Below are 72,089 nucleotides of genomic sequence, written 5' to 3'. Positions count from 1 at the left end.
TTTTTTTTTTTTTTTTTCCCTGAATTTTCTGTTGCACTTAACTTCTATGCTGTGCCGGAGTCCTCTTTTTATGTGAATCCATAAACAACGGTAATGTTGAGAAGGTTTCTGAATGGAGTATGCCTATCCTATCAACACCATCATTCGTGAGTTGAGACCGGCAATTGTTATTTAAGCTGTGAAGCCATTTCCCTTATTTTGCCTTCACAGTGATCCACAACATTGCAAGGTGATTGCTCACTAGGCGCTCTTATTTCCTCAATCATCAACTGAAGTGAATAATTACCAGTGTTACTCCTCCTTCCAATCTTCAACATCAAACTCTGCTTTTCCCATCTCCATCTTAGATTTCCTGTGTATCAGAGACTTTTGAGGTCCCAGTTATCCCCTCAAAACCCAATTGTGGTTATTTTCAGTGGTTTTTTTTTTTTTAATATAACTGATGTGTTCACTTAATGTCTGAATTTACAAATGTGAAAGAAACACAGCTCATTAAAATATCTAATGGAATCTTAAAATGACTTCCTCCACAACATATGTATTATATTTAGGTCTTCAGTCCATTTTGAGTTTATTTTTGTATATGCTGCTAGAGAATGTTCTAATTTTACTTTATGACATGTAGCTATCCAATTATCCAAGCACCACTTATTGAAGAGACTGTCTTCTCTCCATTTGCACATTCTTGCTTTTTTAAATTGTAGATTAATTGATCATGGACTGCAAGCATATGCAACCAGTCAATCCTAAAGGAAATCAGTCCTGAATATTCATTGGAAGGACTGATGCTGAAGCTGAAACTCCAGTACTTTTGACATGATGTGAAGGACTGGCTCCTTGGAAAAGATCCTGATGCTGGGAAAGATTGAAGGCGGGAGAGAAAGCAACGACAGAGGATGAAATGGTTGGATGGCATCACCGACTTGATGGCCATGAGTTTGAGTAAGCTCTGAGAGTTGGTGATGGACAGGGAAGCCTGGTGTGGTGTAGTCCATGGGGTCGCAAAGGGTCACACATGACTGGGAGACCGAACTGAACTGAACTGACCATAAGCCCATAGGTCTATTTCTGAGCTCTCCTGTTCTACAGATCCATGTGTCCATTTTTGTGCCAGTACTACACTGATTGGATTACTGTAGTTTACTGTTATAGACCAAAATCAGGGAACCCGATTCCTCCGGTGCTGGTCTTCTTCTTGAAGACTGTTTTGGCGATTCAGGGTCTTTCATCTTTCCATACAAAATTTAAAATTGTTTGTTTTAGTTCTGTGGAAAATGCCCTGGTATTTTCACAGGAATTGCATTGAATATGTGGATTGCCTTTGAGAGCACGGTGTTTTTTTTTTTTTAAAGAATATCAATTCCTCCAATCCATAAACAAGGTAGACCTTTCCCTCTGTTTGTATTATCTTCAATGTCTTTGATCAGGGTCTTATTCTTTCTAAGTACAGGTCTTTCACCACCACCTAGGTACATTTATTCCTAGGTGTTTTATTTCTCTCTCTTTTTATTCTTTTTCTCTCACTCTGGTGGTTTTTTAGCAATAAGAGTGATCATTTTTTGCGAAATAACCATTATAAATCATTAATCAATTCCAGATTGTGTGGTATTTGGGGGATCTAAATAATGTTTAAGAAAACAGTTTAAAATTTGCAAAATGTTAAATATTTTTAGTAAGTATCCCTATTTCTGTTTGTGTTCTGTATTTGGCAAATGGGATTTTGTCATTCTCTTCATAGTGATCATTGTCTTTGATGAGTTTTGGAGATAATAGCTGGTCAACTAATTCCTATGATTTTCAGGAGCACTGTGCTGAGGATGTCAGGACATTTCTGCTCCTGGCACTGTAGGTCAATCAGAAGGAAAAGATTCTGTGTTGGAGTAAAATGTCCACCAAGTGACCTGAGTCATTCTGATGTCTGAAAGAGCTTGAGTTATGGAGATCAGTCAGACTCTTTCAGGAAGCTCTAACTGATTATTACATTTTTCAACTTAGATGACTTTGGTGACATCTTTGAAACTTCTCTTGCATCAACAATAGACATAAATCAGCTGAGGTGAATAGATGACTGGCTGTCTCCTTCATGGGGCAGAGTTCAAAGATTTTCCTGGTGGAAGTCACGGAAAGTTTAAAGATACCACTGAGTTTGACTGACTGTGTGGTTAAACGTGGGGGAGGGGCAGTGGGAGTTGGGCGTGGAGCGTCCACTGTCACGTGACATGGGCTGCCATAGTAACAGGCCTCCTGCCTTGCATTTTATCCAATCAGAGATGGACAGTGTTTGTGACGTCAGGGAGGGCAGGGCTTATAAACTCCGCCAACTGCCTTCAATTCCCGCATGTCCTTTCTTCTGAGTAGTGGGGACTGGTGGCTCTGACATGGCTCAGCCATCCTCTGACAACTCTGAGGAAGACCTGGGCACCAACGAAGCCGGAACCTCCAAAACAGAGCCCTCTGAAACGGAGTCCTCTGAAACAGAGACCTCAGAAACGGAGCCCTCTGAGACAGAGACCTCGGAAGCGAGCCCTCCGAACCAGAGCCCTATGATGCTGAGCCAAAGAAGGCGAAACAGAAGACAGCTAAGGGCCGCCGCCGCCGCCATCTGGACAACTTTGCAAGCTTCGCCACATATTTCCCCAGGGTGCTGAGGCAAGTGCACACCGGCCTGAGTCTCTCTCACGAGGCCATGAACGTCATGGATTCGTTCGTGAAGGATATGTTTGAGCAGATCGCCGAAGAGGCCGGGAGCCTGGCCCGCTCCAACAAGCACTGCACCATCACGAGTGGGGAGATCCAGACAGCCGTGAGTCTTCTCTTGCCTGGGGAGATCGGCAAGTACGCAGTGTCCGAGGCCACCAAGTCGGTCATCAGATACAACACCCGCAGATGAACTGCCTCATGACCACTGCAACATCGCAAACCGAAGACTCTTATCAGAACCACTTGAAGGGAAAAGACCTGTAGTGATAAAGAGCCACGTCCATCCACTCTGGCTTCTTTACGTATGCCCGACTTTCCATCTTTAAAACTTTTCCATCTCAAGGAAAACATTAAAAACCTCATCAAGTGTGCTTCAAATACGGTCGGTTGTGTCATTTGTTTGATGGAAAAATCGTGTACTTTTTTCTTAACGTATTGCAACTCGTCACTTTCCTAAACGGTTATTTCTATTCGTGGTTTATCAGTCAGCGATTTTAAGGATCTTTATGGTCAAAATTCTTTCCCTAAAAGTTTCATTGGCCTTCTTCATTTTCACTCTCCCACCTATATTTAGGTATCGTCCAGGGATTTTTATATGGGATATGCTGCTGCTGCTACTGCTTCTAAATCGCTTCAGTGGTTTCCAACTCTGTGCGACCCCAGAGACAGCAGCCCACCAGGCTCCCCCGTCCCTGGGATTCTCCAGGCAAGAACACTGGAGTAGGTTGCCATTTCCTTCTCCAATGCATGAAAGTGAAAGTGAAGTCGCTCAGTCGTGTCCGACTCCTAGCGACCCCGTGGACTGCAACCCACCAGGCTCCTCTGTCCATGGGATTTGCAACCGATAAAGAGCAGTGTGTGCTTCCCAGGTGGCTCAGCGGTAAAGAATCCACCTACAATGCAGGAGTTGCAGGAATGGCAGGTTCGATCCCTGGGTCAGAAAGATCCCCTGGAAGAGGGCATGGAAACCCACTCCAGTAGTCTTACCTGGAAAATTCCATGGACAGAGGAGCCTGGTGGGCTACAATCCATAGAGTCTGAAAGAGTCAGAAACGACTCAAACCACCTAGATGCCGGCATCCATTTCTTGGGGCTTCACAGTTGGAATCAGTGGTAAGAAACTTGCCTGCAATGCAGGAGACACAGGAGCCCCGGGTTTGATCCCTAGGTGGAGAAGGTTCCCTGGAGGAGGGCATGGAAACCCACTCCAGTATTCTTGCATGGATAAGCCCCATGGACAGAGGACCCTAGTGGGCTACAGTCCATGGGATCACAAAGAGTCTGACATGACTCAAGAGGCTTTAGCACACACAGATGCATCCATTTCTTTGTGTGGGACATGTCCCTAGCTCTTTGCATCAGTAAAAGAAGAGGAGGATCAGCAATTAAGAGAAATAAGATGACTCCTTCTACCTCAAGTATTTGACTGCTAATGCTTAAGAGAATATTTAGTGAATTTAATGTCCATTGTGATTAATGCCTTTCTATGAAAATCAGACTGCAGATTAATGGGGAAGGAACTGTGGTACTGTGCCAGTTCACTAAGACACTGCTATCGTGCTTTGTGTATTTTGTGTTTGTAAATACAGAAATGCAATAGGATCACTGTTGAAAGATGTTACAGATGCAGCATAATTGGTCTAGAGAGTGAAGACTGGGAGTGTAAGGGAGGACAACACATAATAAATCTAGAGAGAAAAAAAGAAAATTGGAATTTTGTATATCAGTTTCTTCACTCTGTGTATTGTATATCACACATAAACTGCTTCTGAAGAACTCCATAGTACACTTTGGGAGAATGAGAATAAACTGGGAAATGAAATTGCTAGGAAAATAATTCAGAACTTACCGAACTCTGTCATGACTGACCTAGAGGAAATACTACAGCTGGAGTCAAGAGGTTGGAATTTTGTAGATCCTCCTAGCTTTTCTCTCATTGTTTTGCTGAGAATCAAATCCTTCACAGATTTTTACATCCAATAACAGTGGTACTGATAAATTCTTCTCAACTTTAAATTTTTTAATGGATATATTCATGAGTTGCAATATTATATTTGTTCAGGTTTACAACATAGTGCTTCAGTTGTTTTATATATTATACTCTGTTTACATTTATTATTAGATAATTGGTATATTTCTCTGTGCTGTACAGCATATCCTTGTTGCTTAACGTTCAAAATGAATAGTTTAAAATATAATGAAATATTAAGTTCTAATGAAAAGCTTTATAAATTACAAAGGACTGAAATCGCAGAGTGCTTTCTCTCTCTCCAAGGATGTAGTAATCTTGAAATCAATCTTTTAAAAAAGAAATAGGAGAATAGAATTATGGACAGAGGGAAAGGGGAGGAGAGGGTGAGATGCAAAGAAAGAGTAACATGGAAATTTACATTACCATATGTAAAATAGATGGCCAATTTGAATTTGCTGGATGGCTCATGAAACTCAAACCAGGGCTCTGTATAAACCTAGAGGGGTGGGATGAGGAGGGAGTTCCAAAAGGGAGGGGATATATGTATACCCTAGGCTGATTTATGTTGAGGTTTGACAGAAAACAGCAAAATTCTGCAAAGCAATAATCCTTCAATAAAAATTAATTAATTAAAAATAAAACGTATCTCAAAACAAAAATAAAAGGAATAGGAAAATCACCAACTAGTTTTCAATTCAGCAATATACTTATAGAAATAAAAATGTCAATGCACCAAGAAGAAAACACAATGCACATTAAATTCAGTAAATACTATCATAAGCAATAGCAGTCAAATACTTGAGGTAGAAGAAGAAGTCATCTCATTTCTCTTAACTGCTGAACATCCTCTTCCTTCTTATTTTGATGCAAGGAGCTAGAGGCATGTCCCACACCAAGAAGTGGATGCATGCATGTGCGCTAAGTCTCCTCAGTTGTGTCCCACTCTTCGTGGCCCCATGAACTGTGGCCCGCCAGGCTCCTCTGTCCCTGGGAATTATCCAGGAAAGAATACTGGAGTGGGTTTCCATGCCCTCCTCCAGGGAACCTTCTCCATCTAGGGACAGAACCTGGGTCTCCTGTGTCTCCTGCATTGCAGGCAGGTTCTTTACTGCCGGCACCACCTGGGAAGACCCAAGAAATGGATGCGTGCATGCTAAGCTGCTTCAGTCGTGTCTGACTCTTTGAGACCCTATGGATTGTAACCCGCTAGGCTCCTCTGTCCATGGGACTTTCCAGCAAGAATACTGGAGTGGATTGCCATGCCTTTCTCCAGGGCATCTTCCCACTCCAGGGACTGAATCCATGGCTCTTACATTTCCCACATAAGAAGGCAGGTTCTTTACCACTAGCACCACCTGGGAAGCCCCAAGAAATGGATGCCTGTACTTCAGTCGCCATGGTTAAAAGAAAGTGCTTGAATGCAAAAACATCAGGAAAACTATCACCCCATGTTCCCTCTCCATCTTTAGGCTGAGTGTCACAGGAAGGTTGTTATTTGTTCATCTCTCCTCACTCCACCATACGTTTGGCCAATTGCTTTGGCTTATGGGCTGCCAGTCCCTCATTGGCTGCTACTGTGGAGACTGTGGCTACATTCTCTGTCACTGGACTATCCCATCATCCCTGCAAGTCTGCAATTCAGTCAAGATTTTTGTTTTCTTTTTTTTTTTTAAGCAAAATGTTCTAGGTTGCAAACAAAAAATAGGATCAGAGAAATCTGGATGAGGTAATTTCAAAAGATATGCTGCTTGATTCCAGAAATTTAGAATTTTCTTATTTTACACTGAGTTTGAGTCCTACTTTACACATATAAGTGAATTGGGATTGAAGGAATATAATGGGTAAATGTGATTTTTATATCTGCTACTGCTGGTGCAGTGGTCAATAATCTGACTGCCAATGCAGGAGACGAAAGAGACACAGCTTCTATCCCTTGGTCAGAAAGATCCCCTGGAGTAGGAAATGACAACCCAATTCAGTATTCTTGCTTGGAAAATTTCAAGGAGATAGGAGCCTGGCGGGCTCCTGTCCATGGGGTCAGAAAGAGTCGGACATGACTGAGTGACTGAGCACACACACACACACACACACACACACTGCTCTTTGCGAGCCTGCATGCTACCTTGCTTCAGTGGTGCTTGACTCTTTGCAGACCCTATGGACTGTAGCCCACCAGGCTCCTCTCTCCATGGGATTCTCCAGGAAAGAATACTGGGGAGGCTTGCCATGCCCTCCTCCCAGGGATCTTTATGACCCAGGGATGGACCCTACCTCTCCTGCGACTCCTGCATTGCAGGCGGATTCGTTACTGCTGAGCCACCTGAGAAGACCACACTGGTTTTTATCGGTTGCTATACTCGTATAAAAATCTCTGGATGATACCTAAATATAGATGGGAGAATGAAAATGGGAAAGGCCAATGAAACTTTTAGGGAAAGAATTTTGACCATAAAGATCCCTAAAATCACTGAGAAAGCACAAACAGAAATAACCATTTAGGAAAGTGACGAGTTGCAACATGTTAAGAAAAAACGACACGATTTTCCATCGAACAAATGACACAACCGACACATATCGAAGCAAAGTTAATGAGGTTTTTAATGTTTTCTTTGGGGTAGAAATGTTTTAAAGATTAAATGTAGGGCCTAAGGGGAGAACCCTTAAGTCTGGTTTGCGATGGTCAGACAGTCCTGGGGCAGTTCATCTGCAGAGGTGGTATCTGATGACTGACTTGGTGCCCTCGGACGTGGCATAGTTGCCGAGCTCCCCAGGCAACAGAAGATGCACAGCTGTCTGGATGTCTTCGGTCATGATGGTGCAGCACTTGTTGCTGTGGGCCAGGCGCCCGGCCTCTTCGACAATCCGCTCGGACATATCTTTCACAAACGAATCCAGGACGTTCACGGACTCACGGGAAAGACTCAGGCCTGTGTGTACTTGCTTCAGCACTCGAGGGAAATAGGTAGCAAAGCTTGAGAAATTGCCCTGATGGCAGTGGCGGCGTTGGCAACGGCAACGGCGGCCCTTAGCTGTCTTCTGCTTTGCCTTTTTTGGTTCCGCATCATACGGCTCTGGTTTCGAGGTCTCTGCCCTCGCCATCTCCGTTTCAGAGGGCTCAGTTTCGGAGGTGCTGGTTTCTATGGTGATCACGTCTTCCTCATGACTGTCAGAGGATGGTTCCAACACGGCAGTGCCACCATTCTCCGTAGCGCAGCCCAGAAGAACAGTGAGGCCGTTGAAGGCCATTGGCCGAATTTATAGGCCCGGCTTTCCCTGACGTCACAGACACTGTCCGTATCTGATTGGATGCAAGGCATGGAGGCCTGTTACTATGGCAGCCCATGTCACGTGACACTGGATGTCCCACCTCCCAACTCCTGCTGTGCCCCTCCCCCATGTTTAACCCCCGGTCAGCCCATCTCCCCTGGTGGCTCTGACAGTAAAGTGTCTGTCTACAATGCGGGATACCTGGGTTCGATCCCTGGGTCGAGAAGATTCGATGGAGAAGGAAATGGCAACCCACTCCAGTACCACTGCCTAGAAAATCCCATGGACGGAGGATCCTGGTGTCCATGGGGTCGCAAAGAGTCGGACACGACTGAGCAACTTCACTTTCACTTTCAGCCAAACTCAGTGAAAGTCACCTAATTTGGAAAATGAAATAATCAGTTAAAGCTTCCTGAGAGAGTATGACAGTCCTCCATAGCTCCAGCTCTTTCAGGCATCAGAGTGACTCAGGTCACTTGGTGGACATTTTTACTCCAACACAGAATCTTCTCGTGGTTGACCTACAGTGGCATGAGCAGAATGTCCTGGCTTCCTCAGCAGAGTGCTCCTGAAAATCATAGGAATGTAATGAACAGCTATTATCTCCAGTATTTATCAATACCAATGATCAGTATGAAGAGAATGACAGAATCCCATTCTCCAAATACAGAACACAAACAGAAATAGGAATACTTACACATACACACTAAAAATATATAACATTTTGCAAATTATAAATTGTTTTCTTAAACCTTATTCCTGGCGGCTCAGAGGTTAAAGCGTCTGCCTGCAAATCAGGAGACCTGGGTTTGATCCCTTGGTCGGGAAGATCCCCTGGAGAAGGAAATGACAACCCACTCCATTATTCTTGCCTGGAGACTCCCATGGACGGAGCAGCCTGGTGGACTACAGTCCACGGGGTCACAAAGAGTCAGACAGGACTGAGCGAATTCACTTCAAACCTTATTTAGGTCCCCCAAATACCACACATACTGGAATTGATTAATGATTTATAGTGGTTATTTCTCAAAAAATGATCACTCTTATTGCTGAAAAGCCACTAGGGTGAGAGAAAATGAATTTAAAAAGAGAGAAATAGAACAGCTAGAAATAAACATACCTGTTATGCCCAAGTCGCGAAATCTCCCAATGACCACCAGGGAGCCAATATCCGATGCAAAAGCAAGATAGTTTTTATTACCAAGCTCGAGCTGGGGCGCCCACCTTTACCAACACAGCGGCTAAGGAGAGGAGCCCCGAACTCTGGGTTACATTGCTTATATAGGGTATTCTCGCGTGAAAAATTCGAAAAACGGGAGTTTCCGGGTTGGGAGATGTCTAATTGGTTACCTTTTGTGGAAGGGTTAGGTGTTCAGTTCTGATTGGTTTTCAAATCCCGAGCTGGCCACAGGTTCTGATTAGTTCCCATTTCCCGGGGTTAATTCGAATTTCCTGGGCAGGTCATAAGTCCTGAACATAAAGTCAGGAGATCCTAATTTGGGATCTGATTGCTCGCAGGTAGTGGGGTGAGGTCAGGGGATTTCCAAAGACTCTTTCCTCAGAACTCTAAAATGGAGTCTTTTTAACAAAATGGGATGGCTTAGGTTCTTCATACCAAAAAAGAAAGTGAAGAGGAACTAAAAAGCCCCTTGATGAAAGTGAAAGAGGACAGTGAAAAGTTGGCTTAAAGCTCAACATTCAGAAAATGAAGATCATGGCATCCGGTTCCATCACTTCATGGGAAATAGATGGGGAAACAGTGTAAACAGTGTCAGACTTTATTTTGGAGAGGCTCCAAAATCACTGCAGATGGTGACTGCAGCCATGAAATTAAAAGATGTTTACTCCTTGGAAGAAAAGTTATGACCAACCTAGACAGTATATTCAAAAGCAGAGACATTACTTTGCTGACTAAGGTCCATCCAGTCAAGGCTATGGTTTTTCCAGTAGTCATGCATGGACGTAAGAGTTGGACTGTGAAGAAGGCTGAGCGCCGAAGAATTGATGCTTTTGAACTGTGGTGTTGGAGAAGACTCTTGAGAGTCCCTTGGACTGCAAGGAGATCCAACCAGTCCATTCTGAAGGAGATTAGCCCTGGGATTTCTTTGGAAGGAATGATGCTAAAGCTGAAACTACAGTACTTTGGCTACCTCATGAGAAGAGTTACCTCATTGGAAAAGACTCTGATGTTGGGAGGGATTGGGGGCAGGAGGAGAAGGGGACGACAGAGGATGAGATGGCTGGATGGCATCACTGACTCGATGGACGTGAGTCTGAGTGAACTCCGGGAGTTGGTGATAGACAGGGAGGCCGGGCATGCTGCAATTCATGGGGTCGCAAAGAGTCAGACACGACTGAGCAACTGAACTGAACTAAACTGAACTAGGTCAGACCCACCTACTGATCTTGGAGTGTCTCTTGGAGAGGTAGAAGAAATCTGGAGCTCACTCTGGGGACATAGATACTGGTGGAAGCAATTTTGGAAAGCTTTTTCTACCACATGGACACTGGTGCTGGCAAGTATCATTTTGACATCTTCCTCCTGGCTTATAATTCTCAGGACCAAGCCTTGCTCCTGACCACCAGCCTATGGGCACCAGGATTGGATGTCTCACATCAGGTAACTAGCCAGGCAGAGACACAGGCCCATCCACCAGCATCCAGTGTGCCTTATGATGCCCTGAGCCCACAGGTGCCACTGGACACAACCCTGTCCACCAGAGTGCCTAGGATCTGCCCCACACATGAGAACACAGGCACTCGACCTGGGACACCCAGGGCCCTGCAGCCAGAGCCCCAGGACCCAGCTCTGCCCACCATGGAGCTGCAAGTAGCCCTAGGACAGCCTGGGACTCAGTCCCACCCACCAGCAGGTCAGCACCAGCTCTGAGATACCTTGGACTCCTCAGCCAGCTGTGCCAGGACTCAGCCCCACTCACCAGTGAACCAGTGTTAGTTTTTGGATACACTAGACCTTGCAGCCAGCTCTATCTGGAATGGGCCCCATCCAACAGAAGGTTGAAACTAGATCTAGGCTGCTCTTGGATACTGTCCAGCAGCTGCTTGAACACCTTTGTCTGTGAGAAAGTCCCAAGTGCTTGTCATTGAACAGATGTTGATGTGCCAAGGACGAGATGCAGTCAGTGTTACTGTCTAAACTGGGTTACTAAAATTGTTACCAAACCAAACTTGGATCCACTAGCCAGCACAGAGTAAAGCCAATCTACTGATACCAGGTTGTGGCAAAGGAAAATACACTGCTTATGGCAAGCATCAAGCAAGGAGTATGGGCAGCTAATACTCAAAAGATCTGAACTCTCTAGTGGCCTTCAGGGAAGGGTTTTTTAAAACAAGAGTGAGGGAGAGAGTAACAGGGTGTGTGACCAACTCACATACATTCTTCTGATTGGTTGGTCATGAAGTATAATGGGAGTGAGCATCATCAAACTACTAGTTTGGGGTCTATGATCCCAATGCTTGTAGTCAGCATAGAGTTAACTTCTTTCACCAGGTGAGGGTTTCAGTATCTGCAAACAGCTCAAAGTATATGGCTCAGAATATTATCTACAGCCCTTCAGGAGAAACTGAAGGTCCTTGATTTCATGTAATGGACAAACTATTATTATTTCGTCTTGCTTGACTGTTTTCCTTTGTCTCTATTTTCTCGCTTCTCTGATTAAGTTTTACTCTTTGGAATTCAGAGAAGATACAGCATGCTCAACTTTTTGTGCAAACAAGAGGCAGGTGGAAGACATATGGGGAGGGAGTCTCTCCTCAAATTCTACATAGTGTCCTGCTCAGTTACAGTAATGTGTAATGATACTAATAATGGGCTCATTGGCCCTCAGTGCTGGCTCTCCTTTTCCCAAGGTAAGCACTTGAGGTGTGATGAGCTACCAGACTGCTTCCAAACTGGGCTGGAAATACGAGAACTTTCTGCCCCCTCCTTGCTCAGGCATTGTTCCCTTTATGCCTGCACTATTCGGTAAAGCTCCCTCTAGTGTCCTGTCCTGGCTCATTCTTTCTCTTTAGCTCACAGACCTCCGCTGAAGGTGAAATCCTGTATGCATTTGGTCTCTACAAAAGGGTTTTATACTTTCTGGATGGGCTCAAGAAAAGTTATATTTTTTGTATATTATTCACTGTTTGTCTCATTGTTTGGCTGAGAGTGATTCCTCACAAGTTTCTACATCCTAATCCAAAGGAGAATTTTCAAACAATTTAAGAATACAAATAGAAAACTTTGATACAGTTAACCAAAAATTGAGTTCTAATAATGAATTTAATAATATATAATACATATAAATTTCATAATAAATTCCCAAAGTTTAAATTATAGAACATGTTGTTTCTCCATAGACATTGGAGGCTATAAATCTATTAAAAGTAACGAGAAAATCACCAACTGCCTCTGAGTTAAATAACTTACCGAAACACAGAACGCCAATGGGCTAAGAGGAAAATACAACGGAAATTAGATTATATTAACAATACCATTGACATTAATATTGAAACACTGCAAAGACAAGGTCATCTTAGGTTTTGTTTTGTTTTGTTTTTTACTGCTCACCATCTTTCTCTTAACTTAATGCAAAGGTCAAGAGACATGTCCCTCTTCCAGCTGTGGGTTCATATCATCAAATAACCATGTTTGAAAACAAACTTCAAGGAAGCACACCCAGGTTTATCCCAGGTCACTTCCCCACACATTTTGGGACAATGCCTGTGGCTCACAGGCTGTAGGACCCTCACTGGCTGTTCCACTGGACACTGGTGCTTGAGCTACTCTCACTGGGCACTCCTGTTATCCTATGATACATAATTGTGGGTCACAAAACTTTTCTTTTAAATGTGGTAAGAAATGGCAGGTAAAAAATTAGAATTGGGTAAGTCTAAACATACCAATAATAGAGTATGGAATAATAACTTCATAATTCAGAGATCTGGAGAAGTAAACTGTTATTTTTGTACTATTTTTGGTTTCTCATTTATGTATCTGAAATAATTCTGTATATGGAGTATGTTGAAACAAGTTTAATTGTGGTAACTTTGACTTTTCTTATCAGTTTCTTCACTTTACTTTTTTGTCATTTCCCACATAAAATCTTATGGATTACTGTACCCTATCTCTTAGACAGCTACAGAATAAAAGAGGTAAATAAAATGTTTACAAAACTGATAATGACCCTAGAGATCACCAGAAAGGCTGAAACAGGAATTATTTCTTGAACTTTTAAATTCAGCTATTTCTGCAACATATTTCAGATTATGCTTATGTTTTACAATGAATTCTGTAATACAGACAATGTTGAAAGAAGTTTGAATGGGGTATGCTCGTCGAATTAATACTATTTTCCTAAGGTGGGAATTTGTAGTTTGTTATTTAAGTTGTAAAGTCCTTGCTCTAATTTGTATTTTCAAGCTAACACTGTTAGATCATGATTACACTTTAGGTGTCTGTTTTCCTCGCAGTCCACCAGGTTCCTCTGTCCATGAGATTTTCCAGGCAAGGATACTGGAGTGGGTTGCCATTTCCTTCTCCAGGGGATCTTCCCAACCCAGGGATCGAACCCAGGTCTCCTGCACTGCAGGCAAATTCTTTACCGACTGAGCTACAAGGGAAGCCCCCAATCACCCTCTAAAAGTGAAAAATTACCTATTCTCATTTCCCCTCAAAGTCTTTAACATCAAACCACATTTTCCCTCCCTCCTTCCTAGATGTCATGTGTGTCTCTCATCCTTGTATTTCTGCTTCATGGCCCATATGGTGCAGTTATAACACTCGCTTATTAATGCCTGTATTTGATTATTGGATTCACTAAATGTAAAATACACCTAACACAGTCAAAATCATCCTAGTTCATTCACAGGAATTCATATATATCTTTCTGACCAGCATGCCAGAAAAGTTCTGAAAAACTTTTGTATATCATATGGCCAGATACTGAGATACTGAAGCAGCAACAAGGAACACAACAGAAATTATGTCATTTTGTAAAACACTAATTTTTTAATTAATTTATCTTTATTGAAGGATAGACACTATTTTTCTCATGGGTCCACAGTTCTGTTTTGAATCTGTGATGGTTCTGCAGTGAGCTTTTCACTTCCAAAACATGTATACTATCATTTAAGAATTGAATCACCAGTCTATGTCCGATGCAGGATACAGCATGCTTGGGGCTGGTGCACGGGGATGACACAGAGGGATGTTGTGGGGAGGGAGGTGGGAGGGGGGTTCATGTTTGGGATTGCATATGCACCCGTGGTGGATTCATGTCAATGTATGGCAAAACCAATACAGTATTGTAAAGTAAAATAAAGTAAAAATTAAAATTGAAACAACAACAACAACAAAACTGTATCCTGGTTGTATAAGACCATGTCAAGGTCCCATCCAGAGAAATTTAATTGCAGGTGATTTGGTGGAAATTTTTCCTGATAATCCTTGGGAACCGTATCACTTTTTCTAATTCTTTCTTAAGATTTTTCTAGAGGATTTCCCTGGTTTTCCAGTGGCTGAGACTCTGCACTCCCAAGGAGGGGTCTTGATTTCGATCCTGGGCTGGGGAACTAGATTGTGCATGCCACAACAAAGAACTACTGCAGTGAAATAAATGAATAAAAAATGATTTTCTAATATTCCACAAACATAATGAATAATAACCCTGATAAGGGGACTCATTTAATATAAATCTGTACTCTAATGATCCCAAGGAGATCTGAAGTGTGTAGCTGTAGGCCTAGAAACACTAGATGGAGTATTCACTTGCTGATGGGAGGAGCCTTGGCCTAGGGGTGTCCTGAAGCTTCATGGGTGTCAGCCCATAGGTAGGTCGGGCCAAATTTAGGGCCAATGACTGAGCAGCCCAAAGTATCCCTGGGGTCCTGGGGATGACACCAGCCATGAACTGAGAATTTCCAGGTGTATCATCTGGATTTAGAAAAGGCAGAGGAACCAGAGATCAAATTGCCAACATCCATCGGATAATAGAAAAAGTGAAAGTGTTAGTCGCTCAGTCATGTGCAACTCTTTCTGCCCCCATAGACTGTAGCCACCAGGCTCCTCTATCCATGGGAGTTTCCAGACAAGAATACTGGAGTAGGTCACCATTTCCTTCTCGAGGGGATCTTCCCAACTGAGGGATCGAACCTGAATCTCCCACACTGCAGACAAATTCTTTACCATCTGAGCCATCAAGAAGATAGAAAAAGCAAGGGAATTTTTTTTTAAAAAAGCTTCTATTTCTGCATCATTGACTACACTAAAGCCTCTAAATGTGTGGATCACAATAAAGTGTGGAAAATTCTTAAAGTGATGGGAATACCAGACCACCTTAACTTCCTCCTGAGAAATCTGTGTACAGGTTCAAGAAGCAACAGTTAGAACTGGACATGGAACAATGGACTGGTTCAAAGTCGGAAAAAGAGTAAGTCAAGGCTATATAGTATCACCTTTATTTTCTAATTTCTATGCAGAATACATCATGTGAAATGTCAGGCTGGATAAATCACAAACTGGAATCAAGATTGCCAGGAAAAATAACAATAAAATCAGATATGCATATGACACTAGTCTAATGGCAGAAAGTGATGAAGAAGTAAAGAGCCTCTTGGTGAAGGTGAAAGAAGAGACTGGAAAAGCTGGCTTAAAACTCAACATTCAAAAATCTAAGATCATGGCATCTGGTCCCATCACTGTGGCAAATAGATGGGAAAATGATGAAAACTGTGAGAGACTTTATTTTCTTGGGCTCCAAAATCACTGTGAACAGTGACTGCAGCCATGAAATTAAAAGATGCTTGCTCCTTGGAAGAAAAGCTTTCACAAACCTATACAGCATATTAAATAGCAGAGACGTCACTTTGTCAACAAAGGTCAGTCTTGTCAAAGCTATGCTTTCTCCAGTAGTCATGTACAGATGTTAGATTTGGACCATAAAGAAGGCTGAGCACCAAAGAATTGATACTTTTTAACTGTGCTGCTGGAGAAAACTCTTGAGAGTCCTTTGGACTGTAAGATTAAGCCAGTCATTCCTAAAGGGAATCAACACTGAATGTTCATTGGAAGGACCGGTGCTGAAGTTGAAGATCCAATACTTTGGCCACCTGATCCTAAGAGTGAAGTCATTGGTAAAGACCCTGAGCTGGGAAATAGAGAAGGCAAAAGGAGAAGGAAGTCACAAAGGATGGAGATGGTTAGTTAGCATCACCAACTCAATGGACATGAATTTGAGCAAAATCTAGGAGATAGTAGAGGACAGAGGAGCTTGCCATGCTGTAGACAGTGGAGTCAAAAAGAATCAGATTTGACTAGCAACTGAACAACAACTCTAACCCCTGTGATTGTGTCACCTCATTGATATTTCAGCAAAAGTTTTGCTTAGGAACATTTATGCTATTTCAGAGACCATAGTTTTCACTTCCTGTAAACCCAGTGATTATTTCAGAATGTCGTCTCTTAGAAGGGAGTGGTAAGGTAATACTCAAGGTTGCAAAAAGCAATAGCATAATCCCCTTTAGTCAGAAAATATATGAATATTAATAGACCACAGTCCAGACGCTTAGGTACTTAAATGCTAACATGTCTAATTGGTAGGATTATGGGTGATTGGTTCTTATAAATTTTGAATGATAAATGTATCATTTTAGGGTAGCCATCTGGACTCATCTATTTATTCGTTTTCTTGATTATATTAGTCAGCTAGGCTTGCCATAATAAAATACTGTAGACTAGGTGGCATAAACAACAGAATTTCATTTTCTCACAGTTCTGGAGGATGGAAATCTGAGAATCAAGATCTAGCAGTGTCAGTTTCTGGTGAACGCTCTCTTTCTGTCTTGCTAGTGGTCATCTTCTTGTTGGGTCCTCACATGTAGAGGAAAGATCTGGTATCTCTTCCTCTTCCATATAGCCACAGTCCTATCCAATTATGCCCCTGCCCCATCTCAATTAATCACCTAAATACCCTATATTCAGATCCAGTCACACTTGGGGTTAGGGCTTCAACATATTAATTTTTTGGAGGGAAGCCAATTCGGTTCATAGCACCTGTGCTCACCACAAACACCAAAAATATTTGGTTCATAAAACAGTGAATTCTGTTCAGGACAAGAACCAGACCAGAAGTTCTGTGCTGCAGCTCATTATCAGGTATTACATATCTGAGCTGATGCCCAATGAAAGAAGTGATGTGCTTAGCAAAGCGGGTGTTAGCAAGAGCCTCTTGCTTCTCCCCATCCAACCCCAGCCTTTCATGTCCCCTGACTTTAGTTGAAAAGCACTTTCCTAAGAGCAAGAAGAGTCCCCCTAAAATTCTAGCCCTTACACACCTTAGAAGATCAAATCAGACCCTTTGTTTTCATTTCTTCATTTCTGAGACAAAGGGGCTAGACCTTTTGCACATGACCTCTTCTCCCAAGGCTCTCTATCTCTATGATTCCAACTTTCAGGAAGAGCACTTAGTATCCGTGTTGGAGGGCACACATATTGAATAATATCCTGCAAACTGAGAAGGAACTTTGACACCAAAAAAACAGAGGGAGCAATGCCATAATTGAGTTCACTGTGAGTAACTTACATAAAGGAACAAAGGAGAGAGTGGACAGATAATCCAGAGACATTCACAGCTGCACTGCACACTGACCTCCTAAAAGGGTACAAGAGAATTTAAAGGGGCCAAAGCTAAAAGTAGAATCTGATTACCAAGACAGAAGTACAAGTGCAGTGACTGGGATCGGGGTTCCTCCCCTCAGGGGTTTCATGACCATTAGCTATCTATGTCAGCAAAATCCATTCTTGCAGGTTTCATATCAGATGAAGGCAAGGGCAAAAGTTGATAGGGTACTCATCTGGCTTGGACTCACTTCTTGTAAATTAGGCTAAAGCTCAATCATGTGAAAAGAGGGGAGGTTAGGACTGTGCGAATTAAGATGGAACTGACAAAATGCAGTTGGTGTGGTTCAGCCACACAATCCCCAAGTCAAGACCCACTTGATCTGGACAGAAGGGGCCTTTTCCATGTGCCAAATCTGCTAAAATATCTTCCCTGCACTCATTTTATTTTGCTGAAATGTACCCTTGTGTACTTTCATTCCTTAGAAGACCACCAGAAATGAACCACAGGAGCCTATCATAAACCTATTGGTCATATTTATTATTTTACTGCTTCATTAGAAATGAAAAAAAAAATTGTGAGAAGATGCAAAACCATGGAACCTAAGGATTATGAAGCAATAGAGGGAATCACTGTAGAAAGTTAAAAGCAGCTTATCCTATGGGAGTTCAAAGACTACACACAAAGATCATCAATTGTGAGATTATTGACAGCATCTGCCTGCTGGAATTTATGCACCAGTGGAACTGTTAAGATGTGGGGACTTTGGCTACACCTGACCTCTTAGCCAGGGGCTATGGGTGAAAAGACATCAGAAGATACCTAAAATCTCTACAAAGATTTGCCAAAAGCAAAGCACTCAAGCAATGTTGAAATTTGCTTTTGTGAGGAGGTCCCCATTTTACATTTCAGCACACTCTTCCTCCTGCTGAATAGCTGGGGGAAAAACACACACACACACACACACACACACACACACACACACACACACACAAAATTATTATGAGGGTATTTTCCTAAGATTAAGTTCAATTTCTTCCAAAAGAGCTCATTGCCAAATCATTGGAGGCTGCCATAAGAAAGAAAGTGTTAGTCACTCAGCCGTGTTCAACTCTGCAATCCCATGACCTGTAGCTCTCCAGGGTCTTTTGTTCATGGGATTTCCCAGGCAAGAATAGTGGAGTGAATTGCCATTCCCTTCTCCAGGGGATCTTCCCAAACCAAGGATCGAACCTGAGTCTCCCTATTGCAGGCGGATTCTTAACTGTCTGATCCACCAGGGAGGCTGCCATACCTTCTTTAAATTTAGAATGCCAAGGCATTAACCACAAATCCTCAGTGAGGTATCTGTGTGTGCAATGTAATGAACAAAACGTTTGTTAGACTCAACTGTAGTTTTTTTCCCCCCCATTTGAGAGGTAGATGTATGCTGTTTTCATTTTTTCCACAGATTGTTCTGAGACTGTGGAGCAACTGAAGCATTTTCTTCAGAATTATCTATCACTATATGATTAGAAAGGTATGCCTTTTCAGACAATCTTGACTAACTTTGAAACTTACAGATAAAACTACATGACAAAACGCTTCCTGTAGCTTGGAGTTTCTCCAGCAGGCTGTAAGTGAGGAAGGCCAAATTGATCCCTTGATCCCTGGGAAACTTGAGTATACCCAATATCTAAGCTGATTATCTCACCTCATCCTGTTGTTAGGTAGAGAAGGCCAAAGCCATAGTTTGCATGGCTCGTTAGGGATGAGATAAAAGACCCAAACCACTAGATGCAGAAAAATGACAAATAGCCAAAATTGGACAAAACTCTTACATTTATAACGTTACTTCCAATATTTTAAGATTGGTTTTAATCTGATTCTTAGTAATATTCCAACAAAAAGTCAGTTTTTATATTCCCTCATTACTACTAAGGCCTATATTTTAAAATTTACTTATTTATTTTAATTGGAGGCTAATTACTTTACAATACTCCAGTGGTTTTTGCCATACATTGACATGAATCAGCCATGAGTGTACATGTGTTCCTCATCCTGAGCCCCCCCCCCCACCTCCCTCCCCATCTCATCCCAATAGCAGACATTCTAACCAGCCTGAGATGGTACCTCATTGTGGTTTTGATTTGTATTTCTCTGATAATGAGTGATGTTGAGCATCTTTTCATGTGTTTGTTAGCCATCTGTATGTCTTCTTTGGAGAAATGTCTGTTTAGTTCTTTGGTCCATTTTTTGATTGGGTAGTTAATTTTTCTGGTATTGAGCTGCATGGGCTGCTTGTATATTTTTCAGGTTAATTCTTTGTCAGTTGCTTCATTTGCTATTACCTTCTCCCATTCTGAAGGCTGTCTTTTCATCTTGCTTATAGTTTCCTTCTTTGTGCAAAAGCTTTTAAGTTTAATTAGGTCCCATCTGTTTATTTTTACTTTAATTTCCATTACTCTTGGTGGTACTCATAGAGGATCCTTCTGTGAGTTATGTCAGAGAGTGTTTTGCCTATGTTTTCCTCTAGGAATTTTATAGTTTCTGGTCTTACATTTAGATCTTTAATCCATTTTGAATTTATTATTCTTTTTCTTAATATAAATTTATTTATTTTAATTGGAGGCTAATTACTTTACAATACTGTATTGGTTTTGCCATACATCAAAATGAATCCACCACAGGTGTACACATGTTCCCCATCCTGAACCCCCCTCCCACCTCCCTTCCCATCCCATCCCTCTGGGCCATCCCAGTGCACCAGCCGTGAGCATTCTGTATCATGCATTGAACCCAGACTGGCGATTCGTTTCACATATGATATATACATGTTTCAATGCCATTCTCCCAAATCATCCCACCCTCGCCCTCTCCCACAGAGTCCAAAAGACTGTTCTATACATCTGTGTCTCTTTTGCTGTCTCGCATACAGGGTTATTGTTACCATCTTTCTAAATTCCATATATATGTGTTAGTATACTGTGTTGGTGTTTTTCTTTCTGGCTTTCTTCACTCTGTATAATAGGCTCCAGTTTCATTCGTCTCATTAAAACTGATTCATATGTATTCTTTTTAATGGCTATGTAATACTCCATTGTGTATATGTACCACAGCTTTCTTATCCATTTGTCTCCTGATGGACATCTAGGTTGCTTCCATGTCCTGGCTATTATAAACAGTGCTGTGATGAACACTGGGGTACATGTGTCTCTTTAAATTCTGGTTTCCTCGGTGTGTATGCCCAGCAGTGGGAGTTTATCTTTTGTATGGTGTTAGAAAGTGTTCTAGTTTCATTCGTTTACAGGTGGTTGACCAGTTTTCACAGCTTTTCTTGTTAAAGAGATTATCTTTTTTCCATTGTATATTCTTGCCTCCTTTGTCAAAGATAACGTGTCCATAGGTGCATGGATTTATCTCTGGGCTTTCTATTTTGCTCCATTGATCTATATTTCTGTCTTTGTGCCAGTAACATACTGTCTTGATGACTGTGGCTTTGTAGTAAGTAGAGCCTGAAGTCAGGCAGGTTGATTCCTCCAGTTTCATTCTTCTTTCTCAAGATTGCTTTGGCTATTTGAGGTTTTTTGTATTTCCATACAAATTGTGAAATTATTTCTTCTAGTTCTGTGAAAAATATCATTTTCATAGAAAAATACCATTAATAGAATAATACCATAGAAAATATAAAAATAGAAAAACACCATTTTCTCAAATAGTAACTTGATAGGGTTTGCACTGAATCTATAGATTGCTTTGGGTAGTATACTCATTTTCACTATTCTTCTGATCCATGAACATGGTATATTTCTCCATCTATTTGTGTTCTCTTTGATTTCTTTCATCAGTGTGTTATAGTTTTCTATATATAGGTCTTTCATTTCTTTAGGTAGATTTATTCCTAAGTATTTTATTATTTTCATTGCAATGGTTAATTGAATTGTTTCTCTAATTTCTCTTTGTTTTCTCATTGTTAGTGTATAGGAATGCAGGCCTTTTTGCAACAACTACGTATATAATCTAAGTAAAAAGACAACTATTTGCTATTTTCTAATGTTACATTAGGCTTCCCTGGTGGATCAAAAGGTATAGAATCTGTCTGCAGCGCAGGAGGCATGGGTTCAAATAGAAATGGCAATTCACTCCAGTATTCTTGCCTGGAGAAGTCAATGGGCAGAAAAGCCTCAGGAGCTACAGTTCATGGGGTTACAAAGAGTCAGACATGACTGAATGACAAACATAATGTTACATTAAATAATTGGTACCCTATTGTCTACTTCATGGCAAAAATTACTAGAAGCATGTATTTACCAAACCTATTAATTTTCACCATTTTTTCTCTCAAATAGAAACTCCCCATGACTGACTTACCTTTGAGGGAAGAAGGCTTTTTTTTTTTTTTTTTTTTACTATTAGTTTCCTTCAATTTGGATCTGTCAGACTTCTCTACTTCAGACAAGTCTGACTTATCACTCATGTTGACCAAAAGATAGAAAGGAAATATTTTAAAAACTGCCCTGTTAGAACTATTATCATACTAAGGAGTAAGAGTCAAAATTGTCATATTTAATGTCAATATGTATTTTACCTGCTGATTTTCAAAAGGCAAACAGCAACAGATCTTAGAAGAGTCATGTCTTTATTAGAATACGTTTTATTCCACATCATTATCCCATTTCTGAAGACAGAAAATGCCATTGCATCAAGTGCACTAGAAACCAAGATGTTCTAGAAGCCTGGAGCCAATATGTCTGACTCTTTTAAAATCACAGCAAAGGTAAAATGGAGGTGATACAAACACATGAGAAGATGAGGATAGAATAAAAATCAAGGGCTGGGTTTCACCAACTAATGAATTTGTAACAGTAGATAGCACTATTTGAGCACCTTCAATTTGTCTTCAATTATTAGAGAGGGGGGCATTTTTCTTGGGGGGTTAGGATGCAGCATACAAATGTAGCATTAATTGGACTAGTTTATTTCTATTTCATCTGCCTGAAGACAGGAGACTAAGGGGCTACAATAAGAGGAGGGATTCAGTTCAGTCACTCAGTCGTGTCCGACTCTTTGTGACCCCATGAATCGCAGCACGCCAGGCCTCCCTGTCCATCACCAACTCCCGGAGTTCACTCAGACTCACGTCCATCGAGTCAGTGATGCCATCCAGCCATCTCATCCTCTGTCGTCCCCTTCTCCTCCTGCCTCCAATCCCTCCCAACATCAGAGTCTCTTCCAATGAGTCTACTCTTCTCATGAGGGGGCCAAAGTACTGGAGTTTCAGCTTTAGCATCATTCCTTCCAAAGAAATCCCAGGGCTGATCTCCTTCAGAATGGACTGGTTGGATCTCCTTGCAGTCCAAGGGACTCTCAAGAGTCTTCTCCAACACCACAGTTCAAAAGCATCAATTCTTCGGCGCTCAGCTTTCTTCACAGTCCAGCTCTCACACCCATACATGACTACTGGAAAAACCATGGTTAAATCCAGTCAAAACTAATTACATATCTCACAATAGCTCCTTGTGGGACTGGTTTGTAAATGCTGTATGATGGCACAGCTAATTACGATCAAACCAAGAACTTTAGCAGAATGGGATAAACCAAACAGAGTCGATTTTTATTTTACCATGTTTTCTCCTCAAGGGAGAGAGGAGGAGATGAAGCTAGGAGGTGAGGTGCCCAGTGATCATTCTGGGTTTGTCCAGAGGTGACAAGAGAAAACCTCTGAGCCCAGAAAGCAGAGCTCTCCTGCCCGTGTCTGGTCTCATCCCAGTGGAGTAAGACACTTCTAGTGCTTGGACGAGAATGGAGAGGCCCCCAAGCAACCAGACGTCCCAAATATGCCTCCCCTCCGTCGTGGTCACTCTAGGACCCTCCTGGAGAAGCAATCAGCTGCCAATCTCCAGAGGTGGGGAAACAGGGACTTTAAATAAAAAATAACAGTGCCAGGCCCATAAGCCACGTTGTTAGCAGCAATTTGCTTACATTTTAAAATAACTATCACCATTGATGGGAGCCCAGTCCAACCTAGCTGTCACAGGAGGGGAGGGAGTGAAGCACCAGTCCCAGAGGGCCCATTCCAAGCCCCAAACTCTCCGTCCCCTCAATATCAGACCTACAGCCGCAGTGGACAGCCGCTCCTGGGGCTCCCGCCTTGGACCTGCCAGGGACCAACCTGGGAAGGATCCGAATCCCGCTCAGAAGGCTGCTCTGTGAAGACAAAGGCATTGACTTGCCAGGAGGCGCCGCTACAAATCGCCCATCTTAATCTCCGCCCCTCCAATTCCTGCAGGCCTGATTCGTCTGCCCCGCAGCCACCACGCCTTCCTGTCCCCATAGTCCTCTGGCTCCGGCGGGGACACACGTCCTCACTCGAAGACTGGAAGATCAGAGAAAGGTAGAGGGCCGCACTGACACCGCTTAGCACTCTAGAGGAGGTTAGCCTTCCTGCGCGGGACCCCTCAGTTACATGGTGCGTGTCAGGCTCCGCCCCAGTTCTCTTTGATTGGCTAAAGAATCCTAGACCCACCTCCTCGCCCCTCCCACCGCTTTAGCCTTGCTGGCCTGAGTCAGCTATCTTTCCTCTACTCAGGACTTCACCCCTGCAACTGGGTGTTAGTAACCGGAGTCTATAGGGTCGCACAGAGTTGGACACGACTGAAGTGACTTAGCAGCTACCTCATACCAGATTCGCCTCCCCAGACTCCATCCAAACACTCTGATTCCTCCAGGGATTGACGGCTGGTCTACCTCCCCTGCTTCTCCCACTACTTTCATCCTGAGGGTCCATTTCCCTTCCTCCCAAGTATACTCACTTCTCCACAATAACAGGGGCCTCTACAACAAGCAGACACATCTTTCCCAGTTAGCTTTGAACAACTGAAGCTCTGAGATTCAAGATGAAGCAGCCGTATTCAGATACTCTCCACGTTTTATATCCAAAGGAGCCAAAGTTTGTGGTGATGACCAGCGATGCTCACTGTTGTCTGCTGTAATCCTTGACCAGCTGGTGGGGGAGAGGTGCTCATGGAAAGGGTGGGTCGTGCAGGGTCTTTCACTCCCACAACTGGGCATGTCTGTGACAGTGGTGCTCTCCTATGTAAAAGTCACATTTTCTAATTTCTTAGCCACTGAACATGGTAGCAGTGCAATCAGAGGAGAATCTGCTGAGACTGTTCATCTTTATCTCTCTAATCCCAAGCACTTTGCTTGGTCGACAGTAGTGTGCAAGCATGCTTAGTCACTTCAGATGTGTCTGACTCTTTGCATCCTTATGGACTGTAGCTCACCAGGCTCCTCTGTCCCTGGGATTCTCCAGGCAAGAATACTGGAGTGGGTTGCCATGACGTCCTCCAGGAGATCTTCCCCACCCAGGGATCAAACTTACATCTCTTATGTCTCCTGCATTGGCGGGAGGTTTCTTTACCACAAGTGCCATCTAGGAAGCCCAGCCTACAGTAGTTGCTTAGATGAATCCCCTCCTGTAGATTGAAGTAACAACCCCAGGATAGAGCAGAATTTTTGGACAGCAGCACCGCTCAGTGTCTCTGTTGGGGAGAAGAGTGAGGATCTGGTAGTTACTTGGAAGAACTCAGTCTTCCAATTTCATTTTCTGGATACTCACCCAGAACCTTAGAGTATTAAAGTAAAATTTGAGATAGGACTGTCTTCAGCTTACACTCCATATTTTCGATATGGCTCGTGTATGGTGGTAGAGCTCTACATAGATCACTGATCACTCTCTCCTCAAGCATTTCTCACACCTCCCCCACTTCTCTTCATTTATTTTTCTATGCTCTTGTAGCACAGTGTGCTAACTTGAGAGTTTTGCGTGTATGTAGGAGGAACTTTTAAAACAGAAAAGCATGCTCATTCAAAAAATAGCTTTCACTGTGTGCCTACAATGTCCCAGGCATTAAATGTAATGAACACCGGTGTTTCTACCACTCAGAGTTAGATGTTGTTAATATTTAAGTATATTTACTTTGCTCATTTTAAGGAATATAAATATTATATAAAAATTGAAGTTTCCTTAACTTTCATCCCATTTCCATTCCCCTCTCACTTTCCAAGGGATACTCATACCCTGAATGTGATATGTAGTTTCTACCCACGTTTTCCATCCTTACAGATTTATGTGATCTGTCTCCAGGAGCAACATGGAACATTCTGTTGTCCAGTGCCCCAGAAGTAAGACTGAACTTCCACATCTCTTGGGGTTGAAGGAAGCCCCAGACAGTCACTTCCCTACTCCTGTCCCAAACTTCAAAGTCTATCTTGAATTGATCTGCCTCAAATCCATCAGAACCCACCTCATCATAATGTGCATCCCCATTTGTGCCAGTCACCACAAGAATCCCCAAATCCCCATGATACTCCTCAACATCTATATCCTAAATCCCATAAGGCTGTGACCACATTCTCTCTTTACTTCACTTCTCACACCGCTTTCCTACTCTTAAAATGCAATGCAACCTCAGTAATTCCTTTATACCATCACCCTCTTCTCTGAATGTGCCCTTCATTTTCTTGCCCTAACAGAAACCCGGCTCTTCCTTGAGGATTCTGTGTCCCCTGATTTCCACTCAAGAGAAGCAGATGACTTTTTTCTCCCACGGCCATTGTTCCACAGAGCCTGAAGCTCTGGGAAATGTCTTTGATGTTTCTCATTGCCTCCTTTAGAACATTCCTCTCCCACATCCTCCAAAACCTCCAGCTTTGACAGCTTATGTCACCAACTAGCCTGCATTGTCATCATCAACCAAACTTCAGGACTCCTCTCCTTTATTTCTGAAAAATTTTAGCTCCTACAGTCGGTCACTCCCAACAGTAGTCCTGTCTTAATTTCTGGTGAACTCAAGAATGATAATTTTATACCTCCTCTTTTTCCAGTTCATTCCCTGTGTTACCCAGACCCCAGTACCCTTTAACCTCACCAGAATCTCCAGTCCATTGGTCTTACCAGATTTCACCATCTCTCTCTCCCTACTGTTTTCTCTCCCCTCCTTCCCTAGCTCAGATGTCATGCTCAGTCTTTGTGATCATTCACTGACATATACCCTCCACTCTCCTGCTGCTTTCTCACTTTGTTTTGCTTCCCTGGCAAAATCATATCTCTAGCTAAGTCAAGATACACCTCCATGAGCCTGTACTCACACAGCTAAACATGTCCAGAGGAAAAATACACAACCGCAAGCTTTTGAATTTTGATGTTTCCCCTGGCCAGCGATATGTGGTAGGATACTCTGTCAACATGCTGGGCAGCGGCAGAGATCTAGAGCCCCCAGTCAGCTGAGTGATCACAACTGATCCTGATATGCTTCCACTCATTCTGTACCTGTTCAAACACCCTGTTTTTCACTTTCAGTACAGTATTCAGTAATTTACATGATATACTGAACATTTTATTATAAAAAAGAGGATTTGTGTTAAATCACTTTGCCCAGATATAAGCTAATACATGTGAGTGGTTTAGCACCTTTAGGGCAGGTTAATCTAAGCGATGATGTTGGGTAGGTTATGAGTATTTAATGCATTTTCCTTTCTTAAACTTACTTTTAGTTGGAGGAAGATTGCTTTATGATATTATGTTGGTCTGCCATACATCATCATGAATCAGCCATATATATACATATGGCCCCTCCCTCTTGAACTTCCCTTCCACCTCCCACCCCATCCCATCTGCTATGTTGTCACAGAGCACCGGTTTAAGCTCCCTGAATCATACAGCAAATTCCCAGTAGCTATCTATTTTACATATAGTACTGTATGCTTTCATGCTACTCTCTCAATTCATCCTACAATCTTCTTCCCCCACTATGTCCACAAATCTGTTCTCTATGTCTGTGTTTCCCCTGCTGTCTTGCAAATAGGTTTATCAGCATCATCTGTCTGGTTTTCAGTTGTCAAGTCATGTCAGACTCTTTGCAACCCCATGGACTGCAGCACATCAGGCCTCCTTGTCCATCACCATTTCCCAGAGTTTGCCCAAGTTCATGGAAGAAAAGTTATGACCAACCTAGATAGCATATTCAAAAGCAGAGACATTACTTTGCCGACTAAGGTCCGTCTAGTCAAGGCTATGGTTTTTCCAGTGGTCATGTATGGATGTGAGTGTTGGACTGTGAAGAAAGCTGAGCACTGAAGAATTGATGCTTTTGAACTGTGGTGTTGGAGAAGACTCTTGAGATTCCCTTGGACTGCAAGGAGATCCAACCAGTCCATTCTGAAGGAGATCAGCCCTGGGATTTCTTTGGAAGGAATGATGCTAAAGCTGAAACTCCAGTACTTTGGCCACCTCATGTGAAGAGTTGACTCATTGAAAGAGACTCTGATGCTGGGAGGGATTGGGGGCAGGAGGAGAAGGGGACAACAGAGGATGAAATGGCTGGATGGCATCACTGACTCGATGGATGTGAGTCTGAGTGAACTCCGGGAGTTGGTGATGGACAGGGAGGCCTGGCGTGCTGCGATTCATGGGGTCACAAAGAGTCGGACACGACTGAGTGACTGAACTGAACTGAACTGATGTCCATTGAATTGGTGATGTTATCCAACCATCTCATCCTCTATTGCCTTATTCTTCTTCTGCCTTCAGCATCAGACTCTTTTCTAGTGATTTGGCTCTTCATGTCAGATGGCCAAGTTATTGGAGCTTCAGCTTCAGCATCAGCCTTTCCAATGAGTATTCAGGGTTTATTTCCTTTGGGATTGACTGCTTTGATGATCTGTATAGATTCTATATATATGCATTAATATACAATATTTGTTTTTCTCTAACTTCACTCTGTATAATAAGCTCTAGGTTCATCCACCTCATTAAATCAACTCAAATGTGTTCCTTTTTATGGCTGAGTAATATTCCATTGTATTAATATATATGTACCACAGCTTCTTTATCCATTCATCTGTTGATGGACATCTAGGTTGGTTCCATGTCCTAACTATTGTAAAGTGTTAGTTATCCAGTTGTGTCCAGTTCTTTTCAACCCCATGGACTGTAGCCTGCCAGGCTCCTCTGTCTATGGAATTCTCCAGGTAAGAATACTGAAATGGGTAGATATTTCATTCTTCAAAAGATCTTCCCAACCTAGGGATTGAACCCGGGTCTCCTGCATTGCAGGTGGTTGCTTCACTGTCTGAGCTACCAGGGAAGCTATTGCAAATAGTGCTGCAATGAACATCAGGGTACATGTAACTTTTTCAATTATGGTTTCAGGGTATATGCCCAGTAATGGGACAGTTGGGTCATTTGTAATTTTATTCCTAGTTTTTTAAGGATTCTCCATACTGTTCTCCATAGTAGCTGTATTAATACACATTTCCACTGATAATGCAAAAGGGTTCCCTTTTTCCACACCCTCTCTGAAATTTATTGTTTGTAGATTTTTAATGATGGCTATTATCACCATTCTGAGGTGATACCTCATTGTAGTTTTGATTTGCATTTCTTTGAGAGTTAGCAATGTTGAGCATCTTTTCATGTTTGTTAACCATGTGCATGTCTTCTTTTGAAAAATGTCTGTTTAGGTCTTCTGCCCACTTTCTCATTGGGTTGTTTGTTTTTCTGGCATTGAGCTTCATGAGCTGCTTGTATATTTTGGAGATTAATCCTTTGTCCATGCTATTCAATTATTTACACTCTTTCACCTTCTTTAAGGCTCAAATCCCACCATTTCAATGAAGCCTATATGAACTAGCTTATTTAATACAGCAACCTGCACAGCCCTACTCTATCTGCCTTACTCTGTTCTGCTTTCATCATTCTCTAATACAATATTCAACTTATTTACTTAGTATGCTTATTGCTTTATTTCAGTATTCCTCCATTGAGATGTAAAGTCCTCGAGTGCAGAGATCTCTGTTTTGTTCACTGAGTCTAGTACCTAGAATTGGACAAGATACGGTTTTTTAAAAATGAATTTTATCATAATTTTTGTATTACAATGTTATATCACACTGCATGTAATTGCCCACAACTCAATTTTTTCACCCAACATTATACTCTTTTAAATTTATCCATGTTCATGCTATGTACATTCATTTTAACTGGTATATAATATTCCATTTTTTAATAGTTTCCTTATGCATTTCATTCTTGTGGACATTTTTGAGTAGCTACTCTTTTTTCTATTACAAAGAATGCTGCAATGAATACTCTTCTTATAGCCTATTACTCTATAAATATATTTCCTAGAACTGGAATTGCTAAATGACATGTATGTGCATCTTGAACCTCACTGTGTGTGCATGCTCAGTTGCTTCATTCGTGTCTGTCTCTTTGTGACCCCATGGACTGTAGCCTTCCAGGCTGCTCTGTCCATGGGATTCTCCAGGCAAGAATACAGGAATGGGTTGCCGTGCCCTCCTCCAGGGAATCTTCCCAACCCAGGGATCGAACCTCCATCTCTATGCCTCTTGCATCAGCAAGCAGGTTCTTTACCACTAGCGTTACCTGGAAAGCCCATTCAACCTCATTCAGTTCAGTTCAGTTGCTCAGCCATGTCCAACTCTTTGTGACCCCCATGGACTGCAGCATGCCAGACCTCCCTGTCCATCTCCAACTCCCGGAGTTTACCCAAACTCATGTCCATTGAGTCAGAGATGCCATCCAACCATCTCATTCTCTGTCAGCCCCTTCTCCTCCCATCTTCAATCTTTCCCAGCATCAGAGTCTTTTCAAATGAGTCAGTTCTTTGTATCAGGTGGCCAAAGTATTGGAGTTTCAGCTTCAACATCAGTCCTTCCAATGAAGACTCAGGACTGATCTCCTTTAGGATGGACCTGTTGGATCTCCTTGCAGTCCAAGGGACTCAAGAGTCTTATCCAACACCACAGTTCTAAAGCATCAATTCTTCGGCACTCACCTTTTTTTACAGTCCAACTCTCACATCCATTCATGACTACTGGAAAAACCATAGCCTTGACTAGACAGACCTTAGTTGGCAAAGAAATGTCTCTGCTTTTTAAAATGCTGTCTAGGTTGGTCATAACATTCCTTCCAAGGAGTAAGCATCTTTTAATTTCATGGCTGCAGTCACCATCTGCAGTGATTTTGGAGCCCTCAGAAATAAAGTCTGCCATTGTTTCCCCGTCTATTTGCCATGAAGTGTTGGAACTGGATGCCATGATCTTAGTTTTCTGAATGTTGAGCTTTAAGCCAACTTTTTCACTCTCCTCTTGCACTTTCATCAAAAGGCTCTTTAGTGCTTCTTCACTTTCTGCCATAAGGGTGGTGTCATCTGCATATCTGAGGTTATTCATATTTCTCCTGGCAATCTTGAGTCCAGCTTGAGCTTCATCCAGCCCAGCGTTTCTCATGCACTCTGCATATAAGTTAACTAAGCAGGGTGACAATATACAGCCTTGATGTACACCTTTCCCGATTTGGAACCAGTCTGTTGTTCCATGTCCAGTTTTAACTGTTGCTTCCTGACCTGCAGACAGATTTCTCAAGAGGCAAGTCAGGTGGTCTGGTATTCTCATCTCTTTCAGAATTTTCCACCGTTTATTGTGATCCACACAGTTAAAGGCTTTGGCATAAACAGTCAATAAAGCAGAAATAGATGTTTTTCTGGAACTCTCTTGCTTTTTCAATGATCCAGGAATTTGTTGGATGTTGGCAATTTGATCTCTGGTTCCTCTGCCTTTTCTAAATACAGCTTGAACATCTGGAAGTTCACAGTTCACGTATTGTTGAAGCATGGCTTGGAGAATTTTGAGAGTTACTTTACTAGCGTGTAAGATTAGTACAATTGTGCAGTAGTTTGAGCATTCTTTGGCATTGCCTTTCTTAGAGATTGGAATGAAAACTGACCTTTTCCAGTTCTGTGGCCACTGCTGAATTTTCCAAATTTGCTGACATATTGAGTGCAGCACTTTCAACCTCAGTAGACACTGCCAAATGCTAATTACGTCTATTTACACACACATCAGCTGTAGAAGTGTCCCCATTTCCCCCAATTTCTTGCAGGTAAGTACCTTTAAATTTCTTTCTTTTTCTTTTTCTTTTTTTTTACCAGTCTAAGACGTGAAAATGAACATCTCCCTAATGTTGAACCTGCCTTTCCCATATCATTTCTTTGGGTGAGCATCTCTTTGTAGGTTTTTCTGAACATACTTCCTCTTCTTTGAATTATCTTTTGATGTCCTTTACCCATTTTTCTTTTGTCTTCTTTTTAAAAATAATTTTATTGATTTATTTTTGTATTTATTTGGAGGGCTGCACTGGCTTTTAGTTGCTGCATACAGGTTTTTCTCTCACTGTGGCAAGCAGGGCCTACTCTCTAGTTGCAATGCATAGGCTCCTCATTGCAGTGGGTTCTCTTGGGTAGCACAGGCTCTAGAGCCCACGGGCTTCAGTAATTTCAGTTTCCTGGCTTTAGAGCACAGGCTCAATGGTTGTGGCACATGGGCTTAGTTGCTCCGCAGCATGTAAGGATCTTCCTGGACCAAGCATTGAACATGTGTCTCCTGCATTTTAGGCAGATTCTTTACCACTGAACCACCAGGGAAACCCCTGTTTGTCTTCTTAATATTGCTTCTCATGGGTACTTTATATATTTTAGATTCTATTTATTGGCCTGTAACATATTTTGAAAAATTTCTCTGTATTCCAAGAAATTTTTTTCTTCATTCCTACTTTGTTGGTTTTGTTTATAAGCCATCCTTATTTGATTTACAATAAGTGTAGCTTAAACAAACTTGTTTGAGTTTCTCTACTCAAACATGCAACTCTACTGGTGAGAAAGTATACTATTAAGCAGGTTTTCAAAAGGTTTTTACTTAAGTATAACACACATACAGAAAATGGAGATAACTGTACATCTTGATGAATATTCACAAAATGAAGACACACATAAAATCAGTCCCCAGATCAAGACCATTCTGTATCAATCCTTTCTCCACTCTTTTGCAGTGCAACATCCTTCATAAATCAATTTTCTGTATAAAGAAGGTGAAAGTGAAAGTCTCTCAGTTGTGTTCAACTCTTTGTGACCCAATGGACTATAAAGTCCATGGAATTCTCCAGGCCAGAATACTGGAGTGGGTAGCCTTTCCCTTATCCAGGGTATCTTCCCAACCGAGGAATTGAACCCAGGTCTCCCACATTGCAGGCAGGTTCTTTGCCAGCTGAGCCACAGGGGAAGCCCAAGAATACTAGAGTGGGTAGCCTATCCCTTCTCCAGCAGATCTTCCTGACCCAGGAATAGAACTGGTGTCTCCTGCATTGCAGGTGGATTCTTTATAACTGAGCTGTCAGGGAAACCAAGTTTTCTGTATATGCCTTTTGAATTTTGTAATCAATTTTCAAGTTCCACAAAAAAATGGTCATGTTAATATTAATATTTTGATTGGAGTGTTACTGGACTTATGGATTAATCTGAGGTGAATTGCTAATTTTTGGGGGGTTTCCCAAGTCATACTAGTGGTAAAGAACCTGGCTGCCAATGCAGGAGACATAGAGACTTGGGTTTGATCCCTGGGTGGGGAAGATCCCCTGAAGGAAGGCATGGCAATCCAGTCCATTATTCTTGCCTGGAGAATCTCATAGACAGAGGAGCCTGGTGGGTTACATTCCATAGGATCACAAAGAGTCGGACAGGACTGAAGCGACTTAGCACACATGCATGCTAATTTATTGACATGAAGTCTTTCCATGTATAAATGCAATAGTGTTTGGGAGAAAACAATCCTCCGTGGTCCCTTTGTATCCCTGTATTTTCTTGCTGAGTATGCCAAAATGCAATCCTTGAAGCTTGTTTTTCTGAGCCATTTCTCAGGGTTATGTTTGCAATGAAGGGTGAGGAAATACCTCCCCATAGAAAAAGAGCAGGCTTGCTTTTACTTTCTGTAAAATCAGTGGAACCTCCAAACTCATTGTTCCTCTCCTGTAATGGAATCCAGTATGTGTTCAGCGTCCTTCATATCATCCTTGTGGGACTTGGTTAGGAAGGTGGCGAGTATTAGGGATAGACACAAATCATCATGAGCTCTGGTTACTGCTTTTATTGTCAATAATAAAGTGTACACCTGTAGCGGATTCATATTGATGTATGGCAAAACCAATACAATATTGTAAAGTTATTAGCCTCCAATTAAAATAAATAAATTTATATTAAACAATTATAATAAAGTCCTTTGTCTAGCACCCAAGATTCTCATGTCTTATGCCAGAATCCGTGGAACTAGAGCAGCCTAATATCTTAGATTGTGTATAGGTAAAATCCCATACTCTGTATAGGTCTTACTAAGTTTATTTCTTTACTTTCAGATATTTTTGAAATGTCCTTTAGTACAATTTTATGTTTTTATGTGTAATGGTGTATTCATCTTTGTTAGCTATCTTCTTAGCTGCCTTTTAGATTTGGGGGCTACTGTGAAAGGGTTATTTTCATACTGAATTTTCTAACTGATTGTTGAATTCTACATCTTTTTTTATACATCACTAGTGTAGCTATGGCACCCCACTCCAGTACTCTTGCCTGGAAAACCCCATGGATGGAGGAGCCTGGTGGGCTGCAGTCCATGGGGTCGCTAAGAGTCGGACACAACTGAGCGACTTCACTTTGACTTTTCACTTTCCTGCATTGGAGAAGGAAATGGCAACGCACTCCAGTGTTCTTGCCTGGAGAATCCCAGGGACGGGGGAGCCTGGTGGGCTGCCATCTATGGAGTCGCACAGAGTCGGACACGACTGAAGCAACTTAGCAGCAGCAGCAGCAGTGTAGCTATTCATATTGCTGCTGTTCAGTCACGAAGTCCTGTCTGACTCTCTATGACCCCATGGACTGCAGCATTCCACGCTTCCCTATCCTTCACTATATCCCAGAGTTTGCTCAAACTTATGTCCATTGAGTTGGTGATGCCCTCCAACCATCTCATCCTCTGTTGCCCCCTTCTCCTCCTGCCCTCAGTTTTTCCTAGCATCAGGGTCTTTTCCAAGAACTCAGATCTTTGCATCAGGTGGCCAAAATATTGGAGCTTCAGCTTCAGCATCAGTCCTTCCAATGACGATATGGGGAGGGTGGTGGGAGGGGGGTTCAGGATTGGGAGCTCATGTATACTCGTGGCGGATTCATGTCAATGTATGGCAAAACCAGTACAGTATTGTAAAGTAAAAAAATAAAAATAAATAAAAAAATAAAAAAACTGAAAACAGCTCAAATGCCCACAAAGTAAGGATTGATCTACTAAATCACAGTACGCAACAGAATATTACATAGCCATTAAAACTGAGGTTGCTGTGTATTTATTATCTGGCATGGAGAAAATTGTATTTTGGTTTGTACATTGAAATAAGAGTCTAAAGGAACCTAGACCAACACATTGGTGTAGCAACAGTGTGTTAGGGTCTGGGAGTTTGGATTACAGCAGTTGGTTTCTATGTTGTATATTTCTATATTGGAGTTGCTTAGAATGAATCATATTTCTTTTGCAAGCAGAGAAAACAATAAAAATATTATTTTATCAAAAAATCAATAATCACTTGATATCCTAATGTAAAAATACATGAATAAAACTATTAAAAGAAAAAAAAAGAATATTCAGGGTTGGTTTCCTTTAGGATGGACTGGTTGGATCTCCTTGCTATCCAAGGGACTCTCAAAAGTTTTCTCTAGCACCACAGTTCAAAAGCATCAATTCTTTAGTGCTAAGCCTTCTTTATGGTCCAACTCTCACATCTGTACATGATTTTATAGATATATAATAAAGAGGAAATGAGGAAAATATATGTACACATTCCCTTATATTCTGATAAAATAGGGTGCCTGCTGTCAAAGAATTTATAAAATGTGAAGAAGATAGACACATCCACAGACTATTGCCATTAAGAAAGTAATGTTCTGCATCAAGGCAGAGATGTAGACAAAGTACTATGGAAGCAGGGCCAATTCAGTGTGATTTGGAGGATTGTGGAAGTTCTCATATCATATCAGGTATGTATGTTGGGCCTCAGAAGGTAATCAGCGTCTAGACTGGTACAGACAGAAATCAGGGAAAGGGAGATGGCTTCTCATACCATACCTGGCATTCAAAGACATCCACAATTTAGCCCTAATCTAGCTTTCTAAACCCAGATGCTAAACCCTCCAGGAAATAAGAGCTAGTCTCTCATCTGCTAACCCTCTTCCAAACTCAAAATGTTTTGAGTTCCCACCATATTGCTTTGCATTATAACACACTGATGAAAGCAGAAGATTTAGAGTCAGATGATTCGACCCCAGGCTCTAACTTACTGACTATGAGATCTTGGGCAAATAAAAACTAGTAATGGTGCTTATCTCATGGGATTGTGGGATAGATTAAATAATTATTGTAGAGCTTTGGTATAGTACCTGGCACAGAGTATACATTCAATTTACATTAATTCTTATGAATGATAACTCTATTTTATGCATCCCTCTGGTATTAGCTATCAGGTTAACCAAAACACACTTATTGTGTATCCACAATGTGTAATAGATTGTATTCGGTATCATGGAGAACACAAAGATGAAAAAGACACTTTCTCTGCCCCCAGTGACCTGTCAAGTAAAGGATATAGAATACATAAAAATAATCATGAGGCAAGGCAATTTAGAAAAAATGGAAACAGTACCAGATTTTATTTTCCTGGGCTCCAAAATCACTGCAGATGGTGACTGCAGCCATGAAGTTAAAAGGTGCTTGTTCCTTGGAAGGAAAACTATGACAAATCTACAGTATGCCAAAATATGACAGCATATTAAAAAGCAGAGATATCACTTTGCCAACAAAGGTCTGTATAGTCAAATGGTTTTTCCAGTGGTCATGTACTGATGTGAGAGTTGGCCCATAAAGAAGGCTAAGTGCCAAAGAATTGATGCTTTTGAACTGTGGTGTTGGAAAAGACTCTCGAGTCCCTTGGACTGCAAGGAGATCAAACCAGTCAATCCTAAAGGAAATCAACCCTGAATATTCATTGAAAGTGTTGATACTGAAGCTCCAATGCTTTGGCCACCTGATACGAAGAGTTGTCTCATTTGAAAAGACCCTGATGCTGGGAAAGATTGAGGGCAGGAGGAGAAGGGGACGACAGAGGATGAGATGGTTGGATGGCATTACCGACTCAATGGACATGAGTTTGGGTAAACTCTGTGAGTTGGTGATGGACAGGGAGGCCTTGTGTGCTCCAGTCCATGGGGTAGCAAAGAGTTGGACATGACTGAGCAACTGAACTGAACTGAACTGAAAGTAAATTTATTTTAGAAAAATGAAATAACTAGAACTACTTGCAGCAATGTGGATGAATCTCACAAATAATATGAAAGGTGTGCATGTATGCTTAGTCTTGTCCACCTCTTTGCAACCCCATGGATTGTAGCTGGCCTGACTGTAGCCATTTGTCCATGGGATTCTCCAGGCAAGAATACTGGAATGGGTTGCCATTTTCCTCTTCCAAGGTATCTTCCCAAATGAGGGATCAAACCCATGTCTTTTGAGTCTCCTGCATTGGCAGATGGATTCTTTACCACTGTGCCACCTGGGAAGCTAGCCACAATTCCAAGTACATAAAGTTCGAATATCTGTAAAATAAAACTGCATTGTTTAGGGATGCTTATATGGAATGTTAGGGAACCACTGACCGAAACTGCCTGCCCTGGCCAGGCAGGATAACAACCACTTGCATGAGTTATCTCACATCAGGAGGTCCTGATAAGAAGCACAGAACTGACAAGCTACCACCAGCTGGAAGAATTCAGGAGGGGCCAAAAAGAGAGAGGAGACACTAGCCAATAATATGTCCTGCCAACCTCCCAGAAACCTTCTTTCTGGAATCCATCTTGGCCGAGAGATGCACGTGCCACCAGGAAGGATCTTGAATCAGACCAAATATAGGCACGGGCAAGATGGTTGGCCAGAGACAACCAGGAAATTAACTCCATTACCATAAATCCTGAGATTTTGTGTGCCACGTGGTAGAGCAGTTCTCCCAGGTTCCCTTTCCCTGCTTCTGTCCACGTGGGCACCCCTTGCCAATAAAGCCTTTTGCTTTATCAGTACATGTGTCTCCTCGGACAATTCCTTTTCGACTGTTAGACAAGAGCCCACTCTAGGGCCCTGGAAGGGGTTCCCCTCCCAGTGCCAGGAAGATAAATTTATAAAGAAAAGTAAAGAAATGATATCATATTTGTCAGCATAGGAGTTATCTCTAGGATGGGTGGAGGAATGGCATCAGTGAGGGGCGTGGAGTGCAGGAGAAATAGTGGTGGGGGTTATCAAGATGTTGAATTTCTTGTCTTGGGTGGTCATTACATGTGCAGTAACTTTATAAATGTTCTTCTAACTGGTAATTCTATTCTGAATGCTTCTCTTTTCCTAGTGAGAGAGAAAGTAAGGTCATGAACTGGGACTGAGGGTGAAGGAGGAAGCATTGAAGATTTGAGGAAAAGAAAGACAAAGAGAAGTTGGAAAGGGAACGGAACAGGGAACTACAGTATTTTCACCTTATTCTTTAGGAAAACTTTTCACTTTTTTCCTGAATTATCATGCTGTTTGTCTCCTACATACCATTATTTAATTAACTTTACTACACTATATGCGGTTATCTCAAACACATAAATTACAATGCTATTAATGTTTAAAAATAAACATTAAAAGCAGAATTGTCTTAATAAACCATATAATTGTGATAATAGTTGTAATACATTAGTTACTTATTATTTCACTTTGAGCTTTAGGAAACTGCAGTAGTTTATATTTAGACCAAAATACACAGAGTTCATACAGGAATTTTTATTCTTTTACCTTTTTATACCAAGTAGCTTTAGTGTTAAATTCTGCATTTTATAAGTTTTAAACAGACATAGGTATTTATTATCTCCTTATTTTATTGATCTTAAATTCAAAAGCAATTTTTAAATGTCAGAAAACAATATTAACACCACAAAACTAAATATTGATATTTAAAACTACTAGAAAGCTATTACACTCTCAAATTTTACTCAGAAGATTTAAATGGGAAAAGTTGATCAGCCTATGTGTTTTTAATATAATTTTATTTGTTTATTTATTGGATGTGCTGGGTCTTCATTGCTGCAAGGGCTTTTGTCTAGTTTCGGAGAGTGGGGCTACTCCCTAGTTGCAGTGCACGGGCTTCTCACTGCAGTGGCCTCTCGTTGCAGAGCACGGGCTCTAGGGTACACGGGCTCAGTAGTTGTGGCTTCCAGGCTCCAGAGCACAGGCTTAATAGTCGTGGCGCACAGGCTTAGTGGCTCCATGGTATGTGGGATCTTCCAGGACCAGGGATTGAACTGGGGTCTCCTGCATTGGCAGGCAGATTCTTTACCACTGAGCCACCAGGGAAGCCCAGCCTCTGTAATTTTAAAATTTTATATGAACCGATTTGTAAAAATAAATTATTTCAATTATAACATGCTTTAGTTGTAAATTCATGTTTATAATTGCATAACTTCAAGTATTAGCATACATAATGAAAATGTAAAATTTTTAAAAAGACAAACATAGTAAATTTAAATAATTACCACTAATGTAGCTTTAAAATCTGCTGTGAGCTTTCATTTATTCAATAATAACTGTGCCAGTGTCATAAAGCCCTCAGTCTTTTTAAAAGAATTTGAATGTACAAATATTGAATCTAGAAATATTAAAAATTGCCACTCAGTTCAGCAAAAAATATCATGTGTGTGGAGAGAATGAGTGCTCAAGTAATAAAGCAAATGGTGTAAAATGTTAATAGTAGGTGATTTGGGATAAACGGTATATGAGTGCTCTTTGAACTCTATTTATGTTGGCAGCTTTTCTAGAAGCTTGAACTTATTTCTAAATAAGTTAAAATGAAGGAACAGACATGGACTGACATAGTGACATAAGTGAAAATGGACAGTGTGCTTAGAAATAAATGTGGGGTAGTACCATTATTTTATCTTGAATAAAAAAGTGGGAGAGTACCATAGTTTATCCTCTTCTTTTCAGCTTATAAACTGAAGTCATTATCTAAATAATGATTTTTTGTATTCTGAGAGCTAGCCTTTAAGTAGAACTAACTGCTCTTCTACTTTTCCTTCCCTGGTGCAGACTCTGTGCTCCCTGTCACTGAATCTACAAGCAGAGTACTGACCCACCACATCCAGGTCTGCAGAGGGATCAGACATGGGAATGCAACTGCAGCAATTCTGGACCAGCCATTTTTTGTTGACCTTGCTGGCAAATGCTTTCTGATCTCATAATGCTTACAGCCATGTCTTTAACTTCTCTGATATTCCGTGAGGAATCCCCACAGCCAGGATCTATAGTCAGATCATTATAAATGACAATTTTGGTTTGGTAAGGAAGGAGGTGCATGTGGAGATCATTACATATCATCTAGAAGGGAAAAACTGCAATGTATGTCACCTTGTAAATCCTCAAAATTCCAGAGTGAAAAATAAATATTGGGCCATTAGGCAATGTCTCTGTGAATTTCAGATCCAAAGTGTTGCCAATAATAAACATGCCACCAATAACACAAACTCATCAAATGTCCCAGTTGAAATTCACTTTTACTTATTGTTGGTATTATTATCGTCATCAGCATCATTATCATTAGCACAAAACTAAATCCACTAATAAAACAAAAATCACACCCTAAAGGCAGATGTCTTCATGACAATGAATCAATAACATTATCTTCATGTACAAGGGATAGCACCCTGAGGATTAAGACCATATCACAGCTTGATAATCAATTCAATAATTCAGCCAACATTATTGAGCACCTAGGCACAATGGGAGATTTAAAAACATATACAAGAATCCCTGCTTTCAAGGAGTTTTACAGTCTAGTAGGAGGTATTGAAGAACATCAAGAACAGAGGACCACATGAGCTCAGTGACATAATGGAATCAGTGCCACGTATGAAGTGTAATTGGAGAGAGACATCACAAGAGATTAACGTCACATTCACTTAGGGGCAATCACATTCAGAAAGGGCAATCACATTCGGTAGGGGCAATCAGAAGAGGCTCCTTAGAGAAGGTGGCATCTGAGCTGGGCTTTGAGGAACTGGAAAGATTTTGGTAGACTGGCATGTAGAGAACAGGTGTTGGAGGTGGAGAAGACAGAGTGGGCCAAAGCATGGCTATGGGTGGGAAAGTTAGTGGCATGTTTGAGGAGAGAACAATACTCCAGTTTGGCTAGGGTATGGGATCTATGTAAGTGGGAATGGTGTGATAATATGCTACAAATCTTATGGAGGCCATGTTTTGAATGGCTTTAAATGACAGGCTACAATTTCAGATCTTTAACTTATGTCACAGTAGTTATATTTATCCATGGCAATAAAATATGCAATTATTGATGAAGAGATATAGTCATTTCAGTTCCAGATTTCTTAGGGAAACTCAAGTGGTTGCTAGGCAATGTTATTGACTTGCTATCAGAAATGTCCCAGCGTGTAACACCAATCCAATAGTAGAATTTTCTATTCTGCATGTAACTAAACCTCTTCCCTCAAAGTCTATTCTTTGCATCCATCCAGGGACCACACTTCTTCCCATTCCCACCAGCTCTTGTGGCATCTGATCAGTTGAGGCAAGTCTAATTCAGGATTTCCAGCCACAACCACTACCCTGAAACTAGCACCCACAACTTTGAAAAGGGAGAGTGCTGGTGGCAGGGGTAGTGAACAGTGTCATGAAAACGTAGCCATCTGAAAAGTCTCTGGAATCCCCATACCAAGAGTCAAGCTTAGTTCTCTGAAATTGGAATTCCTGGTCCTCCACTCAGTTTGGCCCAGAAGACAACTGGAGGGGTCCCAGAACTCACAGTGTCTGATTAAGGTCATCTTTTAGAGTTTCCTCTTAACGTCAGCAAATTCCTTAAAGGAATGATATTTCATGCAGGTGACATGTTACTTAAAGCCTTCCTGGGTCTGCTTGAAGCTGTGGATAAACAGGGGTGAATTTCTTTTTCTAACCAAGGAACTCTGTTGGGTTTTGTCTTTACACAGTAGGCTGGTAGTTGGAACCTTCTTGAGTGTACTGACAGTTGAAAGATTTTGAAGAATAGTTGTATTAGGTGACCAGGCCAAAGAAGTAAGCTATTTAAGCCACCCCAGGAAGGCTTAGAATAACAAGTTGCCATGGCCACACCACACTGCCTGCAGCCAGTCAGTCTTTCAGCTCTTTCCTGGAATGATACTTCCTCTGCAGGAAGTCATGGATAGCAGTAGTGAGGCCCCAGGTTACACTGGACCTTAGGATGACCAGGGAACCTCCCCGGTAAATCAGAAATACCTTTCGGCCCCGAGTGTCCCACACATCCTGGATAGAGGCCCATAAGCTTGGCATGCTCTGCCAGCCAATGTGGGACTGCATATTGGCAACCAGCACAATCAGAGGATACAGAACTAGGCAGGTGATTGTTCCATTGACACTCCCAGACACCAAGGCAGGAACCCAGTGGGGCAGGCCTTGCTCTGCCAAGCTATTCTGGATGGGATCCTTGAAGGAGAAATACAGAGCACTCCCCAGGCTGTTCCTGAGAAGGACAGGCCAGAAACCGCGATAGTAACCCTGCGACAGCCGGCCCCAAAGCCCATAAGAGTGAAATTCCTTGAGAATGCTGAACGTGCTGGGAAAGCGAGCTTGCTTGCGACCATCCTGGAGCACATTTTGCACCCTCTCAAAGGGGCTAAGTGCCACAGCCTCCACCACACCAGACATAAGCCCTGCAGCCCAGCGGTTCCCCAGGGAGTGTGGCCCAACAGGGGAGAGAAAACACAGCATGCTATCGTAAGTCCCAAACAGCAGAGTCCCTTGCAATGTCTTGGAGAGAAGAGGTGGATAGATTCCCCGGTAGAAGTATTGAGGGCCTTCATGCCAAAGCTGCCGCACAGCCTCTGACACCGCCACAGCATGGATCTGTTGCCGGAACACAACCTTATAGATAGGAAAGGTCAGAAAAGTAGACATAAAGTTGGAAATGGCACCAAGGGCGTAGGCGTGGGAGTGCCAGCTTCTCTTTCCTGCAGCCTCTTTTCGTGTCCAGTGCTGAAGCTCCTTCCCAGGAGAGTGGTTTTGTTCCCCCATGCTGAAGATACCTGGGTGCAGATGGGAGAAACTGGCAAGAGTGGAAAAAAAGAAGTTAGACTGACCAATGAAATATTTTGGCAAGCATCTTCATTGCTTAGTTATAAACAGAGGCTCAAGAAACTCTGCTCTAAAGAAACAAGTAATTCTCTGGGCCAGTTTCTGAGAAATATGTACACTCTTAAGAAAGAATTCCTCCACCTTAAATTAAAACAAAGGCAATTAGTTTTGCTGAACACAATCGCCTCTAGGGTGTTTTTCTGACCGAGCAAATATTCTCATATTCAAAGAAGGTTGAAGAATGAAGAAAATAAAATTAGTGAAGTAGGGCTCCCCATCCTTACTGCATTCACCATATGAAACTTTGCATTTGATAAACTGCTAAAATAATAAGTTGCTCTTCCCATTCCAAAAAGTGGCACTATCTTGTACAGGCAGAAAGGCATTCAAAGGTTGTAGTCCAGTACTTTCTCTAAAAGATGGTAGTAAATTTAGGGAGCAGGGAAACTCCTTGCTTCTTTTTTCATAGATTCTTGATGAAGTGCTAGCTGTTTCATGGCAACACCCCGCTCCCCTCTCCCAATTGAGGAACAGAAAGAGTAACTATTCCTGGAAGTTTAGCAAGAAAAGACTCCATGCATGACAGTTTCTGAGCTTAACCTTGTAGACCTGTTGCTGTATAACAGTGCAGGTGTTCTCAATGTACAGGCTATTGACATTTGGGGCCAGATAATTCTTTATCACAGGTGCCCACCCTGTGTGTCGTATGATGTTTAGTGGTATCCTATGGCACAAGTTGTGACCTACCCAGTTATAGCAAGAGGAGGCAACCCACTCTAGGATTCTTGCCTGGAGAATCCCCATGGACAGAGGAGCCTGGCGAGCTACAGTCCACGGGGTGGCAAAGAGTCGGACATGACTGAGTGACTAAGCACAGCACAGCACAGCTATAACAAACAAAAATATCTAAGGACATTACCTTATGTCCTTGGGGTGAGGGAAGAAGATAAAATTGCCGTGCTTCAGAGCCACTATACTAGAGGGAAGAGGCTGTGCAAAGATTCCAAGCTATTGCTCCTACCTGGGAGTAGTCCGGGAGCAGATGGAGTAGTATGAAAGGTAACTGGGGAGCCAGGGCCCATGAAAGAATTTTGGGATCAAGAAGAAATGGTCAGTGGAGATCTGAGAACCTGAGGGAGTTGTCAGGAAGGAACTAGGGGTGAGAGGACAGGGTGTGCGGCTTGGGAATGGTGTGTGGAGAGGAACAGGAAGTGGTGTGGTGGGGGAGAGGGGGACAGGGGCACAGGGTGCCATGACTGGGCATCAGACTCACATTTAGATGGACAGGAAGCCTGGTAGAAATTGCAGACCCAGAGGTTTCACACAGAACCCTGGGCTGTGTAGTCCCTAGAAGCGAGGGCTATTGGAGCTCTAGTTACACTAGCCCATCTGATAGGGACAAAGGGGTCACCAGGCTGAGGAACTGGGGGTGGGCTAGAAGCCAGGCCCAGCAAGAAGCTCACTGCAGCCTTCCCTGGGCTGCCGCACTCAAGAACCTGCCTTGAAGTGCTTCTCCTTCCAGAATGACCCCCATAGGCTTCTCCCTAGCTTCTTGCTCCTGCTCCATCCACAGTCTACTACCTGACCTTACAACCACACCCCTCTCAAGCCACAGTCTGTCTAGGGGGAGGGAGTAGAGGCTCAGCCTCCTGTGCTCTGCCACCAGCCCTCCCCTACCCTCAGCAGTTCGCAGGCCCTTAAGCCTCACCTCCTTAACCCTCATGGCCAAGAGGCTGGGAAGGCTCCTCTGTTTTGGACCCTTTAGCTGAGAACTGGCCAGGAGCACAGGCTCAAGAGGCCCACTCCTTGCTTCCTTCCAGGGCACTCCTGGGCCCATGGTAGCCCCTCCATGTCTCAGGAGCCAAAGCGGACCCCTCTCCTTGGAGGGGACCTCCAATCAGGCCCCCAAAGCCACAGGGGAGCCCAAAATTACCCAGCTATCCTACCAAGGATTTCTCTCCAAGTTTTATCTGCATCTGCATAAGGATGGGTGGTGAGGGAAGCGTTTGTCCCCTCTTCTATCTCAGAATGCAGTAATGTTCCACTTCCTCCCCACATTTTCCTGAGTAACCTGTAAACATGTGTTGATTGACTGTAAGGCAGGCCGATTTAGCAGAAAGAAAACTGGGCTAGAATTTGGCAGACCACAATTCTCAGTGCCAGTTCTCTTTTCAACTTCTTGTGTTACCTTTAGAAATATATTAACATCTTGGAGCCTCAAGCATCTCAATTATGAAATGAGCAGACACTGAGGGGTAGGGTCGGGGGGATGCTCTCTAGGCATCCTCATACTGTGCATGTGGCAGGGGATTGATGGAGAGGAATTCAGGCCAATATTTGATAGAGGAATTGTGCTTTTCCATCCCTGGCTCCTTCTGTTTTGACCAATCTTTTTCAGGGATTAAAAGTAAACAATAATTTAAAAACACCTTACCTGAAATATCTGTCATAATTTTATAAATCTAACTCATCCTGTTTTATGGGGGAGAGGGAGTCAATTTTTCTCCCATGTATTTCCCTGTTAAAATGCCAGCCTTTGGGAGCAGACAGTCCTGAGTCTGAATTCTGCCTCCACCATTTGCTTAGTTGTGTGACCTTAGGCAAGACACTTCACTCAGTCTCAATTTCTTTGGCTACAGACGAGGGACAAGAGACCTCCCTCAAAAGGTTGTTGTAAAGAATGACAAAATGACATAAAGTGGTTGACCATCCATGGCATGGTGGCCTCAGCCAACTGTATTTTTTTTAAAGACGTTTCCCCACCTCACACCTATACGGATGCTGCACATGCTCCTGCAGCACACTCAGAACCATTTAAAGTGGTATGGTGGGACAAATCCTGTGTCCACATGGGAGGCGAGGAAGACCTTTCTTCTGTGAATGCAAAGGTGTTATAAAAGAGGGAGGAGGGAGGGGGGTTCAGGATGGGGAACACGTGTATACCTGTGGCAGATTCATGTTGATGTATGGTAAAACCAATACAGTATTGTAAAGTAATTAACCTCCAATTAAAATAAATAAATTTATATTAAAAAAAATTAAAAAAGCAATCCTGGATAGCCTGGCCCCTTACACAAGAATTCCAAAGTAGGGGCCTCAGAACAAGCCTGGAGTCAGCCTAGAGCAGTTGCCCCCGGGCCCTGTGATGTATCTCCTATGTTTATAACCTTGTAAGATGGGTGGAAAGGATTCCAGACTCCCCTGGATTGTCTAGCCCAGATGCACAGCCTGCATGATCACGCCAGGATCCAGCCCTATATGTGTCCATTCATTCCAGGCATCCCTCTGCCAGTCCTTTGGTCTGCTCACAAACACATATCAATCACTGTGGGTAAGTCACTGTGAAGTAGGGGTGAACAGGACTTGGTACCAGCCCTGGAGGGCTTGGGAATCTAGTGAGGGAGACAGGTCAACCATGAGCTAAACTATACTGGAAGGCAAAACAAAGCTTATGCTAATCAAGGACAGAGCAGAACATAAGAGCAATATATTTCACCTAGCATAGGGAAATATCCAGGGGGTCTTCCCAACCCAGGGATCGAACCCAGGTCTCCCGCATTGCAGGTAGATTCTTTACCAGCTGAGCCACAAGGGAAGTCCAAGAATACTGGAGTGGGTAGCCTATCTCTTCTCCAGAGGATCTTCCTGACCCAGGAATCAAACCAGGGTCTCCTGCATTGCAGGCAGATTCTTTATCAACTGAGCCATCAGGGAAGCCTCTTGATGTAAGTGAAAGAGGAGAGTGAAAAAGCTGGCTTAAAATTCAACATTCAAAAAATGAAGATCATGACATCTGGTCCCAACACTTCATGGCAAATAGATGGGGAAACAGTGAGAGACTTTATTTTCTTGGGCTTCAAAATCACTACAAATGGTGACTGCAGCCATGAAATTAAAAGATGCTTTCTCCTTGGAATAAAAGCTATGACAAACCTAGATAGCATATTAAAAAGCAGAGACATCACTTTGCTGACAAAGGCCCATATAGTCAAAAGCTATGGCTTTTCCAATAGTCATGTATGGATGTGAGAGTTGAACCATAAAGAAAGCTGAGCACTGAAGAGTTGATGCTTTTGAACTGTGGTGTTGGAGCAGACTCTTGAGAGTCCCTTGGACTGCTAGGAGATCAAAGCAGTCAATCCTAAAGGAAATCAGTCCGGAATAGTCATCAGAAGGACTGATGCTGAAGCTGAAACTCCAATATTTTGGCCACCTGATGTGAAGAACTGACTCACTGGAAAAGATCCTGATGCTGAGAAAGATTGAAGGCAGGAGGAGAAGGGGATGACAGAGGATGAGATGGTTGGATGGCATCACTGACTTGCTGCACATGAGTTTGAGCAAGCTCTGGGAGTTGGTGATGGACAGGGAGGCCTGGCATGCCGCAGACCATGGAGTCACAAAGAGTTGGACATGACTGAGTGACTGAACTGACTGACTGAGCATAGGGAGCAGTCTAAAATTTCTCTGAGAGGGGGCATCTGACTTGATTCTTGACCCACGTGCAGGTTCTAGTTAGAGGAGGAGCGAGGGCAGGAGTTCTAGGCTGAGGAAGTGGCCTAAAGCACAGATGCCTAAAAGCATGAGTCGCACCCGGTTCTGGATGCAGGCTGAGGGAAGGAGAGAGATCTGCGGCTGACAGAGAAAGTCAGTTTATAATGAGGGCCTTATTTGTTTGCCCCACTGCAGTGTATTATAGCATAAAGATACAGGCTGTAGAATCAGATAGCCCTGGGTTTGAATTTCACTGCTCCACTTCCTAGCTTTATGACCTTGGCCAAGTCTCTTCCACTCTCTGAACCTCAGGTACCCTTACCTGTAAAATTATTGTCATGAAGCTTGCATGAGATGAAGTATACAAAATACTTAGTCAAAATACTTAGTATGGTACCCAGTATACAAGTTGATCCATACATTATATTAGTAGTTGTATTTTAAAAATGAGATCCCAGGAATATAGGTAAGATGACAACATTGCTCTAAAGGCCAAAATCAGTCTAATAAACTGGGTCATCTGCAGAGTGCATTTTAAATTGTTTGTTGGAAATGAACCTATCTATGAAACAGAGAGAATCAAGGATATAGAAAACAGACTGGTAGGTGCCAAGAGGGAAGGAGTTGGGGAAGGGATGGAGTGGGAGGTTGGAGTTAGCACATGTAAGCTTTTATATATAGTATGGATAAACAACAAAGTCCTACTGTATGCTGCTAAGTCACTTCAGTCATGTCTGACTCTGTGCGACCCCATAGACGGCAGCCCACCAGGCTCCCCCGTCCCTGGGATTCTCCAGGCAAGAACACTGGAGTGGGTTGCCATTTCCTTCTCCAATGCATGAAAGTGAAAAGTGAAAGTGAAGTCACTCAGTCGTGCCGGACTCCAGTGACCCCATGGACTGCAGCCTATCAGGCTCCTCCGTTCATGGGATTTTCCAGGCAAGAGTACTGGAGTGGGGTGCCATCACCTTCTCTGGTCCTACTGTATATAGCACTGATAACTCTATTCAGTATCCTATGAAAAAATATAATGGAAAAGAATATTAAAAGAATGTTCATATATATATATATATATATATATATATATTTGTGTGTGTATCAGGAGGGCCTAGAGGAGCTATCCCATGTTGAAGGTCAGGAACGGTGGTGGTAAGGAGATACCCCTCCTCCAAGGTAAGGAGTAGCGGCTGTTTTTGCTGGAGCAGCTGAGATACCCCACGCCCAAGGTAAGAGAAACCCAAGTAAGATGGTAGGTGTTGCAAGAGGGCATCAGAGGGCAGACACACTGAAACCATACTCACAGAAAACTAGTCAATCTAATCACACTAGGACCACAGCCTTGTCTACCTCAATGAAACCAAGCCATGCCTGCGGGGCAACCCAAGATGGGCGGGTCATGGTGGAGAGGTCTGACAGAGCATGGTCCACTGGAGAAGGGGATGGCAAGCCACTTCAGTATTCTTGCCTTGAGAACCCCATGAACAGTATGAAAAGGCAAAATGATAGAATACCAAAAGAGGAACTCCCCAGGTCATTAGGTGCCCGATATGCTACTGGAGATCAGTGGAGAAATAACTCCAGAAAGAATGAAGGGATGGAGCCAAAGCAAAAACAATACCCAGTTGTGGATGTGACTGGTATAGAAGCAAGATCCAATGCTGTAAAGAGCAATATTGCATAGGAACCTGGAATGTCAGGTCCATGAATCAAGGCAAATTGGAAGTGGTCAAACAAGAGACGGCAAGGGTGAACGTCAACATTCTAGGAATCAGCAAACTAAGATGGACTGGAATGGGTGAATTTAACTCAGATGACCATTATATCTACTACGGCGGGCAGGAATCCCTCAGAAGAAATGGAGTAGCCATCATGGTCAACAAAAGAGTCCAAAATGCAGTACTTGGATGCAATCTCAAAAACGACAGAATGATCTCTGTTGTCTCCAAGGCAAACCATTCATTATCACAGTTATTCAAGTCTATGCCCCAACCAGTAATGCTGAAGAAGCTGAAGTTGAACGGTTTTATGAAGACCTACAAGAGCTTTTAGAACTAACACCCAAAAAAGATGTCCTTTTCATTATAGGGGACTGGAATGCAAAAGTAGGAAGGCAAGAAACACCTGGAGTAACAGGCAAATTTGGCCTTGGAATGCAGAATGAAGCAGGGCAAAGACTAATAGAGTTTTGCCAAGAAAATGCACTGGTCATAGCAAACACCCTCTTCCAACAACACAAGAGAAGACTCTACACATGGACATCACCAGATGGTCAACACCAAAATCAGATTGATTATATTCTATGCAGCCAAAGATGGAGAAGCTCTATACAGTCAACAAAAAACAAGACCAGGAGCTGACTGTGGCTCAGATCATGAACTCCTTATTACCAAATTCAGACTCAAATTGAAGAAAGTAGGGAAAACCGCTAGACTATTCAGGTATGACCTAAATCAAATTCCTTATGATTATACAGTGGAAGTGATAAATAGATTTAAGGGCCTAGATCTGATAGATATAGTGCCTGATGAACTATGGAATGAGGTTCGTGACATTGTACAGGAGACAGGGATCAAGACCATCCCCATGGAAAAGAAATGCAAAAAAGCAAAATGGCTGTCTGGGGAGGCCTTACAAATAGCTGTGAAAAGAAGAGAGGCGAAGAGCAAAGGAGAAAAGGAAAGATATAAGCATCTGAATGCAGAGTTCCAAAGAATAGCAAGAAGAGATAAGAAGGCCTCCCTCAGTGATCAGTGAAAAGAAATAGAGGAAAAGATCAGAATGGGAAAGACTAGAGATCTCTTCAAGAAAATTAGAGATACCAAGGGAACATTTCATGCAAAGATGGGCTCGTTAAAGGACAGAAATGGTATGGACCTAACAGAAGCAGAAGATATTAAGAAGAGGTGGCAAGAATACATGGAAGAACTGTACAAAAATGATCTTCACGACCCAGATAATCATGATGATGTGATCACTAATCTAGAGCCAGACATCTTGGAAAGTGAAGTCAAGTGGGCCTTAGAAAGCATCACTACAAACAAAGCTAGTGGAGGTGATGGAATTCCAGTTGAGCTGTTTTAGATCCTGAAAGATGATGCTGTGAAAGTGCTGCACTCAATATGCTAGCAAATTTGGAAAACTCAGCAGTGGCCACAGGACTGGAAAAGGTCAGTTTTCATTCCAATTCCAAAGAAAGGCAATGCCAATGAAGGCTCAAACTACCGCACAATTGCACTCATCTCACATGCTAGTAAAGTAATGCTCAAAATTCTCCAAGCCAGGCTTCAGCAATACGTGAACCGTGAACTCCCTGATGTTCAAGCTGGTTTTAGAAAAGGCAGAGGAACCAGAGATCAAATTGCCAACATCCGCTGGATCATCAAAAAGGCAAGAGAGTTCCAGAAAAACATCTATTTCTGCTTTATTGACTATGCCAAAGCCTTTGACTGCGTGGATCACAATCAACTGTGGAAAATTCTAAAAGAGATGAGAATACCAGACCACCTAACCTGCCTCTTGAGAAATCTGTATGCAGGTCAGGAAGCAACAGTTAGAACTGGACATGGAACAACAGACTGGTTCCAAATAGGAAAAGGAGCACGTCAAGGCTGTATATTGTCACCCTGTTTATTTAACTTCTATGCAGAGTACATCATGAGAAACATTGGACTGGAAGAAACACAAGCTGGAATCAAGATTGCCGGGAGAAATATCAATAACCTCAGATATGCAGATGACACCACCCTTATGGCAGAAAGTGAAGAGGAGCTAAACAGCCTCTTGATGAAAGTGAAAGAGGAGAGCGAAAAAGTTGGCTTAAAGCTCAGCATTCAGAAAACGAAGATCATGGCATCCAGTCCCATCACTTCATGGGAAATAGATGGGGAAACAATGGAAACAGTGTCAGACTTTATTTTTTGGGGCTCCAAAATCACTGCAGATGGTGATTGCAGCCATGAAATTAAAAGACGCTTACTCCTTGGAAGAAAAGTTATGACCAACCTAGATAGCATATTCAAAAGCAGAGACATTTTTTGCCGACTAAGGTCCGTCTAGTCAAGGCTATGGGTTTTCCTGTGGTCATGTATGGATGTGAGAGTTGGACTGTGAAGAAGGCTGAGCGCCAAAGAATTGATACTTTTTAACTGTAGTGCTGGAGAAGACTCTTGAGAGTCCCTTGGATTGCAAGGAGATCCAACCAGTCCATTCTAAAGGAGATCAATCCTGGGATTTCTTTGGAAGGAATGATGCTAAAGCTGAAACTTCAGTACCTTGGCCACCTCATGAGAAGATTTGACTCATTGGAAAAGACTCTGATGCTGGGAGGGATTGGGGGCACGAGCAGAAGGGGACGACCAAGGATGAGATGGCTGGATGGCATCACAGACTCGATGGACGTTGAGTCTGAGTGAACTCCGGGAGTTGGTGATGGACAGGGAGGCCTGGCGTGCTGCGATTCATGGGGTCGCAAAGAGTCGGACACGACTGAGTGACTGAACTGAACTGAACTGATTGATATATATATACACACACACACATACATACATACATATACATATGTTTGTTCACAGGGTTCTCAAGGCAAGAATACTGAAGTGGTTTGCCATTCCCTTCTCCAGTGGACCACATTTTGTCAGAACTCTCCACCATGACCTGTCCGTCTTGGGTGACCCTACATGGCATGGCTCATAGTTTCATTGAGTTAGACAAGGCTGTGGTCCATAAAAGGAAATCAGTCCTGAATATTCATTGGAAGGACTGATACTGAAAATGAAACTCCAATATTTTGGCCACCTGATGCGAAGAACTGACTCAATGGAAAAGACCCTGATGCTGGGGAAGCCTGAAGGCTTGAGGAGAAGGGGACGGACAGAGGATGAGATGGTTGGATGGCATCACCGACTTGCAGGACATGAATTTGAGTAAACTCCAGGAGATGGTGATGGACAGGGAAGCCTGGCGTGCTGCAGTCCATGGGGTCACAAAGAGTTGTATGCACCTGAGCGACTGAACTGAACATATGTGCATGCTACTCCTTCAGTCACGTCCAACTCTTTGCGACCCTATGGACTGTAGCTCACCAGGCTCCTCTGTCCATGGTATTCAAGAATACTGGAATGGGTAGCCATTTCCTTCAGGGGATCTTCCCAAACTAGGGATGGACCCATGTCTCCTATGTCTCCTGCATCGGCAAGGGGTTCTTTACTACTAGTGCCACCTGGGAAGCTTTATACATATATGTGTATATATGTGTGTGTATATATATATATATATATATATATATATATATATACATATATAGCAATCATTTTGTTGTACAGCAGAAATTAACACAAGATGATAAATAAACTCTATAGCAATTAAAATTGATTTAAAAAATAAAATGAAAGGATTTTTTGTTTAAATTGTTTGTTTGGAAGGCAACACAGAAGAGTTTTCATGGTCTTTGGAGTCTGACACAGCCCCAGACTGGAGTCCCAGTGCCTCCACTTGCAAGGTGTGTTAACCTCCCTGAAACTCGGTTTGCCTATTTACAAAATGGGATAACAATGCCTATCTCAGCATTGCTGAGAAGCTTAAATAAGATAACAAATGGAAAGTCCCTGGCACCAAGAAGGCAGGCAGCCAAGGGCAGCTATTATTGTTTCAACTAATAGCATTACCTTCATAACTTTCAGTCTTTTAAGGTTTCTTTGTTACAGTTGGAAAATGTGGTGTCATTAGAGCCATGAATTGGGAAGCATTCTCACACACTGATGCCAGAGATCAGGGATACCTTTATCTAACTGGAGCCAGTTCAGCAAATCCTCCTCCCAGCCTTGCACAAAAAGACCTTCACTTTGTTCTAAGGGCCCAGTCAAGGCACTGGCTTACAATCTTTCTCTTTCCACTATTTTTTGTTAGAGCTACAGGATCTATTCTTTGTCCTACTTGATCCCACCCCCACCAACTCCAACTGTAGATCACCTACTTTGGCAGTGAAGCCAATTCAAACACAGAATAAGAGTCTGCAAGAGACCCGGGGTCAGGTGTCATGATATTGGGGAGCAGAGCAAGAGTCTGAAGGAAATCCAAGAGCTGTGCCAGCATCACCCCCTGATTATGTGAGGTGAGCCTTCACTCTACTTCCTACATCCTCCACCCTCCATCCCCTTGCTACTGTTGCACCCATGAGAAAGTCCACAGTCCTCAGATGGAAAGTACTTAAGCTCCAAATTTGCATTGTTTACTCCAAGGAACTCTATGTATTGAGGTAGCCAATGAGAAGGCAGAAAGGAACAGGTAAAGTTCCTTGGCAGGTTGAACACAACCCAACAGCAATCACAAGACATCAGATTATTCACTTACTTCCAAACATCAGGAATCAAGAACAAGTCCGGAAGGGGGCCTCCTAACCACAATCTACATAAGGGAAGTAAGACCTGCTCTTCAAGAACCAGAAGTCACGGAAAATGGTGCAGATTTCTCTGTCACGGGCTTCACGGCCCATTCACTCTGAACAGCCCTGCATGCTGTTTCCATGGAGTTGCTCCTTCTCTGCAGCCAGTGATTCCAAATCCAGCAAAGGAGAGGTCCCCTCAAGAGCTCACAGAAGGGCAACCTAGCAACGTGTCCTCAAGCCAGGAAATGAAAGAGCTATATCAGCGGCAGAGAGCTGTATTTAGGGGGTTAGATCAAATTATGCTCCGTTTCTCATACTTCTTCCTCAAGTACAAGTTGAAAGAGAAAATGTTAGGAAGAAAGATTGTAGGGGAGTGGTTCTTAACCACTTCTGGGCCACAGACTCATTTGAACATCTACAAAGCTGTGGACTCAGAAGAATATACATAGTTGAAATTCTACTCTTCACAAACAATTTCAGGAAGGACCCTAGGTAGGAACCTCTGCTGTCAAGTTATATTTCACAACAGTTACCATATGGAGAGATACATTGGCCACATCTTCATTTACTTATTGCCATAAGCATAACGTAGTGTCTCTAGCAATGGTTCACAAACCACTCTACACCTCAGAATTAACTACAGCACTGGTTAAAAATACAAATCACCCTCCCCAGCCCTAGTTCTTAGAAAATCTGAATCCCCCAGAGGCAGAGGTTAGGAATCTGTATTTCTAACACACTTTTCAAAATGATTCTGAGGCAGCCAGCTTCATACCCATACTGTGGTTAATAGCATGGATTCTGGTGTCAGAGAGATATGATCCAAGTTCTGGCTTCACCTTCTAATTTCAGGCAAGTCATTTTACCTCTCTGAATCTTGTGTCCTTTCAGGTCATAAGCTGTAAAAATAATGTTTTACTGAAAGAAAAAGCAAGCAGCTTGTTGTAGTGTAAAGCAGAGAAAGAAAAAGGCCTCAGTTTTCTTATTCTGTACAATGGGTACCATACAAGTTTCCTACCTCTTCCCCTATCCCTCTTTGCGTTGCCTCTCCAAGCCCTCCCTCAGCACTACCAGCACACTAAGACTGCAGCTGAGCTGGCTTAAGACCACTTATGTAAAAAAATGCCCTCTAGGCAGCTCAGATGGGCAAAGAGTTGGTATTTGGAAAACAACAGTAAAACCGGATGCTGATATTTACTTGCTGTGTGATGTGGGGCAAGCTGCCTAACCTTATGCCTGTTTCCTCATCTGACAAATGGAGATAATAGTCCTTGCTCGCTAATTCTATATAGTTCCAAATGGGCCTTCCCATCTCCACTTTGGCTTTGGCTTTTCTCAACTAACCCTCAATCTGAGAGTAGAGAGGAGTAGGGGGCAGCCTTTGAAATCAGACTTGTAGACTTGAGTGTAAGCTCTTACCTCTGCACTTCCTAAGCATAGTGACTGGGTGCTTAAGTCCCCTCTCTGTTAAAAGGGCATACTGCTACCTCCTTCGCAAGGCTGTTGAGAAGAATAAACGAGTTGTCCGTGCAAGCCCATTTGCACGTAGAAAGCGCTCGGTAAATGCTTTTTCCCCTTCCCTCTGTACAAAGGTGAGGAACTTTCACTGTTCGCTTGATGTCTGATCCACCTCGTGTTGAAGACATCCGGTCTCAAAGCGTGGAGGACAGCAGAGGTGGAAGAGGTGAAAGAGAAAGAAAGCGAGGGGCAAGCAGCAAACTCACGGTAAAATGCCAATCGGCAGGGTCCGAGAGTCCGAGCTGCACTTGACACCGCACCGGCTTCCGCGCCTGTGTGCCGCAGCCCTCGCCGGCCAGCTACTCCTTTTTGCTAGCAATGGCCCTGAGCAGGAGGCTGCGCGGGGAGGCCGCCCCCTCGCCCCGCTGATTGGCCTCGCCAACCGACTCATCATGCTCTTTGTCTCAACCCGCAGAGGTTAAAAGAAGCGGCGGCTGCTGGGAGCGCCCAGCGAGTGGGCGGGGACTGCCGCTGCTGCCTTGGGAACCGAGCTGCCTCGACTCAGCTACCCAAAGCTGGGTAAAGAGGCTCCGTCTGGAGGCTCCGAGTTGGTTAGCGGTAGAGGAGGCGTCATCCTTTTCCCCTGCAGGGCCACGGCGACCGGAAGGGGGCATCCACCCCTGTCCACGCCGGAGCATTCGCTATCCACCGGCCGAGAACAGGTAAAGAAAAAGGGCGCGATTGCCTGTCCCGGAGAGAGGAGGGAAGAGCTCCATCACGATTGGGCGGCTCTCTACCGAATCGCGAGGGCTGAAAGGCAGCCAAAGGAGCACTCCAGCGGCCCGGCTGTGCAGAGACGGGAGTGGGTTCCACTGAATGATGCCAAATGGGTAGGATTTGCCTAGATTGACAGGAGGACGTTTTCAGGGGGATAGTTAGGGGGCGGGAAGTAGGGGGGATCACAAGCTGTCTGCCTTGAACCCCCTTTGCATCTCCTGATCCCTTCCTGGTGAGGCATATGTGGGTGTGTGTGTCCAACTCCCATTCCCTCTCTCCGTGGCAGGCCACCCAATTCGAATTCGAACTAGATTTCTGTGCGGCTGATTGCGGGGCTGGTAGGACAACGATTTCCCGGAGTGGGTTCGGGGGTACGTAATAGGGGGTCGCTTTGGCTTGTATTCACAAGGTGGGAGAGGGAATTCTCCGTCTGACTACTGTGGAGGGAGGGGTCGAGGGAGCGAGATGAGGGATGAAACTCCTTCTAACCCCTCCGCCATGGCCTGAAGACGGATCTGCAATCTCTCGTGGACAGAAGTCAACCTACCTCGGAATCCAGCTTTCTAACGCAAGCTCTTGTTGCAGAAACGGATAATGAAATAAAGGCGTGCACTTGTTTGCAAGCTCACATAGGAATCTGAAAAATAACGGGGGAAACTTTGAGAAGGGGGTGTGATTGAGACCTGAAACCGTCAGTTGCATGGAGATCTTATTGGCTACCACAAATCTGTGAGACTTAGACCACTGCCTTCTATTTTGAGAGCTCAATATGGGCTCTAAGCACTATTTCACCTAGAATTCTAAGCCGCTGTTGCCTTTCTTCCTGGAGGATTCTCCGGATAGTTGTAGATCAGAAAAGCACCCTGCTAGCACGGGAACGCCCATTAACTCCTGAAGGTTGTAATTGCCAGTTTCCTGCAGGATATTTTCAGGGCAGTAATCGAATGGAAAATGTACCCACAGGGGGTTCAGGAACATAAAGGAAGCGACTGCAAACTGCTTCCATGCAGTCTACTACCTTACTAACCTTTCCCCCTCTCCTTTTCTTTACAGACCCTACTGAGATACAAGGAAGATGGAGCCCAGGAATGTTGCTTTGGGGATTTCTCCTGCAGATTAGGCTTTTCTAGAAAGACTGAGCATTTTGTTACATTCATATAGACGATCATCGTCAGTCATGGCCAGCATCATTGCACGTGTGGGTAACAACTGGCAGCAGAATACAGCCCTGCCACCCTGGGCCCATTCCATGTTGAGGTCCCTGAGGGGGAAGGGGAGTCTTGGTCCTTCAAGGGTCAACATGGCAGAAGGAAAGACGAAATTGTTCTCTGGGAGGGTGGTGCCAGCCCAGGAGGAAGAAACCTTTGAAAACTGGCTGATACAAGTCAACGGGGCCCTGCCAGATTGGAATATGTCTGAATAGGAAAAGCTCAAGTGCTTGATGAAAACCCTGAGGGGCCCTGCACAGGAGCTGATGCGTTTACTGCAGACAGCCAACCCCAACCTCAGTGTGGCAAATTTCTTGCATGCCATGAAGTTGGTGTTGGGGATTCTGAAAGCAGTGTCACTGCCCATGGCAAATTTTTTAACACCTTGCAGGCACAAGGGGAGAAAGTCTCCCTTTATGTGATCCGTTTAGAAGTGCAGCTCCAGAATGCTATTCAGGCGGGGATCATAGCTGAGAAAGATGCAAATCAGACACGCCTGCACCATCTTCTTTTAGGGGCTGAGCTGAATGGGGACCTGTTCTTCAGGCTGAAGAATCTTCTCAGGATGTATGCAAATGAGCAGGAGTGTCTCCCCAGTTGCCTGTAGCTAATCAGGACGATAAGGGAGGAAGAGGATTGGAATGATACTTCTATGAAACGGAAGTGGCCCAAAAGATCTGAGCTAATCATGGAGAGGGCAGTAAGCCCCATGGCATTTCAGGGCCCCCAGTCAAGAGCCATCAGCACTGCTGATTGTGCTGTGATAGAAGTAGATGATACCCTTAATGACTTACATGAGGATGTGATCCTGGTGGAGTCTCAGAACCTTCCACTTACATCCATAGGTGCCCCTCCCCTCAGGGTCAGGGCCAGACTTCAGGATCAAATACTGGTCATTGATTCCATAAACAGTTCTCAAGCTCAATCTCCTTCTACCAGTGGTGGTTCTGCATGTAAGAATGATGGTCCTGGGGATATACGTAGAGCCAGGAAGAGAAAATATACTGTGGTGAGGAGGGCCACTCAAAGGAAACCAGTGACAGTAAGAGCAACAAGGGCCAGGTGTTCTGAGAATCTGATCATCACCCTGCAAGAGCTGACACATACAGAGGAGGACACATCAAAAGAGATCCCAGGCAAACACAGTGACCTCTCTGAGCCACAGTAAGGTGCTAGACCCAGCCCTAAGTGAACACTTAACTGTATTCAGAGACTGCTGGTGGGGAAAACTAGGGTAGTCTGGGGGAGGCTTCTATGTGCATGAATTAATCCACGAAGTGGCTTTCTTTGGGGAAGAAGAGGTTGTAGATACCAGCAAAATGAAGAAGACAGCCTGACCTCTGTCCCTGCTTCTCCCTCCATCTGCCTAAGGGTCTATGCGTGTGTCTATTTCCTTGATGATTTTGTTCCTTTTGTGAAAGGAGTACAAGTTATTGTTAAACCTTCAAGGACCGAAGGAAACTATAAAAACTGAAGTACAAATTACCTGAAACTCCCCACCTTTGCATAACCATTGTCAGTCCTTGGATGAATGGCCTTCTAGATATCTCCCTATTCCTGTGTACCAAGATAGATATGCTATACAGATAAAAGTGATCAAATATAACTGTTGTTCTATGCTGTGTATTTTTTCACCAAACAATATATGTTGTGGACTTCTATGTCAATTTATAAGCATCAAGTTTTCTGTCTCTGTGTGAGATTACTTTTAGGAATACAGAAGGAAAATAATAAGAAAACTAAATACAGAAGCTATAAATGGGGGAACTCATACTGCGAAGTGGAGTTTTAACAACCTCATTTACAGATGAGGAAAATGTAAGCTGAAAGGAGCTATCTCCCAAAGAGTCCCCTATCACAACTGACCTATGGCACTGAACTAAATCTGTGTCCATTGGACTTACCTGGTGGTCCAGTGGCTTAGACTCTGTGCTCCCAATGCAGGGGGCCTGGGTTTCAATTCCTGGTCAGGGAACTATATCCCATATGCCACAACGAAGAGTTCGCATGCCTCAACTAAAAGATCCTGCGTGCTGCAACTAAGACCTTGCACAGCCAAATAAATAAATAAATAAATATATATATATTAAAAATAATGCCCCAGTGCTTTCTTAGCTAATACATCTTGAGAAATCTGATGACAGACAGGGGAGGGGGCAATAATAGGAAATGGGTGTTGTATTTCAGGGGCTCCATTCCTGTTCACTTTGGGAAGGGGTGGTGTTCCCTTCCCTGAGCAGATTCCTTAAATTGCTACTACTAATGCTTCTGAACAACACCCTGTGGCAACAAGACTACCCTTTGGGTTGACACTACCCTCTGCCTCCCCCTCAACTGCAGAGAAAGCAGCTGCTCATGAGAGTTCAGTACCAGGAGGCTTGGGACGACTCTGGCTTCACCCTAGCTACATACTAGGGGACGCCAGAAGCCCAAGAACTCCCAGCAAACCTCCCTCTGACCCAAGAAATTGAAATCACTGGGGAAAGATGAAAAACCATCTGGATGCCAGGGCATGTGAAAATACAGGGGACCCCTCCCCCACCACGGGGCAAGATGTAGCTCCAATCAGGCCCCCGAAGCCATGGGGGAGCCCAACATTCTCAGACTCTTATAGGCTTATAGCCTCCATCCTATCCTCTAAATCTGCCCTTGGAAGGAATCTGCCCCCTATTTATCCAAGATTAAAATATCACTCCTCTTTCTACTCACCTTTTCTCAATTTTACTCCATAATCACTTGTTGACTGATTTACACAAATTAAGTTTATGCCGTCATAATTTCTCTCTGGGACCAGACAGAGTATAAAGAAAAATAAATAAATGCTACACCAACCAATGCCCTCCTTTACAGTGGAGTTAGCTTGGGGATTCAGTATAGACCACTTCTTTGATAACCTCTAATTCATCCCCCCTTTCTTCCAGCCTCTATCCTCTTCTATGTCATTTAAAGCTGAAATTGTCTTAAATTTTATTTCTACAAAATGATGCAAATCTGTGAGTTTATTTCATTTCACATGACACTGGCTTTTCTTTTATGCAAGAAGTATGTATTTTCCCTGCTTGGAATACATGGGAGACATGGGGATTCAGATCAGACTGAGGGTAATAGCCAAAACAAAGCTTTTAGATAATTTTTTGTCTGATAGGTTTCATTTAAGATTATGGGTTTTCTTCCTTTCTTTCTCCCTAATCTTATTAGATGCCACGAGATGAAATGAGTTTTGCCAGGAGATGCTAGCCTTTGAAATACCTTCTTTTGCATTATCTCCCTCCTTCTAGATATGATCTTCTCTGACACCCCAGTCTCACAGTTTCCCCTTCTAAGATCTTTTTGATGCCTCTCAGTCTTCTTTGCTGCAACTTCTTTCTCTTCCTGACTGTTCCATAATAATAGTGACAGAAATTAAAATCACCACAACTGTGACTTACTAAAAGCATATTAGGTGTCAGGAACTCCTGTTCTAAGCCCTTTAATGGAATATAGCTCTTTAATCTTCATAGCAATCTCAGAGGGTAGCTACCACTATTTCTAATTTACTATTAATATTAATTACTATTAACTGCCACATATTTCTGGAGAAGGAAATGGCAACCCATTCCTGTATTCCTGCCTAGAGAATCCCATCGACAGAGGAACCTGGCAGACCACGGGGTCACAATGAGTTGGGCACAACTGAGCAACTGAGCATGCATGCACACCACATACTTCAGATGAGGAAACAAGCTGGAAAGGTAGGAAATGACCCAGGATCATGCAGCTAGTTCATGATGAACCGTGGATGACACTCCTGGTTGGCTGACTCCAAAGCTTATTCAGGTTAGCTCTCAGGCACTGTCCTGTATGATGTAGATGCGGTCACTATCTGTGCATGACACATGAGGAGACTGAGGTCTACACACAGGAAGTGATTAGCCAAACGTCATAAGAGTAAGTGGCTTGTGTGTAACACTCAGGGATGGAATCTTTAAGGAACCTTTCTTTGACACAAAAAAAGACTTTTCTACCCTTTCTTTCCCTTTCTCTCCAGGTTGCAACTGCCTGGCAACATCCCCTCCCCCTCCTCACTTGCAGTCACATACCATTTCTGTTTTAAGTGCAAACGGTTGTAAATTTAACATATGCAAGAAGTGAAAGCCACAGAAGTCAGTTGGGGAGAGATGAATTCTTCAATTAGTGGTACTGGGGGGACTTAATTACCTGATTGGAAAAAAGATCAGTTTACTTTCTACCATGACATAAAATATGAATTCCAGATAAATTTGAGAAATAAATGCAGATTTTATGCATGTGTGCACTAATTTTTAATAATATATTGTTGTTATGAAGGGAATGAACAGAATCAAATGTCCAAAAGCAACACCATTTAAAACTGCAAGAAAATAAATATTTATTAAATCTCTGGACTGCAGAAGACTTTCTATGGTTAGGAGTGATGAAAGAAATTATACAGTAAAGGCCAATAACAAAAGATAGCTTTGGCAGAAATAAAAGACTAACAGCAAGCTGAGAAATATTGAGAACAAATAATAAGACAATAATAACAGCAAACTTTTATTGTAGATAGCTAACACTTACTAAGCTCTTACACAGTACCAGGCATATTCTAAGAGCTCAACATGGCTTCATTTCATTCTCATAATAAATCCTGATATAGATCCTAATATTATCTCCAGGTTCTAAAACATTCTTATTTAAGGGGGAAAAAACAGAAAGCATAAAATGTAAATATACACCTTAATAAATTATTGTACAGCAAACCACCAGAAAGATCAAGAAATAAAACATTAGCAGAACTCCTGAAATTCCTGTGAGCCACTGTAAAATCGCAACCTGTTGACTTTCCCCTAAAGGAAACCACTCTCATGATAGTTCTAGCTATTACTTTTATTATTAATTATTATTTTATGGCTTTTCTTTAGAGCTTTACAACTCAAATATGAATCTCCAACACTTTTTTTAACATTATTTAAACAGAACTAATGATACCAAACTCGAGTCTCTGTTGCCTCTCACTCACTCAGCAAGGCCAATCTACCAACACTGGTTGTGAAACAAGTACAGTGTTTATTGCAGGGCACCATGCAAGGAAAACGGGCAGCTAATGCTCAAAGACTGAACTTCCCAGTGGCTTGCAGGGAATGGTTAAAGGCAACACTTGGGGTAAGGTCTACAGCTCAATGACTTGCTTTTGACTAGTTGGTGGTGAAGTAATAGTGTGATGTTTTGGGAATCTTAATCATCAGCTTTCCTCATTTCTTAATGTGCCCCTAAGACTCTTTAACCCTGACCTACTATAGACTTTAACATGTAATATTTAAAGGCCAATTAGCTCTCAGTTCAGTTCAGTCGCTCAGTCGTGTCCGACTCTTTGTGATCCCATGAATCGCAGCACGCCAGGCCTCCTGTCCATCACCAACTCCCGGAGTTCACTCAGACTCAGGTCCATCGAGTCAGTGATGCCATCCAGCCATCTCATCCTCTGTCGTCCCCTTCTCCTCCTGACCCCAATCCCTCCCAGCATCAGAGTCTTTTCCAATGAGTCAACTCTTCACATGAGGTGGCCAAAGTACTGGAATTTCAGCTTTAGCATCATTCCTTCCAAAGAACACCCAGGACCGATCTCCTTTAGAATGGACTGGTTGGATCTCGTTGCAGTCCAAGGGACTCTCGAGTCTTCTCCAACACCACAGTTCAAAAGCACCAATTCTTTGGCACTCAGCTTTCTAAGAAATCACAAAATTACCTAAACTTTCAAATAGTTTGGGGAGTTGTATCTAAACTTCTTTAATGAACTTTTCAAATACACACAAAGGTATATCGAATGGTATAATGAACCCCCATCTCCCATCACCCAGCTTCAAGAATTATCAACATTTTTGACTCTTGATTCATCTATAATCCTTCATATTTTTAATGGGTTATTTTTACAGCACTTACTAAATATCATATTAAATGCTATGATTCTTCTGTACTCTATCCATACTTATATTTCCCCTTTTTCCATTCTGAATATTTTTTATTGGGGTTAAATTCATATAACATAAAATCTCCCATTTTAAGTGTACAATCTAGTGGCATTTGGAATACATTTTTTTTAAAATTTCCTTTATTCTCAGTAGATTTTTCCAAAAGTTTACTAGACTTTTAGACAAATTTGATTTAGCTGACTTTTCTATTGTTTGTTTTCCACTTCTTTGATTTCTACTCTTATCTTTACCAGATGTTCCCTTATACCTTAACTAAATTATTATATTGGACATATGCTGCATATATTTTCAGTCTCTTTTGCAGTCTTCATTTAAAATATATACTCTTTAGCTTTAAATTTGCTTTTGAGTGTTGTTTGAGGTGTATTCTACAAGCTTGGCTGAAACTCAGATCTTTCATTATCATTCAGTTCTACATGTTTAATTATCCATTTCCAGCAGTTTCAGGTGCTTCTCTGAAGACCAATGGCAGAATTCAGCCTCAAGACAGTCACAGGTTTCTGTAGACTTCTAGATCCACAAGTTCCAACCATTTTACCATCACCTTAGCTAAATATCACATCTTGAGGTACTCAAATTAAAAAATGGATGATCTCACTTGCATTTTCTGGAATGAGAAATTTTTTTGGCTTTTTTGTTTGGTCATGCTACATCCTCCTTTTGTGAAAATGCAACTACCCTCAATAACATATGGATGAAAAAGAAGATAATCAGAAATTTAGTTTCAAGCAGGACATGTTGCTATACTGTACTGACTAAACCATATTCTTGAATCTAGCTTTTGGGAGTTGGGTACTGGCTAGGTGATTGAGCACTGTCTGAGCTCTTTGAGTAGTGATACTGTGATTCCAATCTGAATATTGTACTTTGTATAAAAGTGGCCAGTCAGGTTCCCTATGGAGGGGTTGGGCAGTTTGATCAAGAGAGGAGGGACATGATTTGGACAGTCTTGAAACCCTGGCTCTTTTTGTTACAAGTTGTATGAATTTGTGCTCTGTGCTTCACCTTCCTCATTGGTAAACTGGAGTAATAACAGGAAGTCCCTCAAAGGGTTGTGGTAAGAATTAAATGTGTGAGCATTTGCAAAGCTTTAAAGAGTGCCCAGTGCATTTTAAGCACTGTGCCACAGAATACCATTACAACTGCATCAAATGCTTCTCTCCAAACTTTCTGAACAAGCTTGTAGACATTACCTAAGCCCTCTCTCTCAGCCTCTTCACAGGGAACTTTATTAAACTCAGTAGCTTTAGGCTCCTTTACCCATGTAGAAGAGGGTGAGAATAAAAATCCTTTAAGAGCTAACCAAATAGTTCCTCTTGGAACAGGAACTGTCTTTGCTTAGGAACACACCTGCAGGGATGCTTGTTTAGCTGGAGAAGGGAGTGAGGATCCAGCTGAGATGGCCTGGATCTAGACGAAGATAGCAGCTTTACTTCTTTGCAGAAGGAACTCTGGGAAATGGGAGGTGCTAAGCCAAGGAGACCAGGAGCTCAAGAGCCAGGCAGGAAGCTGAATGGAAGAGAAGTGTGAGTGAAACTGCCCTGAGATTCATTTGTGTAATTTGCTGATTGGCTAATTTATTGGCTGGCCTTTAAATAAATAATTTGTTTTAACATTGTTCAGTGTAGCATATGCTCAATTAATATAAAACAGCTTTCAAATACAGAAAGGAACAAAGTAAAAGTGAAAGCTAATCTGATTCCCCACAGTCTAGTCTGGTCTATGTTCTTCCAGATCTGCTTTTATACAAAAACAAACATAAAAATCAGGTCATAGGAGGCACTTGGCTCTGAGATTTTTTTTCATGTTGTCTGCTGTGTTGAGATGAACTTCCTACACTCTCCCAAACCATCAGCAAGATCCTACAACCTGCCTTGTGCTGGCAGGTCTTTGGACAAGATATTTGATATCTGTCAGCAGTTTCTTTCAGTGAAACTATCAGGGAGAAATTACAGTTTTACCTCCCTACATTCATATAATATTAATACAGCCACTGCTCACGGTGCCCTTACTCTGTATCTGGCAGTCCCTTCAGTGTTTTACTTCAATTCTCACATTACTTTCTCACAACAACCCTTTGGAAGTCAGTCCCACTATTATTGCCATGTGGGTTCACAAACAGGATGTGATAGGCCCAAAAGCTAAAAACAGGATCAATAAGAAGGAACATAAACATGTCAGAGGCAGGACTTACACCTGCAATGTCTCTTTAAATCCTCGTCATGACCTTACGAGGGAGCTGTCACCACAAAGGAGGCAAATAAGGCTGCAGGGTTTACAGATCTTAAGCCACCGAGAACCTAGCAGTTTTATAACTATATCCCTTCCTGCCGAATTGATGAAAGCAAGCAAGGAAAAAAGCAAAGATTTAAATGAATGGAGATGAGAGGATAACAGATAGGAAGGCCAGGGGTCTCCAAACAGAGGAAATAAGCTGCAAGTGTCAGACATTTTTTCTCTCTCTCTTAAATGGCAGGAGGAAACAAACTAATGTTATATTTTCCCCCTTCTTTATACAAATTTAAAAAGAGGTTTTTCTTAAAATTCTGTGTTGCCATAATGACACCTGGTTCCACCTGAACTTAACTTTTCTCAAACCTTGAGCTAACCAATGCATTTTTCTTACGGAAATGTTTGTCTTAAGCTATGTTAATGTACTATGCATTTATCCTAGACTCTGTCTTCAATTTGGTTCCACCTAAAGGCTCAGAACTGACTTGACAAACCAGTATGTTATACTCATACACTGTTCTCCTAATCTATGTTAATGAAACTATATATTTGTTTGGAAATCTGCCTTTCTTCAAGATTTATGTCAACTGTTTCATGGTCCGGGATGACCCACCTGGTGCCAATGTTATCTCAATGCATGTTGTGGGTGAGGGCCCTGGTGACATTCTCTGAGTTTTGAGACATTTCCTTTCTCTAATTAGCAGACTGCTAGTAGCTATATAATATCCAGCTAAGACTAGCAGCAGGGCACTCTTTCTGCCCCCTTCTGATGTCTATGTCAGAAGCTTTCTCTATCTCCTTTATACTTTAATAAAACTTTATTACACAAAAGCTCTGAGTGATCAAGCCTCATCTCTGGCCCCAGATTTAATTCTTCTCCTCCAGAGGCCAAGAATCCTGGCGTCTTTTGTGGTTCAGCAGCAACCTTTCAAAGAGACATGCAGCATTCACTGACTAGAAGACTTAATATAGGAAAGACATCAGTTCTCCCCAAAGTGATCTCTAGATCACTAAACAATTAGTACAAGTAGCTTGGCGGTAAAGAATCTGCCTGCTAAGGCAGGAAATGCAGGAGATGTGGGTTCCATCCCTGGGTCATGAAGATCCCCTAGTGAAGGAAATGGAAACGCACTGCAGTATTCTTGCCTGGGAAATGCCATGCACAAAGGAGCCTGGCGGGCTGCAGTCCATGGGGTCACAAAGAATCAGACACGACTTAGTCAATAAACAACAACAACAGTGCACTCACTAGAACATTAAATACCTGTAAAGCATTTACAGGGCTTCCCAGTTGGCCAAGTGGTAAAGAATCCGCCTGCCAATGCAGGAGTCTCAGGAGACGTGGGTTCAATCCCTGGGTTGGGAAGGTCCCCTGGAGTAGGAAATGACAACCCACTCCAGTATTCTTGCCTGGGAAATCTCATGGACAGAGGAGATTAGCAGACTACAGTCCATGGCGTCACAAAGAGTTGGCTATGACTGAGTACACACATACATACACCCAGGAAGATTTTTCATAGATATAGAGAAGCTTATTCTAAACTTTGTGAGGAAATTCAAAGTAACTATGATAGCTAAAACAATTCTGAAAAAGAATAAACTGAGAAGAATCACTCTACCTAATGATAAGATTTATTATATAGATATAGCAAATTGAGACAGTGTGATATTAGAGGAATGAGAGACACAGGTCAGAGGAAACAAAGAAAGAACCCAGAAACAGACCAACACAAATATACCCGACTGATTTTTGACAAAGGTGTAAAAAATTTCAATAGAAGAATACCTCTTTTAAAATGGTGCTTGAACAATGGAACATCCACAGGCAAAAAAAAAGAAAACAAACCTTCAACGTGAACTTTGCATAAGATACAAAAATTAACTAAAAATAAAACATGGACTTAGGTATAAAATATAAAACTATAAAACTTTTATAAAAGACACTTACTCCTTGGAAGAAAAGTTATGACCAACCTAGATAGTATATTCAAAAGCAGAGACACTACTTTGCTGACTAAGGTCTATCTAGTCAAGGCTATGGTTTTTCCTGTGGTCATGTATGGATGTGAGAGTTGGACTGTGAAGAAGGCTGAGTGCCGAAGAATTGATGCTTCTGAAGTGTGGTGTTGGAGAAGACTCTTGAGAGTCCCTTGGACTGCAAGGAGATCCAACCAGTCCATTCTGAAGGAGATCAGCCCTGGGATTTCTTTGGAAGGAATGATGCTAAAGCTGAAGCTCCAGTACTTTGGCTACCTCATGCGAACAGTTGACTCATTGGAAAAGACTCTGATGCTGGGAGGGATTGGGGGCAGGAGGAGAAGGGGACGACCGAGGATGAGATGGCTAGATGGCATCACGGACTCGATGGACGTGAGTCTGAGTGAACTCCAGGAGATGGTGATGGACAGGGAGGCCTGATGTGCTGCGATTCATGGGGTCGCAAAGAGTCGGACACGACTGAGCGACTGAACTGAACTGATAAAACTTTTAGTCGGAAAACATGAGGAAAATCTTTGGGACCTCGATCTTGCTGAAAAGATCTAAGAACTAGACACCAAAAACCATAACATACATCACAACAAACTGTGGAAAATTCCTAAAGAGATGGGAATACCAGACCACCTTGCCTGTCTCCTGAGAAACCTGTATGCAGGTCAAGAAGCAACAGTTAGAACTGGACATGGAAAAATGGACTGATTCAAAATTGGGAAATGAGTATATCAAGGCTGTACCCTGTCACCCTGCTTATTTAACTTATATGCAGAGTGTATCATGCAAAATGCCAGGCTGGACAAAGCACAAGCTTGAATCAAGATTGCCAGGAGAAATATCAATAACCTCAGATATGCAGATGACACCACTTTAATGGCAGAAAGCAAAGAGGAACTAAAGAGCCTCTTGATGAAGGTCAAAGAGGAGAGTGAAAAAGCTGGCTTAAAGGTCAACATTCTAAAAACTAAGATCATGGCATCTGGTCCCATCACTTCATGGCAAATAGACAGGGAAAAAATGGAAACAGTGGCAGATTTTATTTTCTTGGGCTCCAAAATCACTGCCAATGGCGACTGCAGCCATGAAATTAAAAGATGTTTGGTCCTCAGAAGAAAAGCTCTGGAAACCTAGACAGTGTTCTAAAAAGCAGAGACATCACTCTGCTGACAAATGTCCAAACAGCAAAGCTATAATTTTTCCAGTAGTCATGTATGTATGTGAGAGTTGGACCATAAAGAAGGCTGAGAAGAATTGATGCTTTTGAACTGTGGTGCTGGAGAAGACTCTTGAGAGTTCCCTGGACTACAAGGAGATCAAACCAGTTGATCCTAAAGGAAGTCAACCCTGAATATTCCATTGGAAGGACCGAGGTTAAAGCTGAAGCTCCAACACTTTGGCCACCTGATGCAAAGGGCTGACTCACTGGAAAAGAACCCTGATGCTGGCAAAGATTGAGGACAGGAGGAGAAGGGGAAGACAGAGGATAAGATGGTTGGATGTATCATCAACTCAATGGACATGAGTTTGAGCAAACTCTGGGAGACTGTGAAGTACAGGGAAGCCTGGCATGCTGCAGTCCATGGGGTCGCAAAGAGCTGGGCATGACTTAAGTTACTGAACAACAAAGGAAAAAAAAAAATTAATTGGCTTTCACCAAAATTAAGAATTCTTGTGCTGTAATAAAGCCTGTTAAGAGGATGAAAAGATAAGCAACAGATTTGGAGAAAATATCTGCAAACCTCATACCCAACAAATAATTGGTTTCTAGAATATATAACAAATTCTCACAACTCAACAGTAAAAAACAAATGATACAGTAAGAAAATGAGCAAAAGACATGAATAGAATCTCACCAAAGAAGACATATGGATGGCAAAGTAGCACATGAAAAGATGTTCAACATCATTACCTAATTAGAGTAATGCAAATAAAAACCACAATAAGCTACAATTAAGGAAATGGCAACCCACTCCAGTGTTCTTGCCTGGAGAACCCCAGGGACGGGGGAGCCTGGTGGGCTGCCGTCTCTAGGGCTGCACAGAGTCGGACACAACTGAAGCGACGCAGCAGCAGTAGCAGCAGCAGTGTACTCATTAGAATGGGTAAAATATAAAATAGTAATACCAAATGTTGGCAAAGCTGTGGAAAATGGAATCTTCTATACAATACTGCTAGGAATGTAAAATAGTAAGGCTCTAGGAATCATCCTAGCAGTTTCCTATAAAACTAAACACGCATTTACCATGACCCCACAAGCAAACTTTGGAGCATCTATCCCAGAGAAATGAGAAGAAGCTGTGGTGCATATACACAATGCAATATTACTCAGCTATAAAAAAGAATGCACTTGAGTCAGTTCTAATGAGGTGGATGAACCTAGAACCTATTATGCAAAGTGAAGTAAGTAAGAAGGAGAAAGACAAATATCATGTATTAATACATATATATGAAATCTAGAAATATGGTATGGATAAACCTATCTACAGGGCAGCAGTGGAGATGCAGACATAGAGAACAGACTTCTGGACACAGTGAGGGAGAGAGAAGGGGGACGATTTGAGAAAGTAGCACTGAAACATATACATTACCATATGTAAAATAGATAGCCAGTGGGATTTTGCTGTATGATGCAGGGAGCTTAAATCAGGTGCTGTGTGACAACCTAGAGGGGTGGGGTGGGGAGGGAGGTGGGAGAGAGGTTAAAGAGGGAGGGGACATATACATAGCTATGGCTGATTCATGTTGATGTATGGCAGAAACCATCATAATATTGTAAAGTAATTACCTTCCAATTAAAAATAAAAGATTAAAAATCCTGTATATGAATAATCAGAGCAGCTTTATTCATAATAGCAAAAGCAGGGAACACCCCAAATGTCCTTCAATTAGCAACTGGATAAATAAACTCTGGTATATCCATCCAGTGGAATACTACTCAGCAATAAAAAGGAACAAACTATTAATATAGGGACTAGGATGGACCTCCAAGGGCATTTCACTCAGTGAAAAACGTCAATTCTCAAAGGTTACATATTATAGGATTCCATTTATATAAATGCCAAACTATAGAGATTGAGAAGAGATTAATTGTTGCCAGGGTATAAGGATGGAGCTGGGGGCTGAGAATATAAAGGGGTAGCACAAGGGAGCACTTCTGAGATAACTGAAAGTGTTAGTCACTCAGTCCTATTTGGCCCTTTGAGACCCCATGGACTGTAGCCTGCCAGGCTCCTCTGCCATGAAATTCTCCAGGCTGAAGTGGGTTGTCATTCCCTTCTCCAGGGTATCTTCCTGATCCAGGGATCTTACCTGGGTCTCCTAGATTGCAGGCAAATTCTTTTTTTTTTTTTTTTTTACCTGCACTGTAAGCACGTTTTGCAGGCAAATTCTTTACCGTCTGAGCCATGAGGGAAAAACTGAGATAAATGAACAGTTTTATATATTGACTGTGGTGGTGGTTATACAAATCTATACATGGGGTAAAACTGTATAGAGCTACATGCACGCACAAAAATGAAACAATGTAAAAAGTGACGACAACTGAAAAAGGTCTATAATCTAATTAACATTATTGTACCAACATCAATTTCCTGGACTTGACATTTTACAGGTACATGATTTCCTTGGAAGGAATGATGCTAAAGCTGAAACTCCAGTACTTTGGCCCCCTCATGCGAAGAGTTGACTCATTGGAAAAGACTCTGATGCTGGGAGGGATTGGGGGCAGGAGGAGAAGGGGACGAGCGAGGATGAAATGGCTGGATGGCATCACGGACTCGATGGACGTGAGTCTGAGTGAACTCCGGGAGTTGGTGATGGACAGGGAGGCCTGGCGTGCTGCGATTCATGGGGTCGCAAAGATTCGGACACGACGGAGCGACTGAACTGAACTGAACTGAAGATACCATCATTGGGGAAATCTGATGACGAGCACATGGATCTCTAAGCACTGCTTTTACAACTTCTTGTGAGGCCATAATACTTTAAAAACAAAAAAGGTCTTTTAAAAAGTTGTTGTGGGATTTCCCGAGTTGAGAGTCGCCTTGGCGACTTTAATTACTAGACTCATTGCATGCTAGTTCCTTTTCATGCACAGCTGGAGTAGTTTAAAACTTCCTCTTCCTTCTGGCAAGTTTTGCAAATGTGTTCAAAGGAAGTACACTAGTGCTTCTTTTCAAAAATTCTGACAGCTTTTTTATAATATCGTTTAAAATGTGAACAGAGTAAAAAGAGATCACTACTATTTTCCTGGAGAAGGAAATGGCAATCCACTCCAGGACTATTGCCTGGAGAATCCCATGGACAGAGGAGTCTGGTAGGCTACAGTCCATGGGGTCGCAGAGTCGGACATGACTGAGCGACTTCACTTTCACTTTCACTATTTTCTTGGACTCTAAAGACTTTTACTTATGTAGGTTACAGATCTACTAATATTTACTATATTCAAAATAAAAACTGAAAATATCTAAAAATATTTATTAACTCATTAAAATAACAATAAATCCACTACGTGTTAATATAAACAATACATTTTATTAAAATAACTATTTTCCAAAATAAAAAATAATTTAGAAATGTTTTCTTTTTTGAAAAGCTCTGTAATGTTTGCCTTAATATAAGACAGCTAGACTCTTACTTGCTTCATCACTGTGGTATGGTTGTGGTTATTTTGGTTGACATATATGAAGAAAATTTAACCTTATGGAGATATGTAGTGGGAAAAAGGAGGAGTTCCTAGGCACTTTGAATGGATTTCAGGTGTCAGGTGTCTCCAGGGTCCTCAGACCACACTTGGAAAATCACTGTGCTGGAGAAACACACTGAAATATTTACAAAGGAAATGTTAGGATGTCTGAAATTTGCATTAAAATACTTCAACACACACACACACACATCAGTTCTCATTATATGGGG

At 42.5% G+C, this 72,089-nt stretch overlaps 4 protein-coding genes across 4 annotated transcripts; 2 read left to right on the top strand and 2 right to left on the bottom strand.

Moving 5' to 3' along the window:
- Nucleotides 1-2,363: 2,363 nt before the first annotated feature.
- LOC128070318 (late histone H2B.L4-like) lies at nucleotides 2,364-2,890 on the top strand. Its single transcript, XM_052663624.1, has 2 exons — nucleotides 2,364-2,464; nucleotides 2,509-2,890. Exons 1-2 carry the CDS (start codon nucleotides 2,379-2,381, stop codon nucleotides 2,888-2,890), a joined length of 468 nt encoding a protein of 155 aa, XP_052519584.1. The 5' UTR covers nucleotides 2,364-2,378.
- Nucleotides 2,891-7,372: 4,482 nt separating this feature from the next.
- LOC128070124 (histone H2B 1/2-like) lies at nucleotides 7,373-7,918 on the bottom strand. Its single transcript, XM_052663426.1, has one exon. The coding sequence runs from the start codon at nucleotides 7,916-7,918 to the stop codon at nucleotides 7,373-7,375; it is 546 nt and encodes a 181-aa protein (XP_052519386.1).
- Nucleotides 7,919-41,664: 33,746 nt separating this feature from the next.
- Nucleotides 41,665-55,297, bottom strand: SLC25A53 (solute carrier family 25 member 53). The gene is made up of 2 exons (XM_052663835.1): nucleotides 55,246-55,297; nucleotides 41,665-42,616 (listed from the first exon to the last, which is right to left on the bottom strand). Exon 2 carries the CDS (start codon nucleotides 42,583-42,585, stop codon nucleotides 41,665-41,667), a length of 921 nt encoding a protein of 306 aa, XP_052519795.1. The 5' UTR covers nucleotides 42,586-42,616; nucleotides 55,246-55,297.
- A 1,636-nt stretch (nucleotides 55,298-56,933) lies between these two features.
- On the top strand, nucleotides 56,934-58,132 carry ZCCHC18 (zinc finger CCHC-type containing 18). The gene is given in 4 exon segments (XM_052663770.1): nucleotides 56,934-57,297; nucleotides 57,300-57,962; nucleotides 57,965-58,032; nucleotides 58,034-58,132. Coding segments are annotated over 4 exon segments (1,194 nt in total).
- The last annotated feature ends 13,957 nt before the right edge of the window (nucleotides 58,133-72,089 follow it).

This window comes from Budorcas taxicolor, chromosome X (genome assembly GCF_023091745.1).
Source record: "Budorcas taxicolor isolate Tak-1 chromosome X, Takin1.1, whole genome shotgun sequence".
In the NCBI taxonomy this organism is placed as follows: Eukaryota; Metazoa; Chordata; class Mammalia; order Artiodactyla; family Bovidae; genus Budorcas; species Budorcas taxicolor.
The sequence above is the reverse complement of the archived record's forward strand: the minus strand, read 5'-3'. Positions and strand labels throughout refer to the sequence as shown.

What these genes read in the sequence shown, in the direction of transcription:
- LOC128070318 (XM_052663624.1), top strand. Translation starts at nt 2,379, where the DNA reads ATGGCTCAGCCATCCTCTGACAACTCTGAGGAAGACCTGGGCACCAAC. An exon ending in ACAGAGCCCTCTGAAACGGA is followed by an intron (nt 2,465 to 2,508) that starts GTCCTCTGAAAC and finishes CCTCTGAGACAG; the next exon opens with AGACCTCGGAAGCGAGCCCT.
- LOC128070124 (XM_052663426.1), bottom strand. Translation starts at nt 7,918, where the DNA reads ATGGCCTTCAACGGCCTCACTGTTCTTCTGGGCTGCGCTACGGAGAAT.
- SLC25A53 (XM_052663835.1), bottom strand. Translation starts at nt 42,585, where the DNA reads ATGGGGGAACAAAACCACTCTCCTGGGAAGGAGCTTCAGCACTGGACA.